The 72089-nt window shown below is 37.0% G+C and overlaps 3 protein-coding genes across 3 annotated transcripts; 1 reads left to right on the top strand and 2 right to left on the bottom strand.

Annotated features, from left to right (window-relative positions):
• Positions 1-11908: 11908 nt before the first annotated feature.
• Positions 11909-13426, bottom strand: LOC113351970 (uncharacterized protein K02A2.6-like). Its single transcript, XM_026595862.1, has one exon. The coding sequence runs from the start codon at positions 13424-13426 to the stop codon at positions 11909-11911; it is 1518 nt and encodes a 505-aa protein (XP_026451647.1).
• Positions 13427-19848: 6422 nt separating this feature from the next.
• LOC113353952 lies at positions 19849-22470 on the top strand. The gene is made up of 3 exons (XM_026597419.1): positions 19849-19951; positions 21469-22168; positions 22282-22470. The coding sequence occupies exons 2-3, from the start codon at positions 21583-21585 to the stop codon at positions 22314-22316; spliced, it is 621 nt and encodes a 206-aa protein (XP_026453204.1). The 5' UTR covers positions 19849-19951; positions 21469-21582; the 3' UTR covers positions 22317-22470.
• A 25225-nt stretch (positions 22471-47695) lies between these two features.
• On the bottom strand, positions 47696-54803 carry LOC113349146 (transcription factor ABORTED MICROSPORES-like). The gene is made up of 4 exons (XM_026593066.1): positions 53919-54803; positions 53576-53824; positions 52208-52381; positions 47696-48185 (listed from the first exon to the last, which is right to left on the bottom strand). Exons 1-4 carry the CDS (start codon positions 54711-54713, stop codon positions 48090-48092), a joined length of 1314 nt encoding a protein of 437 aa, XP_026448851.1. The 5' UTR covers positions 54714-54803; the 3' UTR covers positions 47696-48089.
• Between the last annotated feature and the right edge of the window lie 17286 nt (positions 54804-72089).

The raw sequence follows: 72089 nt of genomic DNA, 5'->3' as shown, positions 1-72089 counted from the left end.
GTGAAATCGGTCTCAAATACATTCTAGTCCGATGATAATAGGCTAGTGTATGTAGCGGTCTGATATAATGCGGTGTTCAAACTGGACTAGGTTCTGTTCTCCAGGGTGTTCTGCAATTGTGGTTTCCTTGTTATCGAAATTCTGGTGTCTTGTGTTATTTCCTTTACGCATTATATTGTTTACCTTTATAGTAAGAATATTACGAGTAATACGAAATAAACCTAGATAGTATCCGAGCCCTTATTGGTTTACATCTCACAAGACTTGTTTTTGTTGAATCCATATATTGAAATATATATTACAAGTCTTGTATTAGTTGGATTTTTGGATCTTGTGGAATTCGGATACATACTAGGTTGATATTGGATATTAATTTTTGAGATCATCTTAGAACTCTTATACACAATCAGGTACATGGACCTAGTATATGCATATAGATTGTGCAAGAGAAAGAGATAAATTCTATATATAATACTATACAACGGTCTTTACTATTGACATACTTGGTAATTGTATCAGGTTTTGTCCATACAGATTCCCAAACGAAAAAGTTGGTGGCGTACTTGGTACCTCTCCTTTTCAAATAGGCTAGGTTGAAAATAAAAGCTAGACAATTATGGTTCTTCTAACTTGCACAATAAGTGTTGAAATACTAGAATCGCCTATGTCTAACCGCAAGGAGATGATTATAATTTCGTGTTAAAAAAAATCCACAATCAGTTAAGTTTGATGTTAAACCTCCTGCTGTAATTTTGTGTAAAATTTGATTTTTAAAATGGCAAGGTGTTCCTTATTTGTCAATTTGCATCCAATAGTTAAAACTCTACCCATAATCGACCAGGTGTTTTTCAATCTTCTTTGTGTCAGCTTTACTACGCAGTTTTTTTTTTTTTTTTTTTTGTCTTTTCTGTTCCCATTGTGTTGGCATAATTTAAGGTGCTCAAACAGTTGGTGATCCTGCCGAGTTTCCCCGATTAATTTGAAATGGCAAAACATGAAATTGTTGTCCAGGAAAAGGAAGGCTGGTTGCACCAAAACATGAAATTGTTGTCCAGGAAAAGGAAGGCTGGTTGCACCAGACACACTGTTATTCAATCTTATAGCATCTCCAATGCTAGGGGTGAAGGTCTTAAAAAGACATGAAACTTAGGATTTAGCATTTTTCTAGCCAAAAATTTATCTCCAATGCCAAGGTCAAGGTAAATGCATGACATGGATGTAATCTCATAGGAAAGGGTAAAAGAGAAAGTCATATATCTTTACCTTCTCCATGACCCAAGGTCTTTTGATAAATCATCAATTATTTATTAAAAGATTAATTTTTCTCTAAGTTCTAGGGTAATAATACCTTGACATTGGAGATGAAATTTTAGGTAGAAAGTATAATTTTCATTTTTTTTAGCCACATAGTAATGACCCACAACAAAAAGGTATTAATAGGATCTCCACCTAGGATTACCTTCACCCCTAGCATTGGAGATGCTCTTATAGATTCAATCTTTGAGCGGAGATGAATCTATAAGATTCACCAGGTCTATGGAGCATTGATTTTTTTAATATTTTCTCATTCAAATATATAAGATTCACCGGGTCTATGGAGCATTAATTTTTTCAATCTTTTCTCATTGAATGACGTAACCAAATGACTACTTGTACGTGTCCTCTTGTGAAAAATTACTCCGACAAGTAAATTGATTCTCTAGTTTATAAGTTTATCTAATTTATAACTTTAAGTATTATATTCTAGTGATGAAATATATTGTTACCAAAAACTTATTCTTTAGCAGCTATGTAATCTTTTGTCACCATAAAGAATTCTTTGTGACAACATTTTAGTAATCACTGAAATCACAAACTGCGGTGAAGTTATAGTGTCACTGAAAATGACTAAAGCGAAAAAATCTAGTTCGTTGCAAATGTTCTTTCTTGTGATTTTAGAAATTGTTAAATATCTGCAACCAAACAAGCTGATAGTCACTAAAAATAAATATAGTGTCAAACATTTAGTATCGTCACCATAAACTTAGTTAGTGACGAATAAATGTGGTCAGTATAAAGTTTTCTTTTGTAACGAAATTTAGATATTATCACCAAAAAGATTTTATGTCAATTTTTTAGCGTCATCACAATAGACTTAAATGGTGACAAACACATATAATCACAGAAAACTTATTAGTGACTAGACATTATTTCGTCTCTAACTAAAGTCACTAAAAACTTATGAGTGACGAAACCCTAGTCCCGTCGCGGAAAACCTAACAACAGTGACAAAAATTATTTTGGCACAATGACTAAGCTTTAGCAATGAAATATTCTTCGCCGCAAAAATTATTGTCACCAAAGCCATGTTTTCTTGTAGTGTGGATAATCGGCTGGTAAATTTGCTCGACATACACAATTATTTTTATAAAATTTTTAATTTTGCTATATTTTTGCAATGTGAAACCAAGTTTAATTAGAACCCACAACTGACCTCCACAAATTGGGGGATACTAAAACAGAAAGAAAAACATTAAGAAGTCATTTGAATAACTCCTTATCCAATTAATTTTGGTAAGGCTAAACTACCCTTGAGTATCCCCGAAAAAATATATTTTGATTTTAATTTTAATTTTATTTTGAATAACAAACTATGCCGATAACTAAAAAATTTCAAGCAGAAAAATTTACCCTCTGTCGACATTGACATGAAAAAAAAAATTAATTCGGCATTGTCACCCAACAAATCAATACCTACTCAATTGTTTCCGTTGGACTCATCATGAGAGCAACGCCGACTGAGAATGCTAATCCATATATATTCAACACCTTAGTAGTCTTTTCCCAACTGGGATTGAATCTTCAATCTCCCTGGATTGTTATTTTTGATCATGATTGTTTTTCCTAATTGCGATGAACGTTTATCTGATGTTTGATGTTCATGGTATCAGTGCTTATAATTGACCCGTCATCTTTTCTCAGGCACCAGTTGCAGAGTTTGCAGGTCTATGCTTTTGGATACAAATTACTATCATATCTGTAAATTTCAAGTTATTCACTAAACTTCTAACTTTAAGATAAAATTATGATGGTCCAGAAACAAAAATTGATGTAATTTTGAAAAAATATTAAAACCTAGAATCAGAAATTAAGAGAATTACATTGAAAAGCGAAAACCCATATTAAAAAATACGAAGAAAAAAATTGACCAAATTGGTACGAGAAATGAATCCTTTAATAATAACTACCCACATGTGTTGAGATTTGAATGAATAGAGGTTGCAACGATAGAGTTCATTAGTTATGCGATAATCACCACACATACAACACTCATTTGCAGTTACAGTAGGTTCCGGTTCTTTTGCAGATGATGATGAATTTGATTATCCCGTAATTTGATTAAGGATAATATTGTTATTTCACATCTAAAAAAAAAACTTAGCTTAAATCCAACCCTATTTAACCTGGAATATTCCGAATTGTGGGTTCTTTAATCATACACATTCAACATATGCGTATTAATATTGATCACAACTTAGTGGTAACTGCGCCTTCTTGAGACCCTTCTTTGTATTTGTAACCACTGGAAATCCAGTAGTACACCCGAAAGGAAAGCCACCAAGATCTAGGACATGATAAATAAGTTAAACTAGAAAATATTTATTTATAAATTCTAAGGAAATAAGATACAAATTCTTGAACACAAGGAAATCCTAATCACTCTCACTATACTAAGCTCTTTTCTCTCTCCAAAATCCGATCCCCTTTTCCTTGACAAAGGATCTCTATTTATAGGACGATTAACTCTAATGGGGTACAACTCATTTTACTTCGCCAAGTCCTCTCGGGAGCACTTTATACTTCGCCCAGGCCATTTTCCATAAAGTTTTTCCCCTTCTTTCGCTATCTTCACATGGGTTTGTCGGGACACCTGTCTCTTTTCTTTTTCATCAATATATTTACTTCGCAGGTTATCTTTTTGGCCAAGTTAGCTTATTTCGCCGGTTCCTACTTCGTGGTTGATATCTTGTAGTGCACTCCATTGATTCTTCGTAGCTCATATTCTCCTATCGAATTACTTCATCGTGAGACTTTATTTCACATATGACTTTTCCTTTGTGTAGATGGGTAAAAACGATTTGCTGGTTTTTAAGGAATTGAGGAGACGACCGTACGGAGGAGACTCCTCGAACCGAGCACAATGTTAAACCTCACACAGATGCACCGCTGCAAAGGGGGTGCTTTAGATTCGAGAGATCAATCTGTAGTACTCCGGCCTAAATCAAGACAATGGCCGTTCCAGAGTAAATTCGGTCACAAGACATGATGGGTTGATCCGTAGGAGGGAAGATGGGAAATGTGTGGAATCAATGGTAATCAAATATTGTGGGTGTATGAATTCTGAATATGATAAGCTATGAATGATTGAAATTGCTCAATTGAGAGTAGTTGCTCAATTGATGAGTTGATGATCTCGTCTTGTCGATGAGACGTGAGATTGATGATACTGTTGATACTGATGATTCAATCATGATCCAGAGACTTATTTATATTGCTGGAATTTTAGACACCATGACCCCATGAAGTGTGACAGTTGATGGAATCAAGGAGTGGGGAAGTGGACGTCGTGTTTGAAACCAGTTGCTCAATGTGTGGAGACTTGGTCCATTTTCCACCCACTACCTCGTGAATTCCTTCAACTGATTGCACGACTTGCTCACATTCATCGTGTGTTTGAACACACGTGTCGTAGACCGGCAGACCAAAACCCTAAGTCATATCCCCCCAAAGTGACACGATTGACGTCTCGTGGTATGTTAGTCAATTGATGACTTCTTCGTTTGATGGGACGATGAGTCCATGTAGTTGCTGAGTTGAACATGATGTTCTGAAACTCATGAATTGAACATGTCATGAGACAGAGGTATAATTCTTACGATGAAGTGAGCAAGTATTGCTCATTCGATGGATCGTTGATTGTTGAACCAATATTCCTTGGTTTGAGCAAATATTTATCATCTGAGCAAGTGTTTCTCATGTGATGAATTGTTGAATATTTGATCGTCTGAGAATGTGTTGCTCATCTGATGGATTATTGGCAGCGTACCAAAAATATTAATTAGAATACTGGTCGTTGAACCGAGCATAATCAATAAAATTAATGACCATGAGGTCGTCTTAAATTAATTAAGGTTGGAATCTGGAATGATGATCCTTGGATTCAGAAACCCTAATTTGATCAATTGATGATCAATTCATGGTTCGTCAGAAGTTTAACCATGGGGCGAAGAAGGGAGCGACTACATGGGACCGTGGATCAACCATGTAGTGTCCATATGCTCACGTGAGCAAATACAAAGAACTCCTGAAGAGTTGACGATTTGTTGGTGAAAGAATGATTAAATACTGGTTTAATCATTTATTCGAAAATGCTCGTCTGAGCCTTAGGTGAGAAAACCTAATCAATTATGACGGGGTGAGGGACCGACCATGGGGTCATGAAACCAGCCCTGGGTAGTCACGTGACCGCCTGATGATCACTTCATGAAAATCCAAAGTGTTTGGAAGAGTCTTGGACCTAATACGTGGAATTGTGCAAATTAGGTCAAAACTGTGAAACTTGATGGGACCGGCTTATGTAAGCCAAAGAGCCAATCTTGGTCGGTCAAGATAGCGTGCTCATGTCCCCAAGGAGTCCGCGTCTCAGTTATGAGAATTTTGATATTTTCTGGCGTGCAATTGAGCATCCATTCGAGAAAATATGCCAAAATTAGGGTTTCGACGAAACTGAGGAAAACACCATGAGATGATGGAAATAATTATAAAATAAGGAATAAGGAGGCGTGGGACCGCCAAGGCCAAGGCATGGTCGGCCAATCATGGCCACGGTCCCGTGGTGCTTTTTTCTTAAATTTATAATATTTTGATGATTTTATGAAAAATTCATGAATTTTGAGAAATTTGATGAATTTAGGGAGTTTCCATGAATTGAAGGAGTTTTCATGAGTTCAGGGAAGCAAAAAATATTAAAATAATAAAAAACAAGGGCATGTTGGACCGTGGAGGCGCGGCCGACCGGCTAGGGCCCGGTTCCATGAGTTTTCATAATTTTTAATATTTTTTAAGTATTTTTCATGATTTGAGGGAATTTTTCCTAATTTGAGAGAAATACCATGAAATCAAGGAATTTGATGAATTAAAGGAAAAATAGAATAAAATAATAAAACAAGGGGCGTGTGGGACCGGCTAGGGCATGGCCGGCCGGCTAGTGGCCCGGTCCCACAAGTTTTCATAATTTTATTTATTATTTGATGATTTGTGCAAAATACCATGAAATCAAGGAGTTTTTTCATGAAATTAGAGAAATAATAATAATAATAATAATAAAATAATGAGGAACCGTGAGGTGTGGGGCCGGCTGGGAGAAAGGCATGGCTGGTTGGCCCATGGTCACCCCCCACATTCCTTTCCTTAAATTTATATTATTTTTTATGGATTTATGACAATACCATGAAACCGAGGAGTTTCCTCGAGACGAAGGAGATTTGATCAAATGAGATAATTTTCATCAAATCATGGAAAATAATGTATTAAAAATATAAAACTGGCGTAGGACTGACCACGACACGATCGGTTGGTCGTGTGTCTGTGTTCCCATCACCTTCATCAATATTTAATATTTTAATTATTTATTATTTTCTTCCCTATTTTGCATAGGTTCATCGTTTCGTTGTATTTTGAAATACTCGTTCGTGCGGTGACTTTTAGTGCATCGTCGTTGAACACACTTTCACCATTTGGATCGGGGCTTACTTAGAGGTAGCTCAGACGCCCGGTTGTTGATTATTTATTACTAATTGTGGAATTCAGTGGAGAATAATTTACAAAACTGAGTAATAAGATGTTTATTATTAATTCATAGGATCAGCTGAGGATTCGACTACGAATTCAGAATAATAAAGTGAGCATTACCATTCCATGGGATCGTAGATTCGATCATAGAATCGGAGTAATTAAGATCTATCTATTACCATTTATGAGACCAGTTGTGGATTCGATCATGAAATCGGAGTAATGAGATAATATAGTTATTGCTATTCTATGAGATCAAGCCGTGGATTTGATCATATAATCAGAAAAATTGTTTATTGCCATTCCATGGGACCAGTCGTGGATTCGACCATGGAATAGGAGCAATTGTTATTTCCATTCCATGGGACCAGTCGTGGATTCGACCATGGAATAAGAGCAATAATAGATTATTCTTGGAATTCAGTAGTGAATGTCACGGCAGAATTAATCTTAATTAGGAATAATTAACTTTGTGGCTCTATACTAGCAGAGCAAGCTGCCTATGAGCATTAATTATCCCGATATGAGCTTGTCGGTAAGTCATATCCTTTATATAGTCAGGGTAAACTCGTTGTTTGTTCCTGAAGACGTTATCGCTCTATACTAGCAGAGCAAGCTGTCTAGGAGCCGTCCATCTCGTGATACTATATAGAAATAATCACTGAAAGTGTTCAGTATTCACGAGATATATCGTTGTCCAGTCGTGAGACTACATATCTTCATGTATTCTGAGAGAAAGTACTCTCCGTTGAGAATTCGATGAGAGACCCGTGTCTCAATACTCACGTCTGATTGCTGGATCAGAGCTTCGTATAATTATGAGTTTACGATTTTAGCCCTTGTCGAAAATCCACCATCTACACTTTGCCGATTAGTCAACGATGGTGATCCTGACTTGATTTGACAAGTCACTGACGAAGATTTTCGGGGCACGGTATAATATATTTTGGCCGGATTCTTGTGTCTTCCCTACGTCCACGTGGCGGTTCGTATTTTGGTATCCACATTTTGGCTTTTATTATTCTACTCGATCGTGGTGATAGGGGAATAAGAACCGTCTGGAGTTAAATAACCGCCACTCCTCCTCATCAATGCTCTCCACGTGGTCCCTTTTCTCGTGTAACCGCTGATCACCGGTTCATATTCTTCGATCGTGGATATCCTGGTTTGACCGGTCATCTCTATAAATTCCCCATCTTTCTGATTTTTACCTTTTTCTCTCCTTTTTTATTCCTGCTGCAAGTTCGGGTCTTGATCCATTCTTCTTTAATGGCTCCCAAGAAAGTCCCCAGTCCTACTACGTCTTCAACTTATGAAGATTTTAAAGCCGATTTTAAGAAGCTGGGCATACCTTATCTCCGGCGATCGATTCTACTGTTTCTCCCCCGATTACTGCAACCAAATCCATGGAACTAAACTACCGATGGATTCAAATGGGGACTTGGTCCTCCACAAAGATGTTGATCACCGTCGGTCAACTGAAAGCGAGCCTTTATTTTCCCCTGTATGACCCAAAGAACCCTCTTTTTTATGAAATCTTAGCCAAGCTTCAGCGAGGTGTTTATCAATTGTTTGGAAACACTATTCGTATTGCTAATGAGTTCGTCAGAAGGTCTAATAGTGGTGCAAGATTTTGTTCCCACATATTATAATACTGATTCTTTCTCCCGAATTACGTTGGCCAAGATATGACCACGAGAACTTATCAAGAATGGGGCGTCAAGCTTTCTCGCAAGTCTTTAGATGACCAGTTCAAGGCCCTTCTCTTGGATTTTGATCCTGTTGGTACGAAAAGGAACATGTATCTTCGCTTTTCTAATGATGAGGATTGGATGATGTTTCCTTTGGTAGCCGAAGGTCCTCTGGTGTGGGGTTTCGACGAGAATGGAACCGCTCGTACTGGTTCTCTCCCTGAGCATGCCCACCTCGCAACGTATGATCCGGATCGACTTCGCTGGAGTAAGATTCCCAACAAGGTTAATATAATTTTATTTTGGTTTCCGGGTCTTCTCCTTATATTGCTCCCTTACATCTTTGTAACTTTCTCAGTATCCGCTTCCCCCGCCTGGTATGTTGAAGAACCGCTCCAAGAAACCAGTACAAACACAGGTTCATATCTTGTAGCCCTTCTCCCGGTTATTATCCTTGTTAATCCCTAACTTTCCATTTTCAGGAGAGCGAGCTTCAAGCAACGGATGGTCCAGCCAAGAATTTGAGGAAACGTCATTGTTCCGAGGTCCATACTACCAATGCTCAGGTATTTCTTTCTTTCTTAACTTTGCATTCTTTTCCTCTCGTCGTCCCCTAATTTTGTGGAGTTCAGGACGATTCTACCACATCTCGTGCCCCACAGCGTCGTCGTGCCTCGGATGTAGGATTTACCCAAGTCCCTTCTCCCTCATCAGATCTACCTCAACCTGATCCTCCTCATCATCAGCAGTCTAGTGACTTAGTTACACCTTCGACTGTTCCCACTTCGTCTAGGGGCGGCCAGAAATCTAACGAGACAGAGGATCCCGAGTACCTTCCTGATATGGAATTCTTAAGAGAGATTTTTGTCACAACTCCTGGAAATCCTTCCCTAAGATCCGCGGCTACCGAGTCTTTGGTTTCTTTCAGTTTTGACGATTTCTTAGCTGAAGACCCATCTTTTATTCTGAATGCCTCTTTGAATCTCTCTCTGCGGCAGCATTCTGCCATAATGGGCTTGGTGAGCTTGACTTGAGTTTATCTTTTTCTCCCTTTGTAATACTTCGCGGAATTCTCAAGGGTGTCTTTCACTTTTAGGAACAAAATCGCAGCATGACACATCTCGTGGAGCTTCGGGAAACTCGGGAGCTGATGAAGAAATCAAGTGCTCGTATCCTTGATCTTGAGAAACAACTCGCGGAGCAGAAATATATTTCGTCTGAGCTTCGCCGTGAGTTTATTCTTCTTAATCATTTGGAGTGTCACCTTATTTTCTAAAGTAACTCATCCGTTCGATTTCTTTACTTCTTCAGGGTCTGAGCAAGGGCTTAAGGATCAAGTTTCTCTTCTATCCTACGAGAAAAACATTCTTTCTGAAAAGGTCTCCACTCTTCAAGAAGATGTTCGATGTTTGAATGAAGATATTGATAAAATGGTGAAATATGCAACCTTAATTGCGAAGAGACTTCGCAGAAATGCTCAGAACGAGAAGGTCAGACTCTTTAATGAGTTTTATGATTCTCAAGCCATTCCTCGTGTCTATCTGGATCTTGAAGTATTTTCTGCTGATGAGCCTGAACCCGCTGTCAAGGAGCCAGCCTATTTTGTTAACGAACTGATTTCTGCTGACGATGATACAAAAACCGACAAGGATCATGAAGACGATGGTTCCGCTATTAATGAGCCAATTCATACCGACGAAGATATTGAAACTGACGAAAATCATGAATGTGATGATGATTAAGGATGCATGACCCTCATTGATTTTATATTTTCTTTTTGGTCTTGTATTTTGCTGATGCTTGTAACTTTTTAACTTTCTCTTGACTGGGCGCTCCCAATCTTAGGAGCAGAATGTTTCGGATATGTATATCATCTTGTTTATGTGTAAATAATGTACTTGCCTCTATCTCGCGCCTTTGTGTTTGCCTCTACCTCGTTCCTTTGTACACTTTCCTCTATCTCGTGCCTTTGCTTTCACAATATTGACCTTTGTACCAAGTATATACTTTGGAGACACGCTGAATCTTGTGAGGATGATGCTAAATAAGAACATAAAATCTAAAAGTATATACTTGCCTCTTGTTCTTGTTGAGCATTAGCTGATCAAGACAGAGTCGAATTTCATTTTTACCTTGTGTTTTCCTCGTGGTTCTACGAGGTCTTACTGTGCCTCCTAATTAAGGTATTATTTTGCCTCATCCTTCTTTAAGGATTTTAGTTCGGCGAAGTCTCAGGCGCTTATTACTCTTGCGAATAATAATCCATCAACCTCGCCTTAACATTTATCTTTTCCCCATCTCACGACAATGCGATACGTCTAGCTATTCCCATGAATGTTAGCCCCATGACATTGCCGTCTTTTTTGGTCACACAACTCCATAATATGGAGGGTGTCATCCCTTTATATTCCCCCCGATTGCCCCTTCAAGGAGGTTAACCCTAACATGCATGTTGGTCTCCTCCCGTCCAGTTATTACGACATTCAGTTATTTTCGTGACTTTTTATCGCCTTTGCCGATACGGCTTGGGGTTACGAAGTCACACCGTAAGTGAGGTTGCTTTGGGATAGAATTCATCGTATCCAAGACTTGACATACGGACATGGACAGTAATGCTCCATACGTCCCAGGCACCCGCAGCTCAACCGAATACGTCGGCGCCTTGGTCATATTTCTGCACCCGTTACCGAAGGCCATCATAAAAGGTACCCTCGGCGGATAGGTCTTATCATTGCCCCTAACTTTCTCTTTGAAAGTTGTTCACGACATGCGTTAGGTCTTTCCTCTTGCACTTTCATGAGAACTAGGGTGCATGCCGTGGATTCTCATCCTTCCTAGGCGACGGTTTTAAGTTTCCCTAGAAACTGCTTATTTCGTGAGATTTATTTGCCTCCTAATGTGAGGTCTCATTCCTCTTTTGTTATCTCGTGGGTTTTATTCGCATATTTCAAAGGTCTTGCTCATATATAAGTTGATCATTGAAGATATATTTTATTAATAAACTCCATTCAACTACACATTTATTGTCTTTTCAACATCATAACTTACATTCATGGGTAATATTTCTTGATATACACGGGATTACAGGGATGATCTAATTTTCGGTCTTTCCTCTCGATCTCACCATATATTATCTTTCCCTCTTCGTTGGTATCCTTCCCTTCACAATCCGCCAATTCGTACGCCCCATTTCCAACCACTCTTTTTACGATATAAGGGCCTTCCCATGTTGGCTCTAGCTTTTCTCCTGATCCTCTTTGATATGGGGGTATTTATCGTAGCACGAGCTCTCCGGGTATGAAGCTTCGAGGTTTTACCCTTTTGTTATACTCCCTTGATGGCCTTTGATGGTAATTTGTCATATGTTGTAATACAATTTCTCTTTTCTACTCTAGGTCGTCTAACTTTGCTAAAATCAAATCCGAGTTTAGCCCTTTCTCCCATGCTTCTCTTCTCGTGGTTGGAAGGATGATTTCAGCAGACAACACTGCCTCATCTCCATATATTAAACAGAAGGGTGACATTCCCGTTGCATCTCGCCTAGTGGTTCTATATGACCATAACACGTTTGGGATTTGTTCACACCATCCCTTATGATGATCTTCCAGTTTTTTCTTCAATGTGGTTTCCATTGTCTTATTTGTAGCCTCCGCGTTCCCGTTGCTATGTGGGTATAACGGAGTCGACTTTCCGGATTGAATTTTAAAAGCGTTGAATAACATTCTCACATTCTCCCCTTTAAATGGCTTCCCATTGTCCGAAACGATCAATACTGGTATCCCAAATCTACAAATAATGTGCTCAAGAATGAAATCGTAAACGTCACCATCTCGTGTGTTCCGTAAGGCTTTGGATTCCACCCATTTTGTGAAATAATATGTTGCCACTATCATATACCTCCTTTGCTTTGTCCCGGTTACAAATGGTCCCACGATATCTATTCCGCACATGGCGAAAGGCCATACACTCAACACAGAGTTTAAGCTTTTGGATGGTGCATGTATTCTTTTCCCGAATCTCTGACATGCTTCACACCTCGTGGAGATATCTTTCGCGTCTTTGTGCATGTATGACCAAAAGTATCCTTGTGTCCTGGTTTTGAGAGCTAGTGACCTGGTTCCGCCATGGTTACCAGCATCCCCATAGTATATTGATTTCATGATTTCTATCCCCTCTTTCCTCGACAAGCATCTCATCATTGGACCCAAGTATGATCTCATGTATAGGATTCCTTCGCGCATATCGTAATTTGTGGACTTACTTTTAATTTTATTTGCCTCCTGCCTATCTCGTGGGAGGTCTCCTTTCATCAAATTGTTATAGATGGGGACTCTCCAGTCATCATTATCTATTTTCATATCCCCTTCTTCTATGATCATCACATTGGGCTCCCTTTCCTCTCTGCTTACTGAGGGTTGCAGTAACCGCTCAATCATGATATGACCGATTTTTGGATCCTCGATCATTGAAGTTATAAAAGAAAGGGCGTCCGCATGTATGTTACTGTCTCGGCCTATTTTTCTCCAAATAATGTTTCGTATCTTTGTTGAATATTCCTTCACGAGTTGTTGATACCTTTGCATCACTGGAGCAACTGCATTATATCTTCCTTCGATTTGACGAACCACTAGCTGCGAATCACTGGTAATTCGTACTTCATCTAACCCCACTTCTATCGCAATCCTTAGAGCTTGTATCACTGCTTCGTACTCAATTTCGTTATTTGTTGCTTTGTACTCCATCCGAAAGCAGAACATTATCCTGATTCCTGCGGGCGAAGTGAATATTATCCCTACTCCTCCTCCACAACTGTTTGAGGCTCCATCGATGAATATTTCCCACCTCCTGGGATGACTCTCCTGTAGTAAATCCTTAGGGTCTGGCTGACTTTCGTCTACATCCATCATTTCCTCTATGCTCTCGTCTTCTTCCTAAGGAAATTCAACGATTATATGTGACTTCGTAGAAGTCTGTACTTCATACCTTAACCAAAATTGGTTGATCTGGGTATTCCATCTCTCTACTTTTCCAACTCTCTTCGAGTTTTTCAAGACAGACTCTATGGGAATTCTTGTTAGGAATTTGACTTTGTGGGTTTGGAAATAAGTCTGTAACTTTTGTGATGCGTAAAACAACGACAGTATTAGCTTTTTTATTTTGGGGTAATTCCTCTCTGCGAAGTTAAAAGTTTTGCTGACGTAAAATATTAGCTTTTCTACCCCTTCATCGTTCCGAAGTAGAACTACACTAAGAGCATTTGATGTTTCCACAAGACAAAGCAACAACTCTTCCCCAAGTTCTGGTTTCTACAAGATTGACAATTTAATAAGGTGCTCTTTTATGCCCTTTAATGCCTCTTCACACTCTTGAGTCCATGCAAACTTTGCTCCCTTCTTCAAAATGTCAAAGAAGTGTTTACATTTATCCGACGACCGCGAGATGAACCTTCCCAACGCCGCCAACTGTCCATTTAACTTCTGCACATCCTTGATGGCGGCGGGTGAGGGAATTTCTAATATGGCTTGGACCTTTGCTGGATCAACTTCTATGCCTTTTCGCGAAACTATGTGGCCCAAGAACTTCGCTGATTCAACTCCAAAGATGCATTTTATCGGATTCACCTTCATTTTGTATTTTCTCATATGTTCGAAGATTTCCTTAAAATCTTCCACATGATCCCCTGAATCCTTTGTTTTAACAAGCATGTCATCTACATAAACTTCAAACTTCGTGTGTACCTATTTTGAAAATATTTTCTCCACCATCCGTTGATAAGTCGCCCCTGCGTTTTTTAATCCAAATGGAATTCTTGTATAGCAATACAACCATTGGGGAGCGAAGAAAGTTGTGTGCTCCTGGTCTTCCTCAGCCAACGGTATTTGATTGTATCCATAGTATCCATCCATGGATGACAACCTTTTGTATCCAGATGCCGATTCCACCATCTGTGGGATGTTTGGCAAGGGAAAGCTATCTTTGGGGCATGCGGTGTTCAGGTCGCTGAAATCAATACATATTCTTATACCACCGTTCTTCTTGGGCACGACTACCATGTTTGCAATCCAATCTGGATACTTCGCTGTCCTGATGATTCCTGCATCCATCATCTTCTGGATCTCCTTATCAATTTTCTCATGATAAGTTGTTGCGATATTCCTCATTCGTTGTATTACCGGCTTGATTGTCGGGTCTAGTTCCAGTCTATGACACGCCACTCGTGGATCAATCCCCGTCATTTCCTCCATGCTCCACGCAAATATGTCACTATATTAATTTAGCAATCCAACTAATCTCGCTTCTTCTTCTTCCATTTTCGTCCCAATTTTTAGAATCTTGGGTTCATCGTCACTCCCTAAGTTTATATCCTTTGTTTGTTCCACCACGGCGAAGTTTAATACCGGTTCTCCTAATGGTGTTGGTTCCTTTACTGATTTCGCAGTCTTTCCCTCCTCTTTAGATATCTCGCTGGGTATTGCCCATCCCTCTTTAGCTCTCGCCATGTATACCCTTAACTCTTCCTCCTTTTTCGACTCAAGTATTTTTCTCTTTCGTTCCTTCTTCCTTTCCAATCTTCCTTCGTAATTCTCAATGTCCTTCTGGTTGCATTCCTTCACGCCCACGCTATTTCCACGTATTTCACCGATTCCACTAGGCATGGGAAACCGCAACAATTGATGGTAAGTTGACGCGACCCCTTTTATCCCATGGATCCATGGTCTTCCCATAAGGGCGTTATAGGGTGACTCCACATCCACCACGCAAACGGTAACTGTTGTCTCTAATTATCCCGCGAAGATCCTCACACGTATCTCGCCTTTCGGTTTCGTCGCCACCCCGTTGAATCCGTATAGTGTATATGTTGAAGGCTCCATGTCAGAATCCTCGTACCCTAAAGATTTGAACGTATGATAAAAAAGAACATCTACCGAACTTCCCATGTCTATCAAGATCTTGTCCACACCCCATGCTCTTCCTTTACTAAGTAGGATTTCTTCCCCTAACGAATGTTTACAAACAGTTAGGGTGATAAACAATGAGTTCATATGTTGAATTCCTCCTTCCGGTGCATCCTGTGCCGAAAATGATATGTCTCTCTTTTGCCATTCTTCTAACGGCTCTTTCTTTTCCGCCGGCAATATCTCGTTCCCTTCGTAATCCACCTTGTGTATCCTTGAGAGTATATTATCTTGGAAGTTGAGAAAATCTTCCTTCGAATGTATTACAAAATTACATCCAAACAGCTTCCCTCCCTGGTCTGCTTTGATTTGATGTCGTTCTATCAGGTCCCCATAATGTCGTGGCAGTGGTAGTAATTCCCGGTCCTCTATGTAGTGTACGAGTTTTCCTTGTCCTATGAGGTGAAGTAAGATCTTCTTGACGCTCCTGCAATCGTTTGTATGATGTCCGTGAAATCTATGATATATGCAGAACTCGTGACTCTTAATCCCAAGAGCTGGTTCTTTTCCCAAATTTGGTGGCATTGGGATTTCCTCAGTCAGTATTACTTCCTCCCATATCCTTTCCACAGTCGTTTTGAGCTTTGGGAGTTCTAACTCTGTCCATGCGTTTACTCCTTGCTTCATTGGCTTTGAGTTCTCCTGCTGGTGTCCTCCGGCTTCATCACTTCGTGGCTTTCGACCCTTTTGTAATGCCTTTTCCTTCTTTCGATCAACCCGCTTCAACTCTCCTCCGGGCTTTGTTTGCATCCCCGCACGTAACATAGCGGTCAACATTACCTTCTCCTCCATCTATTGCGACCTATCTTGCCTTTGCGAATTCCCCATCTGAGTTCTCAATCTTCGTAGCTCATGCAAGATCTCGTGGTCCATGATCCCTCTTGCTGCTTCGTCAATATCTCTTTCTCGCCCCTTGCGTTTATTTTCATCCTCACATCTCTTTTCTTTTTCGTATCTTAGCTTATGATTTTCATATCTCGCCTCCACTAGCATCCTCCTTAGATCTCTTTCCCGGTTGTATCCTTCTAGCAGCCTTCTTTTCTGCAGTCATCGTTCGTCTTCTTCCTCGTAATCCTCATAAGGATTTTCCCCCCTATATAAAGTCCTTTTCCGAGACGAAGCTGTTATCATTTCTGAATTATCGTTTTCTTCTTGTGAGATTCCGACCTCCATTTTGTTGCTACGTTCGTATTCCTCTTGTTTCGCTTGACCGCCTCGTTATGTCATTCCTACTTGTCTCTTCTCTCGACGGAGTGTCGCACTTGGTTCTTTCGATATCATGTTCTTATCACCACCGTTCTCCTCCACCTCTTCTCGGCTCGTTTCTTATCCCGTAATATCCCCGAGTTTCACGATTCAGATAGATCCCATCACGAATTCTTCTTCTACGCTCGGCTCGCCTTTTCGTCGCCTTATGACTCCTCGTCTTTCATCTGCTACGGATGCCTCTCCTTTCTATCCTCCCTTCCGAGCCTCCAACCGCTTGCTCCTTCTCACCACCGATAGGGGTTTCGCTTGCGTTGCTTTTCCTGCCATCGTTCGATCCTTGTTGAATCTGGTTTTTCGTCTGTCACCTCACCAACTTTCTCTTCCGGATCTTAGATTTTAGACATGAGTAAGCTACTAAATCTACGGAACTTTTCTACACAAAACAACTCGTCTGGATCTCAAGCTATTACAATCTCTAGATGGTTTTCTTTCTCTCAAACTCTTTGATGAGGATGAATCCCAGATTCAATCTCTGTTTCTAGCACCAAAATGTAACTACTGGAAATCCAGTAGTACACCCGAAAGGAAAGTCACCAAGATCTAGGACATGATAAATAAGTTAAACTAGAACATCTTTATTGATAAATTCTAAGGAAATAAGATACAAATTCTTGAACACAAAGAAACCTTAATCACTCTCACTATATTAAGCTCTTTTCTCTCTCCCAAATCCGATCCCCTTTTCCTTTCCCAAGGATCTCTATTTATAGGCCGATTAACCCTAATGGGTACAACTCATTTTACTTCGCCAAGTCCTCTCGGGAGCACTTTATACTTCGCCCAGGCCATTTTCCATAAAGTTTTTCCCCTTCTTTCGCTATCTTCACATGGGTTTGTCGGGACACCTGTCTCTTTTCTTGTTCCTCAATATATTTACTTCGCAGTTTATCTTTTTGGCCAAATTAGCTTATTTCGCCGGTTCCTACATCGTGGTTGGTATCTTGTAGTGCACTCCATTGATTCTTCGTAGCTCATATTCTCCTATCGGATTACTTCATCGTGAGACTTTATCTCGCATATGACTTTTGCTTCGCCGATTAGTCAACGATGGTGATCCTGACTTGATTTGACAAGTCACTGACTAAGATTTTCGAGGCACGATATAAGATCTTTTGGAAGGATTCTCGTGTCTTCCCTACGTCCACGTGGCGGTTCGTATTTTGGTATCCACAGTATTGGCAAACAAAATGCGAAAAATAAACAAATTATTATTCATTTTGAAGTAAATTAGGTATTGAATTATGCAAAAATAAGATAATTAGAAAAAGAAAACGATAACTTAGTCTTTTGACAACTACTAGGACACCCTTTTTTCCACTGTCCTAGATGGTATAACTTGACGAGTCCCTGAAAATAACAAGCAATCCCTAAAACAACTTACCAACTTTTGCTCCAAAACCAAACAACAAAGGTATTAGAATTGGGTACTAGAATAAGTACAAATCTTATGAATTTTAAAGGCCCTGTAATAAGTCACCATTGGTACATGGGCTGGGCCTCAGACTATTTTCCAAGTTATAATTTAACACCAATATTAACCAGTGAGAACTACTGTCGCATCCATTTCTCAATTTTTTCCACCCTCAAATCCACGGGCGGAAAAACACATGCATGCACCCATTTTTTCTGAAGAAATTTCTTAGACACCCATATATTCTAAAATTCTGTTTTCTTTTCGTAAGATAAGGAGAAACTGAGAGGAGATTTTATTCTTAGATCAGAACCGGCTGATGTAAGATCTGTTTTTTTTTTTGTTGATTTTCGTAGGGTTTCTGAATGATACTTATAGGGGACGGAGCTATTCGAGATGAGTTTTTGGATTCGTTTTTTTATTTTTTTTGTTCCACCTGGTTCGATTTGATTTTTCATTAGATCTGTTCATTGTTGGCATATTGTGTTCTTCGTCTTCTTCATAGCACTTTCAGGTAAATTTCATTTTTTAATGAAAAATTAAATTATAATAGATTCCTTGAAACTCAGCACCACCATTAGAATAATTTCATGGTTCAGTTTCTTGCTTGGTTAATCGTATGCTTTTTAGTGGGTTCATCTTCTTAATACTTTCACCTTACCATCAGAAAGCTTTGTGATTGAAATGTTACATTTTTATTTTTCTAATCCTGGATTAGTAATCCATACTTAGAAATTGAATGACTAGTTTTATGTTGCTGGTTTTGAGTGATGAAAAAACCATGTACAATGATATAATGAAGTTGAGAAGGAATGGGGGAAGTGGGTCACGAGTTTGCACAACATTGGAAAGAGTTTTGAAGCAACAAAATAAGGATTTGATGTGCTGACGTTGATTGTTTGATGACCAGTGACATATTTTGTATAGTTTAGTGCTTGAATGGGATTTGAATTTTTGGGTTCTTATCCGTATTGCAGCTTGAAAAGAGCTATAAAATAAAAAATACAAGTTGCTGAAAGAAGAACATCCATACCCACTCACTACTACTTACAGTTCCAACAGAGAGGAGCTCTCCAAAACCAGCAGCTCCTTCTTCTCTTTCCCTCTCCAGTTCGCATCCATCACCCTATATTTCACTTGCAATTCTAGGTACGGAGTTCATGGGTTGTTACCTACTCTATCTTTTTAATACTTAACTCCTGGCACATGATACTAATTGCGGTTCGGCTAGTGGTTCTATGTTTCTTCTTGACATGGCGTGTTCAACATCCAAATGAGGATGCAGTGCGGCTTTGGTTAATGTCGACTTGTGTGAGATATGACTCGCATTTTCATGGATCCTAGACCAAATCCCAAAGATATGACTCGCTATAAAATATTTTTGAGAATGTCTTTTGCTGGTCTCAGAGCCGGCCAAATGGAACCTTTTTCTTTCATGGAACTATGTGTAAGAATATTTCTATGCATATAAAATATCATGTGGACCCATGTATTATCTTTTGGTTAATTGAGAATATTGTTAAGTATATTGGTTACCATTTCTTGGGCTTATTTCCTATATCTCTTCCTTGATGGACGGTCGAGATTGAATGCTAACTCTAACCCTAGGAACCTTGGTCCTCCTTCTACCTATAAAAGGAACTCTATAGCCATCAGTATAGGGTTCGAGAATTTTATTATTCATTACACAAAAGGGTCAAGAAGGAGAAACCAAGATATTCCATTATATTCTGTTCTACGGGTGTGCTTGCAGCTTTGGAGGATTTCTTGGATTCAATCGATGGCTTCATCAGGTATTCTATTTTAACACAACTCTGCGTATTGTGATTATCATGTTGTTCGAAGATCCGACCATTATATATATAAAATAAAACTTATATTTGGCATCGAACCTGGTTTAGAACTCCATGATTGTCCTTGATGATTGTATGCAGTTGTTGTGTTTATATCAATCCATAGTATGTATGTTTGATTACTAATATTCATGTTTATGTACTATTTATATTTATAAATATGAATATTTTGTCTTACTTAATTGATATTCAATTTTGATTGATTGAGCAAATAAATCACGCGGCTATATATATATATTTTAGATCCTGTTAATTATATAATATGGGCTCACCTATAATAACTTGATATGTTTCCATGATTATTGGATTTATAACATATAAAGAAGATTTGATGTGATGTCTGATATATATGGAAAACAACATGATTTTGTGTTTGATCCGTTAAAGAGCATGTATGTTGCTTGATCATTTTTTTTTTGTGATAAGTTCATGATTAACATAGCTTGTTTTGTTTGGTTTATGCATAACGTAATCTAAATGTTTGTATAATGTTCGTAACGTATGCGGCTAGGTTAAACAGTATGTGCGTCAAATTGATTTCTTTTTCTTTTGGTTCTGAAACTGTATATGGGCTCACATGATGTTTTTATTAGATTTTTTGGGCTTGTCCCAATATGTCATGTGTATTTGTTTTCAAAGGTCGGACATAAGCTGTACGTTTGACATATAGAGAAAACTTTAAGTGTCCCTTTGACTTCTGCTTTGACTCTGACTGTTTGACCCTTGACTGTTGACTGGCCGTTTGACTTCCGCATAACTGACTTTGACTGTATGTTTGACTTCACATGTTGACTTTGACTTGACTTTTTGACCATGGACTTTGACTTACTGTTGACTTTCACATGATGATTTTGACTGTTTTGACTGTATGATTTTCGGTTCAAATGTAGCCTAACTTGAATATGTATAGGTTATTAAAAAAAAACGTTTGAATTGTATGCTCTTTAGCTATCACCACAGTGATACTAAAGTATTATGTTATATTAACATGTCATTGTAAGTCTACATCGTTTTGTGCAATCACATAAGAATAACTATCACCCACAGGAGATGTTTGTTCAAGTGTTTGTATATAAACATAAAGAAATTAACTATTTAGTCATACATATTAGAATGAAAAGCTACCCACAGGTAACTCTAATTCACATGTTTGAATAAATATTATGTTTATGTATGTAACCATGAAAGGCATAATGTCCACAGATGTTTGTCTTTGCTTGCTTATATATGTGTGAATGTTTTTTATGACTTTATGACATGATTGTTGTCTTATTAAGATTCTACCCACATGAGTTTCTTAATTTGTATGTGTGTGAGTTTGACTTTGTGTATCTTTGTCATGTTTTACAACTTCTAGTTCTAAGTCTTTGTATTCGTATACTTCTTCTATCCCATTCTTCAATGGCACCAACTTCTCAGAATGGAAAGAGAATGTTGAGTTCACTTTGGGTGTGCAGGATATTGACCTTGCTCTCCAAATTGAAAAGCCAATTATAGATGATAAGAGTTCCACTGAAGATAAGGATCTCTTGAAAAAGTGGGAGAGAAGTGATAGGCTGAGCATACAGTTGATGCGAATGCACATTGATGCAAACATTAAAGAATCGCTTCCCAAACCTAAAAATGCTAAGGACTTTATGGAAATCGTAAAGGAACGCTTTAAGACAGCGGATAAGTCTCTAGCTGGGAAGCTGATGACAGATTATACCACCATGAAGTATACCGGTGTAAGGTCAATGCACCAGCACGTGATAGAAATGCGTATCATTGCTGCTAAGCTCACTGAGATGAAATTAATTGTGGATGAGAACTTTCTTGTCCAATTCATTCTCAATTCGCTTCCGCCTCAATATGCCCCTTTTCAAGTGCATTACAACACTATTAAGGAAAAGTGGACTGCAAATGAACTGGGAAACATGTTGGTTCAAGAGGAAGCTAGGATAAACCAGCAAGGGCTTAATCAAGCACATTTCGTCAATCGAGGAGTGAATAATAAGCTCAAGCCTGCAAAGGGCAATAAGGGAGCACCACAGAATAATTCTGGTCAACCCGAAAAGAAGAAGGAAAAGCAATATGACAATAAGTGTCGTTTCTGTAAGAAACCTGGTCATTTTCAGAAAGATTGCAGTAAGAGTCAAAAATGGTTCGAAAAGAAAGGTAATCCTTTGGGATTCGTAAGCTATTTTGAAACAAATTTGACTGTTAAAGAATCTTCTTTATCATGGTGGTTTGATTCTAGTGCTAATGTTCATGTTTCTAATTCGATGCAGGGATACCTTTCAAGCCAACACACAAACCAGAATGAAAACTTCCTTTTTATGGGCAATGGCAATAAAACCCCAGTTAATGCTGTAGGCACCTATCATGGATACTTTCTTGATTTAGAAAACACTCTTTATGTTCCAACTATTTCCCGCAATTTAATTTCAGTTTCTCAACTAGATAGACAAGGTTTTCAATTTCAAATTGCCAATGGATGTTTTAGTTTGTTTAAAGATTATAAATTTATTGGTTCTGGTTATCTTTCTGATGGTCTTTACAAGTTACATTTATCATCATCAATACATGGAACCTATTTGACCATGCATCATAATGATAGAACTGAACATGTTGAGGGTAATTCCTCAATCTTGTGGCATAAGAAGCTTGGACACATATCTCGTGAAAAGCTTCAAAGATTGGTAAAAGATGGGATTCTACAGAACCTTGATTTTACTGATTATAAGAGTTGTGTGGATTGTATTAAAGGCAAGATGACAAAACACACAAAGAAAGGTGCCACAAGAAGTTCTGAACTCCTTGAAATAATACATACAGATATTTGTGGACCCTTCGACGTTCCAACTTTTGGAGGAGAAAAATATTTTATCACCTTTATTGATGATTTTTCACGTTATTGTTATCTTTACTTATTGCATGATAAATCTCAAGCTGTGAATGCTTTGGAGCAATTCATTACTGAAGTTGAGAGGCAATTAAGAAGGGGAAAATCATTAGGTCTGATAGGGGTGGAGAGTATTATGGAAGGTATGACGAAACATGACAACATCCTGGACCTTTCACTTTACTTCTCCAAAAGCTTGGAATTGTTGCTCAATACACAACGCCAGGTTCACCTTGGCAGAATGGTGTAGCAGAAAGGCGAAGTCGTACTATAATGGAAATGGTTAGAAGCATGATTAGTCATGCGAGTTTACCCTTAAGTTTGTGGATGTATGCTCTTCGTTATGCTGTGTACATTTTAAATAGAGTTCCAAGCAAATCAGTTCCAAAGACTCCTTTTGAACTGTGGAAGGGTTGGAAACCTAATTTAAAACACCTGGAAGTTTGGGGTTGTTCAGCAGAAGCGAAAGCTTATAATCCCAAAGAAAAGAAATTGGATATGAAAACTATTAGCGGTTACTTTATTGGTTTTCCTGAAAAATACAAGGGGTATATTATTTATTGTCCTAACCATAGTATGAAAATTGTTGAAACTGGAAATACAAAATTCATTAAGGATGGCGAAGTTAGTGTGAGTACACCAGTGCAAGAAAAATCTGTTCAAGAAATCAGAGTAATAATCCCTTTACCTCATATTTCTACAGATATTGTGACTCCTTCAGTTGTAGAACTGATTGATGATGAAATAACACAAATAAAGGCACCGGAGCTTCATGATGAGACTATTGCCACTGAAGAAATTGTAGAACAACCACAAGAAGTAGCCTGAAGAAGATCTACTAGAGAACGGAAAAGGGCTATTTCTGATGATTATGTGGTTTATCTACAAGAATCGGATTTTGATTTAGGGATTATGAAAGATCTAGTTTCTTATTCACAAGCTATCAAGTGTAGTACTTATGATAAATGGATTAATGCTACGAAAGTAGAGAAAAAATTTATAGATGATAATAGAGTCTGGGAATACGTTGAATTGCCTGAAGGACACAAATCAATCGGGTGTAAATGGGTCTTTAAGACCAAACGCGATGCTAATGGCAATATTCAATGTTATAAAGCTAGACTTGTAGCCAAAGGTTTCACTCAGAAAGATGGCATTGATTACAAAGAGACTTTTTCTCCCGTGTCAAAGAAAGACTCTCTCAGAATTATTCTGGCATTAGTAGCTCAATATGACCTTGAGTTACATCAAATGGATGTGAAAACATGTTTTCTTAATGGTGAGCTTGAGGAAGATATTTACATGTGTCAACCTGAAGGTTTTGTCTTAGAAGGACAAGAACACATGGTCTGCAAACTTAAGAAATCAATTTATGGACTTAAGCAAGCCTCCAGGCAGTGGTATCTAAAATTCAACGAAACCATTCAAAAATTTGGTTTTGAAGAAAATGCTGTAGATCCATGCATATATCTCAAGATCAGTGAGAGGAAGTTCATATTTTTGGTATTGTGTGTAGATGACATACTACTTGCGAGTAGTGATCTTGGTCTTATGCATGAAACTAAGGAATATCTCTCGAAGAATTTTGAAATGAAAGATATGGGTGAGGCTTCTTATGTGACTGGGATAGAAATATCCCATGATATATCACTTGGAACATTATCAATCTCACAGAAAGCATATATCGAAAGAATTCTAGAGAGGTTTGAGATGAATGCATGTAAGCCAAGTATAGTTCCGGTTTCTAAAGGAGACAAGTTTGGACTCAATCTTTGTCCTAAGAATGAACTGGAACGTAAGAAAATGGATAAAATCTCTTATGCTTATGTGGTGGGAAGTTTAATGTATGTTCAAGTTTCCACACGACCAGATATCAGCTATATAGTTGGTATGCTGGGAAGATACCTTGTGAATCCTAGAATGGAACACTGGAAAGCTGTAAAGAAAGTTTTAAGGTACCTGCAAGGAACGAAGGATCATCGTCTCACATTTACGAAGTCAGATCAATTTGAGTTGGTTGGCTATTCAGATTTTGATTTCATGGGATGTAATGATACTCGAAAGAGCACTTTTGGATATCTTTTTCTATTAGCTGGAGGAGCAATATCATGGAAAAGTGCAAAAGAGTCTATTCTCACTGGCTCAACAATGGAAGCTGAATTTGTAGCATGTTATGAGGCTAAAAATCACTGTTCATGGCTGCGGAATTTCATCTCAATGTTTGGAGACCTAAATTTTTCCTCCGCACCTGTGAAACTTTACTGTGATAATGCCGCAGCAGTATTCTTTTCAAAACACGCTAGATATACTAAGGGTTCAAGACACATGGATCTAAAGTACCTATGCGTGAAGCAAGCTGTTCAGATGAAAAAGTTGTCCATTGAACACATAGGCACAAAACTTATGATTGCAGATGCATTTACGAAGGCGTTACCTCCTAAGACCTTTCTGGAACATGTTGGAAACATGGGTCTTAAGGGAGTAAAAAACAATTAGTTTCACTTAGACTTTTGCTTATGTTTGAACACTCATTGAGATCTTATTATTGTTATTGTTCTGAACTTATTTTTGTATCCACTTTAGTATACTTTTATGTTATTGGATGAATGTTAACAGAAATTGTTTTCTTTTGAAGACATTACTGGACCATTATGATATCCCTATTTAAGGCCTGATTAAGTAAGTTGCTTGTGTTGTGGTACATGGAAGGGAACATGTTGATAACAGGACAATGTGCCACCGCCATGACTCGCATAAGTAATTTGCTTGGTTAAGGTATTACGTTTAACCATTAAATATGTCTAGCAATTATGCGCGCTTACGTTTTTTTCTATAATTAACCATTAAATAAATTATTACATGGACCAGTGGGAGAATGTAAGAATATTTCTATGCATATAAAATATCCTGTGGGCCCATGTATTATCTTTTGGTTAATTGAGAATATTGCTAAGTATATTGGTTACCATTTCTTGGGCTTATTTCCTATATCTCTTCCTTGATGGACGGTCGAGATTGAATGCTAACTCTAACCCTAGGAACCTTGGTCCTCCTTCTACCTATAAAAGGAACTCTATAGCCATCAGTATAGGGTTCGAGAATTTTATTATTCATTACACAAAAGGGTCAATAAGGAGAAACCAAGATATTCCATTATATTATGTTCTACGGGTGTGCTTGCAGCTTTGGAGGATTTTTTGGATTCAATCGATGGCTTCATCATGTATTATATTTTAACACAACTATGCGTATTGTGATTGTCATGTTGTTCGAAGATCCGACCATTATATATATAAAATAAAACTTATACTATGATAATAAGCTGGAGAAAGCTTTTTATTTGCAACACTAGGCATGGTATGTTTCTATGGATCAGTGAAGTGAGGTAGGAATGGTGGTGTTGATGTTGGTTTCAATGGGTTATGCATTTCAAAGAAAATGGAGCTAAAAGGATGCTGCAGTGGCAAGGAAAAGGAGATGGAAGTGCAAATGGGCTTGGTGTGTGTGTGACATACATTTAAAATAAAATGGAGGTGTGAATAGTGATGCATAACTCGTTATGCATCTACAAAATTTGTTGCATAACTTGTTATGCATTCTCAAAATTGGTTGCATAACACCTTCTGCAGCTTTTTTTTTTGCATAACTTGTTATGCAGTTCAGAAAACGGTTGCATAACACGTTATGCAGCTACTTTTTTCTTAGTATCGAAACCAACAAAAAAATAAGGCTGCATAACTTGTCATGGACCTACAATAATATCTACATATCATGTTATGCAGTCGTGAAAATGGATGCATAACCTGTTATGCATCCGAAAATATGACTGCATAATGCATTCTGCATCGAGAAATTGTTGCACAATCTTTTATGCATCGATAAAATAGATGCATAACCTGATATGTATCCGTAAATATGAATGTATACTGCATTATGCATCAATTTTTTTATATACGCACTAAAATCAACCAAAACAATGGTTACATAACTTGTTATAGATGCATAACCAAATGCATAATTTGTTATGCAATGGAGAAAATGGTTGCATAATTCGTTATGCGTCTGCAGAATGTGTTATGCATCTTTTTTGGTGGCTGCATAATGGTTATGTATCAAGTTTTCGAAAATTTTGCCTAAAATGATGATCACCTCCGATTTTTTCCGTGAAAAACAAAAATTTGATATTCTTGTTTGTACTCGTTGCGTAGCTCTCTTAAAAAGATTTCCAACGATATAAAATTTGTAAAATTTTAAGGCGCAGATTTTTAGATATGTTATATCCAAGTTGCGTTGCCAATTATATCCCTGATGCATAACCCGTCATGCGGATGCATAATCCTTTATGCAGACATTTTTAATAATTCCATACAATTATGGGTGTCACTGAAATAATTATGGATGTCACGGTACCTAAAATTAATTATGGGCCTGACAATAAAAAATATTATTTTTTTTGGGCCTGCGCCTAATTTGCCCTATTAACCATGATGTATCGTATCGTCTTTCCCGCTCCACTTCCTTTAACTGGGACTTGACTGCATATCTTTGTACATTTCATTAGTGAGGTTTTGCTATATATCTTTCAAGTGCACGTCACACTTGCTAAGATCACTTTCCAGGCAGTCGTTCAATATTTTACACGGCTTCTCATTCCATTGTTATTCCACTACTTGCTACAAGTTTCCAATGCATACTTGGCGATGCATACTCTGCTTGAGAAACTCGGAAGCCGGCTCCCTCCTGTAGTGGGCTTAGAGAGAAAAAACACATGTTACCTGTTCAAATTCACATTGAAATTCACATTAACATTCACACGATCAAAAACTACTACCACGAGCAAAAACTACTAATATAAAGGAGAATCGGAGTACAACAGTTATGTGCATGGCAATATATTTTGGCGAGCTCCGGTAGACTATACTAGCTACCACCTACCTTTATTGAATGTCACCTACGGGGTATATATGCCACTCAGGGATTACACCCAGTCGCTAACAGAAAAAGATCGAGCTATATTAGGTCAATATACAGTACAAGCCCAACCAGAAGCTAGTAGATCCCAGGTTAAGAATCTCCCTTTTTAAAGCTTGTTTCACCTTAAAGAATCAAAGATGATCTCGTAGGATGGGTCATGGAGAAGATAATTTATCGAACGTGCTACGTACCCCCACTCATCACACCCCCATGATATGGCATTTTCTCATTGGTTCCGGAGTAAATAGGAGGTCCATTAGTATTGGAGTCGGCCACTAGTATGGTGACATGTCACGAGGCAAACACTTGGCGGTATAACGCATTTTCGGATAATTTATCGCAAAATGGATCATTTGCCCAAAAAAATTTAAAACATGGTTCAAATGGACGAGTAAAAGCTAGAATTGGTGAAATGGATATAAAAAAAAAAGTAAGGATGAAACTGGATTCATCGCGGCTTAAACTTAAAAAATAGCAAGGATGAAACTGGATGCATCCTGATATAAATTAAAAATAAGAATAAATATTTGAAAATGGGTAGGATGAACTGGTTACATCCTGACTATTTTTATATTTTTGTCCATTTGAACAATATCTTTTTAATTTTTGTCCATTTAAACAGTATCAAAATGTACAAATCTTTTTCACCCAGAAATTGTTGATTTTGATCTTTTTAACCAATTTTGTGATAATTTATCCAACAAAGGATGGGCGAACCTTTGGTTTTGCGGACTCTGCCTAGTTGATCAAGAAAGTGTACCACTTACACCCATTTCTAAGCTGTTTAGTGGGACGTGCAAAATTATTTATAGGATTGGAGACTGGTATTATTATAGCACGAGATGCCGTACGATATGATACTATTTTCGTTTCTGGAAAAATATTATTTTTACTTTTTCAATTTGGCCCATTTTAGATTAAAATGAAAAAATAAAAATACTTCTTTTCCAAAAACGGAGGTAGTATTATGTTATCAAGTGTGGTTAAAATTGCTGCCTATTTGAAGAGGAGCCGGGAAAAAGAAACTATACCCGACGAGGTGAAGAGGTTGTTGTTCCAGTGGGGTTCTCTTCATGAGTGGTTTCGTTTTTCAGTTTGAAGGACTAGTAACTGGGAATTTGGGAAGTGGGCTTAGTTAATTGGGCCTGGAGTTCTGGACCTGTTTTTAGAAAATATAACAATCCTCTTTCTCTCGAAAATGAGAAAACAATAAAACAAATTCTTCCCCATTGTATATATAATTTGAGGACGAAATAGTGGATCCAGATTGAAAGTTAGGCCAAAAGCTTGAATTCTAGAGCTCCTGGTCCCGGGCCAATAAGAATCAAGAATTTTGCAATTTATTCGGAAATTTTTTCATGCGCAACAAACACAAAATTCTGAAGGCTTTAACTATCCGATCTTTTCCCGTTCCACAAACATAAAAGCTAACTCGAAGCCCTAATTCTCTTCGGTTCACTCCAATCTGTGGGGAATCCTGGCCCCGGGCCAATAAGAATCAAGAATTTTGCAATTTATTCGGAAATTTTTTCATGCGCAACAAACACAAAATTCTGAAGGCTTTAACTATCCGATCTTTTCCCGTTCCACAAACATAAAAGCTAACTCGAAGCCCTAATTCTCTTCGGTTCACTCCGATCTGTGGGGGAAAAAATGGTGAAAAAGCTTTGAATCCATCAAGTGTATTTTGTTCTAATTTTTGATTTTTTTTTTCCAATTTTGCAGCAACGATTTTTTTAGTTGATCGAAAAGAAAAAAACAATAAAATCCTTACAGAAAGGTAATCACCCGTTTTATTTCTTTTCGCCTTTCTCTTCTGCCTCTCTTCGTGATTCATTCACTGCTCGATATTAAAAGTTGTTCATGTTATGCTTAATTAGGTTAACAAGTCAAAAAGATTATTGGTCTCTAATAATCTGGCAGCTTTCAAAACTAATTATATGGAGCATCCGTTAAATGCATAGTAGCTGAGCATTTATGAACAATGGTGGAAATTCACAGCAATGACAATTTTAATAGGCACGAGGTATTCTTATTTTTTGTATTAAATGTATATCATGATGTTATCAGCTTCTTTAGCAACTAAATAAGGTGTGAATATGGAATTTTTTTAGCATCTAATTAAGGTGAACATGAAGGATTATTTATGCATTGCAAATGAATTGTATGCGTTGCTTCACTACCTTTTGAGACCTCCATTATAGGGATTTGGGAGTAAGGGAGTGAGTAATCCAGTTCCATGATTAATTGTCAGATTGCATTTTGGAAATACTGTGTTTATAGGGTGTTAGATCGATTTTGATGGCACAAACAAATTCACATTTTTCAGTTTGTTCTCTTACGCATTCAGGCATAAACAACCTAAGATACAACATGAAGGTAAGCTGTTTATTTGTTATCTCAATCTGTTTTTATAATTTTTCTTGATCATCAGTTCTATATATGCAAAGCATATTCTTAATTCTCATACTAAATAAATTATTTTTATACATGTGATGATTTTGCAGCAAAAGATTGTCATCGAGGTACAGATGCACTGCTCCAAGTGCAGATCCAAAGCTCTTAAACTCGCCACAGCGGAAAACGGTATGTACACCATTCATATACCACGCATATAGAGTACTAGCGGCTATTCCAGCATGATATATGAAATTGGCCTCACAATATAAGTAATGCTCATTGGAAGAATTGTCGTCCTATGTACAAGAGAGAAAATAATCGAGGTGATCAATGACGGATCCGGATACTATATTTATATCAATACTATTCACGACGATTAATTCACTAAGAAAAATTAATGATTGCGCCAGTAGGAGGTTATACTTTATTATATTCAATTGGAGTTTTGATGCTTCATTTACCGTTCTTCATTTTCATTTTCACACAATTTGCAGATCCAATGAGCAATTAAATAGTTTTTTCGAACGAAGTCGAGAATCAAGTAAACTCTTGGCAAGTACTTCATTCATACTGTGTCTACCTATATGATTTTTATATTGGTTGTTTAAATCTAACTAACTGAGATATTTTACGTATACCACCATTGTGACATGTCCTTTAAGATATATCGGCACAATGAAGGAATGGTCGGAGTCCTTAATCATGACTTTTAACGAAAGTGCTCTGAACTCATTTCTTATCTCATCTTTGTTTTCCGTTAAATGTGTATAATATGTTATATCGACACAAGGTTGAGCATAGATATTTAGGTAGCTCACTGATTGAATTAGGCATGGGATCTGACTAACTTTTAAAAATGTTGGTGATTTTCGTTTGATCTATGTTAATGTCATTACAGTGTTATCGTTGTACGTAATTCTTTTGCTTAATCAACTGCAGTCTATGCAAATGAATCCAATGCCATATCCATTTCCTAGGGCCTCCTTGGGGACTCATATCTAACAATGTCTTGCCAGTACGTTTTCCAGCTGCAGACTCAAAAAATACTAACTCATTATAAAAAACTGTAAGCGTTGACAAATAACGTGTGGACTGCTGAAAATTCCAAGGATCTGCAACTAATGTATGATTCATAGCATCAGTTATGGCAGAAGAAGCCGCCGCAACGGGTATTACTATACGCGGCACTGATGCCTCTTCAGCTATGGAATCAACAACTCTATAAAATGGTGATGCGAATCCACAAGATATATTAGTTAGGTAAAACTGGTACTGAGGATCGCACGTGCTCTACATTTGCACATTGATAACGAAGATATTAGGTATTGTTTTTTCGAAAAGGAAGGTGCACTTGAAACTCTCAACTCGCATTCCATTGTTTTTCATTTCATATATAAAGAACGAATATATAGTTTCTCCATCTAAAGATTTCTTCCTTAATACATGCTTCCTTTTTGTTTACTTCCTTTACAAGTACTCATGGTCGCATCATACTGGACTATTGATTCAATTCTGCTTTATAAGGTAAAAATGATTATCATGATACATGCTGATGGAATTATCTGGTAAATATCTGGTAAGGTACACTATGTACACTATAGACTCGGGATTATACTGTTGGGTTGATATGTGTGCCTGAAGCCGAGAATCAGGTAAAATCTTTTCTTGCTATGCTTATGACTTTCTCATGTGCTTAATTATCATTATATCAAATCCAATTACATTAAGAAATGCTTCAAGATGTCTTAGCTAAAATTGAAGAGCACATGGTTCTCGACCATGCAATTGCTGATTAGCCGTGCATTACATAGATTTCTAAGTGACATGATTTGTGGCTCCAATTAACTGTAGAGCATATCTTTTATCCAGATTCAGAGTACCAAGGGGTTAGAAGGAAGTCAACTGAAAGGAAAGTGGGAAGAAGTCTTAGAATCTTTCGAGATCATTGAGAATTTCGTGGTGTCCTCTTGGGTGACTCATCTAGGCCACTCTTCTCTGTTGGTTCTAGCACATGGTACACATAAATAAAATACATTTTTTCTACATAATTATGTTGGTTTCTTATATTTATAGTTTGATTAGTTTGTTCTTCATGATTGGGTAGATTTTCATAAAACTTCCTTAACCTTAAGCCTTAACTATGAAGGTGTTGATGGTTTAGGTACTAATAGTGGCAAACGATTCGTTCATGACTTCTGCCAGCATTTCCTTGACATAGTCGGTGGGAAAATTGAGATTCCTGATAAAACTAATATATTTAGCTTACTGATTTTTGGTTTGCATACTCATTTTACCCATTTCTTATGTTTTGAGGGTATTAACCGACAAGTATGTTGCTCGCTTCACCAAACATACAACCTTCAATCCTACTTTAGTTTGCGATATCTACTGTGTGATACTGTAATTTCTAAACTCTCTTATAATATTATTTAAATTTAATGCTATTTAAATATTTTGGCTTACGTATGCTGCAACTTTTCTTTTTCTTAAAACGAATCATACTACATCCAAAGTAAAAGAACACGTAAACCAACAGATAGCCCAGATTTCACAGGTAAAAAGACGGGTCGGGTGATCAAGCTGGAAACAATCAATGAACAATTGAGAAAAGAAGAGAAGACTTGAACATGACCTGAACATGTGTCTACTATTAAGTTGTTTATTATCTTTCACCAAGGGTTGTATTTTCTTTTATTTACGATTATCCAACTCAAGAAATCAATCTGCATGAATATATGTAGGTCAAGCAATTTGATCCCATGCAACGCGCGGGAAAGACACTAGTATATATTGAAAACGCGAGGGTACCAAAATACACCACCACTTTTTCTTAGACAATTTGTATGAACAAACTTAATATAACTTCGAGAATTAGACTCAATCAAGGAATAAAATTTAGTGTTATATCTCTATCTCTTTCGATTAGAACGTTTACAGGAACAAGTCTGTGAACCTAATCACAAAGAGATAACTTGGACGACACCAAAGACCAATTTCCAAGAATCAATTAAGTCATATCCAACAAACTAGGTCGTATTTATCTACTATGATTGATCAACGCACAACCTGTGATATTTCAATTATAAAGATAAACAATATAATATGGAAAAATAAATAACACAGACACCAAAAGTTTTGTTAACGAGGAAACCACAAATGCAGAAAAACCCCGGGACCTAGTCCAGATTGAAAACCAAACTATATTAAGCCTCTACATACACTAGCCTACCACCAATTAACTTCGGACCGGAATGTAGTTGAGACCTAAAAGGTATCCCATCAATTGAGGTATAGTCGCGCTCCTTACGCCTCTTGAATCCCAGCAGGACTCCGCGCGATTGATTCCCTTAGATGACGTCACACCAACTAAGAGTTGCTTCAACTCAATTGAAGATTTTGAATTAATCTGCCTCCCACAGATTAATCATATATATGATTTTCTTTTACAATCAAATAGTTTTATCAAAGGTGATGGAAATAGACAAAGTCTAGCTAACCTCCAAATCCGGACTTATGCAACCCGAAGTGCATCCTAGATTATTATTCAACAAAGTTTGAGACGAAGAGAACTTTGATGATATCTATTTATCTTGATCGAGTGTGCAGCTCAACGAGCGATCAGGATATACGAGTTATCAAGGAAAGATAATTAGACCTGGATTCATGAATTCCTATTAAGACTTCGTAGTCTCCAAACCTTAAAAGGGTTAGGAATATGACGACTCTAGATACAACTAGGACACGCCAAAAAGTAGTATCAGAATTAAAAGATCCCAGTTGCTTGAAGTTCCCATTTTATAGACATTCAAAGCATAGGTTGCTTTAGGTTTAAGCTAAGATAGCTTTGGAACCAAGCAAACAATATCAACAGTTAGATGAATCTTTGAATCTGATTTACATAAGCAAGATATACACTCTGGTTAGGTAAAACTGTATCCTAACCGTGTACAAAGACTATGTTTAACGTGGTTAGCCGAAACTAGCCCATTTTAACTTAAAAGCTTAATAATTTTGAAGAACACTTAAGACATTAACCTTGAGTCACAATCATGTGATCAAATAAGTCTAGTGTTTTTAGAAAATTAATCAAATGCTAATTATCTCGTAGAAAATAATTTAATTGCATCTGAAGATAATCGACATGGTGAGTGAATGCACAAAGTACAAATACATAGCCATTCGTAACTTAGGTCAATCAAAGTGCGTCTACCGGTTTGTAAACTTTTAGTCAAACCAAGTTCCGGAGTTATAAGAACTATTTAGGTATGGGTACCGGTTTTGAAAACTTAAGACTACCACCGGTTCCGCAGTCCACATAACTATATTGGTTTGCGTACCGGTTTGGGTATTAAACCGAGTTCAGGAACACAAAACTATTTTGGTTTGTGTATCGGTTTTTAAACTAACTCGGTTCCGTAACCACAATTTCTAAATGGTTTGCATATGAGTATGCATACTGATCTGGTTTACGAGTTGAACAAATTTTCCCATGATATACATAAGAATATGCATACCACAAATCTGTTGTCGATTTACAGCTACTTCGCTATGTGTATTAATACATGTAATACGGGTTCAGACTTACAATAGTTTTCCCAGTTTGTAAGACTGATAACACTGTCTTGTATCTGAATCTATAGTAGCTCTATATTTCTCTATAAAATCGATTCAAAACATTCCTGAATAATATCAATGACACATATCATTGTTCCAGGCTATTTTCGAACGATAAAACTTGAGTCATGATTTTGATTCTGAATAGTAAATTGTCCTTAAGCGAAGTTCATCAAGTATGAACAAATGTTCATTAAGCTTAGTCATTATATTTCGGGAATTAATTATCAAGATAAACTTGAATCGAAAATCTTGGCTATGGATAATAGTCTACTTATCTATGCGACATCATCTCAAAGATAGAAAGACGAATATAACTTGAGATATAGGTGGTTCAGTCTTAACTTACCTTTTGTTTAATGAAGTTCTCCAAAAGCTTCGGTTGATCTTCGCCTTCAAACGGTAGAATGCAATGATGACTGTCGTGATCCATTGTTTCTCAACTACATTTTTATCCTAGCCCGAGACTTAACTAATTGTAGACTAGAAATCAAGATATAGTTTTGACAACAAAATTTAACAACAAGCTTGAGATAGCAACACTTGTCAGTTTGACCGTGCAATGCTCAAACATATATAAATATATGTTCGAAATAGGCTATTGTGTTATTCTTTTCTTTCGCGTTATTCTCAAATAAGTATTAATCTCCTAGACGGATTGCCCACTAATATTAAGTGACTTGAATCAATCCTGAGTTCAATATCTCTGCAGATGAAGTCTTTAGCATACGATACCAATATCCATGGCTTGAAATAGATACAAATCGCGCATTGTATATGTACATGTACTACCAAGTATTAGCTGTGGTGCAAGGAACGTGTTCGATACCGCTTACATGCTCGACAACATGGCATCATTACCGCTGATAATGTTTTCGCTAGTGCATAGTGCACCATGTCACGCCAGCGCTGAAAATATTATCGATATTGCAACTTTTACCAGCATTTCCGCCCCTCTCCAGCGCTGGGACCATCCTTGCTGACGCATATTGGGAAAACGTTACTATCGCTTACATGTTGACCCACCTCGAAACTGGTGCATATTGCACCGACATTTCTAAAAATGTAGTGGTTGGACCTTCAACACTAATCCGTTCCAACCCATCGATGGCATGTGATAGTATTTTTGAATGATGTTGTAGTAATGAGGTTCAAACTCTCAGACTTGTGAAGATTAAATTTAAAGATTTAATAAAATTATATACAAAAATATTAACAAAGTGGGCGAGAGGTAACCAAGACACTAGATTCCACTATGACGCAAAATTGAATGATACATATTTCAAAACTCTAATTATCTTTTAAGACTCTTATTTCTTAATTCACAAATAATCTGGAAAATTCTCAAAAATTAATTATATCCCCTAAGCATAGATTATCTAAACAAAGCATAACCTATCTAATTGAATCACAACTAATGAAGAAATTTTTTGCAAACAATTAAAAACTCTGCAAAAGCAGTGATTGAGTGAATTATAAATTATAAATTAGAGAGAATAAATAATTACCAATTATTCATACGTAAATAGCTTCCTCATGGCCTTGGTTGTGAGAGAATTAGCCGCTCATCATGTTGGAAAAACTCTTAAAGAATTTCATTGATGCTCAAAAATGGTTTACAAATGATGAGAATATGAGAAATACAATAAAACAGGGTTTGTAACAGTTATAAGTGTTACAAACCAGCTGTTACAGAAAACGACAGACAGAAAGTGCTGTAAACACTGTGCTGCAACCCTCGCCTCTGTGTCGCTGACACTGTTGAAAAACGACTGTCACTGGGAGTCTGTTCTTCGTCTTCTTCAGCACCAGCATCAGCAGAAAACAGCAGCAGGAAGCTTGTTGTTCGTCTTGATTTCTCACTCCTCAGCCCTTCTAAAGCCCCCCCAAAATCTCGACCCCCTCTCTAGGACTCCCATGGAATCTATTTAAAGAAAAAACACGCGTTGAATCTCCTTCATTAATCCCAAATAATCTTCTTTTACTCGGGATATTTTATTTCTTTTTTTATCAATGATTTTGATTTTTACGCATCTGCAGCTGGATTAAATTCCTTATAAATCTTTTTCACGTTCCAAAGTATTGATTAAGGCTTCAAAACACGTGCAGTACACGTTTAGATTCACCACAACTCGTGTAAGTTCATGTTTTTCCTCCAACTCCTTGTTTGGATTAAACCAAGTTATCCAGACAAATTTGATCGAAACAAACACCCATACTAGCTTTGTTAGGACATATCACAACCACCCATAAAGTTTCAGCGATTGAATCACACAAAAACTCCTCCAAAATCCGATCGAAAACTCTGCCATTGTTGCTGCCATTTTTCCCGCCTTTTTTCATTTTTGAATTTTGGGAAGAAGATTTCCTCCCCTTAATCCTGTATGGGTTCCCTTTAGCACTTTCCCTGGGGTGCAAATAGTATTTTTGGGCATAAATAATAATTTTTCTGGGATTCCTTCAGCGCATTTCTGGGGTGCCTTTAACGCATTTCGGGGGTGTAAAACACCACTTTTCGAGCCAATTTCGCCGCAAGAGCTTATTTTTTCCAAAAAATCTACAAAAACATAAAACACCATAATAAGTACGAAATTGAGTACTAACAATACAGAACATTGAGGACAAATTAGACACAAAAATTTGTCTATCAAATACCCCCAAACTTATTATTTGCTAGTCCTCGAGCAAAACTAATAAAAAATAAAACCGAGTTAATCTCGGGAGGGTTTACCAGAGGTGTACCCACAAAACCATTACTTCTAATTGGTCACAAGTATCCAAAGAGCTATGAGGACATACATATTCTCAACCTATCTCCAAGTAACTAGAATGCCAGAGAAATTAAAGGTGTCATCTCTAAAGCTGACTGAAGAAAAGGGGAGACACATCCGAAACACTGCTAGATAAAGAGATATCCGCTACACAGCTGGATAAACATTGTAAGATGCGTCCGCTGCTTTACAGCTGGATAAGATTAGGAGAGAGATAAAGATGAGAGGGACATCTGCTACACAGCTGGACTAATTACGTGTGATGAGTTAAACCAAATGTGCCAGATTGAAAGCGGACTAACAAAGCAACCAAATGTATCTTTCTTCGACTCTCTCATAGTGCTCAGTAGAAACAACGTCTTCTTCGGTCTTCAACTGTTGATGATAAACTATCGAACCTCATAGAACCTTGACAATTAACTCTTCTCTTTGATTTCTTCCTTGACTTATAAATTTCTACTTCCCTTTGGCCTTATTGAACAAAATGTAACGATGATTTTTTTCATTTGTTTTTATTTTTTTCATTTTTTTTTCATTTTTTTTTTTGGAAACAAAAATGACAAGACAACAATTTACATGACCATGAGAGAAGGACTTTCAAAACTTGGATCTTCGCAAATTGTGATGTCTTGGTATCATGGATTCTAACAACTTATATCATTTGCTCTTATAACTTCAAATTTGATTTTTGAATTATTCCTTTCTATTGTTGCTTCTAAACCTAAAACGTCTTCAACTTTCTTCATAGATTTTGATGTCGCTCCGCTTGTTGACGATGATAAGTTTCTACTGAGAGAGAGTCGCAATCCAGTAACTAATACTACATTGTGAGGTTGCTTTGTCTTTCTGGCATTTCCTGACCTACTTGCCTTTCCATCATGTATGGTTAGGTCCATCACGGTTACCCTCTAAAAGGAACAAGTTCTCTCCTGAATTTCAAGGATCTCAATGTCTTTTTCTCTAATGTCTCAAAAGGTTGTTATCCCTAGCATTCCAATTTCTATATTTTCGGTGAGAAACAGTATGTAAACTTAGCTAACCGGATACCATGTGACGCTAGAAGTTTCAAAAGTGAAACTAAAAAGTTCTTCCCCACCCCCAAACTTAAATCTAACATTGTCCTAGATGTTCTAAAGATAAAATTAAAAGCATGAACAAGGAGAAACTGTTACCACTTGAAGAAAAAGAGATTAGGAAAGATATTACCATATTGCATGAGCATGGGTTACCTCCCAATAAGTGCTAAGTTTAAAGTCTTCAGACTTAGGAAAGGATTAGTCAACTTGAACCGTATAACAGTAGCCGGAATAACTGTGGGTCTTCAAAACCAAATAGAGCTGACCAAAGGAAACTGCAGTAAACCAAGAAAATGAACAAGGATAGCATGCCCTTACCTAGTTTCCTGATTAAGACAACTACATCTAATTGTGGTTCAGGTTCAGGTTCTATAAAAGGGTCTAAATATATTTCTTTAGGCTCCAGCTCCTCAAAAGTGAGATCCGAATTATTAGGTCCTAGAGTCTGTAAAAACTCAAATAAAAATTTAGAAGCACATAATAATAACCTAAATAATTGAGGATCCTCTAAGTCAATCAGGTTTGACTTACAAAATTGACCACAGTGAGGGTAGTAGTCATTCTTAAGAAAATGTGTTGATTCCAATTTCCTAAAGCATTTAGGTTTAGTCTCACAACTAAATATTCGACACATATTTAAATATAAACGTTCCCACATTTGGAAGAAAACTATTTGGTGGGAAAACAAAGTCAATAAGGGTATCATAGCCTGGGCAAACCACATCAACCAGAGGATGGGTTTCTAATGACTGAACTTCTTCCTGGACATTATTTGGTTCGGGAAAACGAGTATGAATGTAATCTTGTAAAATGGTCGAGGAACAAATATCAAGTCCTAAGTGAAGGAACTTTCTGAGAGTTAAAGGTAAGGCACTAGGAAAGTGATAATCACCCCCAAACTTAGAGTTTTCAGTGTATCTAGCTAGACTAGTCACAATCTCCTTAATATCTAGACCATCATATTCTTGGAAATGGTCAATTGATTCTTCTAAGTTATTATAAGGTAGTGCACATTTACTCATCTTTATGGGTCTATCTTTTTCGTCTACGACTATTTTTTCTAAGTCACTAGACTCTAAGACAACATTTTCAGAATAAACCCGTTCCTCAAAACCACTATCGGCTTCGTAATCAAAAGGAAAAACTACATCGTCTAAAACGGTGGTATCCCTAATCAAATCCTCATCCTTTTGAATAAGTGAATAATCATAAAAGTTATTTGTATTTGAGCTAGAAATAATATAATCATTATAAATCTCAATTGGATTAATAGATTCCTGATCACTATGCCTACAAATTTCAGATTCTTCATTACTACTATCCTCATCATCATAGTAGTACGAAGATGATTGAACCTTATCTAAAAAAGTAGTTTATTTTATTCTAACCTCTTCATCTTGATAAAAATTATCCTTATTTTCACGGATGATATAGGAAAGAATGTATTGGAAATCAAGAGTAATCCGAGCAGTTCTTTCTTCCGTCTCTAATTTAAGCCTACGTGTTGACTCAGCAAACTCACGTGTTGACTCAGTTAACTTACGCGTTGACTCAAGTATCTTACGTGCTTCATCGAGAGGAGAGGAATTATAAGAATCTTGCTCGTATGACCGGTGGGCATGTGGATAGTAATTGGGATCACCATGGTATGACCCATATCCTTCAAAAGGATGGCGTTCCCAACCACTATTCCCAACATGGTCATAAAAAGGATGATGTCCATATTCAAATTCAGGTCGATAATCATTGTATTGGCTTATATCATACCAGTTCGACATTCTTAATTGCAAGGGAATTCTACACAATCACAAACAAGGCTGACTCGACCAAATCAAACCTATAAAATCTAGCAAACAACAAGCATGATGGCTCCACTTAGATTGTTTCTAGACCAGCTTCTAATCTTTCGAAAAGGAATTCGTTACAATATGAGCAAACCTCTCTAGAATCAATCCGAGATTAAGTAAGTTGAATTGAGACGAGGGAAGCTGCGAGGAGCTTTGATACCCAAGGTCTCACCGGTATTATAAGGTGGCGCAGTCACGCATTCAACTCACAGAAACCATCATGAACTTCAAAGTATGCTCAAAAGAGTAACCAATATTTTTCGAACAACTTTCCTATTAAGCTTGTTACCCTATAGGTCTCGTTCTAGTCAAAATTTTAAGCTTAGGTTCGTGTTTGGTTTCGTTTTCCTAAGGCGGGCAAGAAGGAAACAATGATGAAATCCGAGTCCTTATCTTAATTTGGCCAGGCCTTGCCCTTTACTAGGAAATTAAAACAACCGTATTCAAATCCTCAGCATATATTCACCTTAAGGCATACAATAAACCCGTTGATAGGGGATTCGCGGGTGTTTCGAAAGCTTACCTCCGGTACCAGACGGGCGCAGAACCGCTGAAGTCGACTCGGGCCACGACTCCTATGTCATGTGCGAACCCGAGGGGTCGAGACGATATTGTAGTCGTCGTCCTTCCCTGCAAACAGTTTTATATTTAATGTACCCTTCCTTTGGGTTTAAAAAATAATAATTGTCCAAGTCCAAAGTCCAAATAAAGTGCAAAAGAAAAGAAATAAAAAAAAATAATAATTACAAAAAATGGAAGGTCTCAAAAAAAAAAAATTCTCTCTTTTTTTTAAATTTTTTTTCTTTCGCTTTTTTTTTTTTGCTTTGTATTTTTCCTTCTCTTTTGGATTTAAGCTTTGATTCCAAGTCTCTAGTATCCAACTTCAAACCTCTAATACAAAGACACCCAAAGAAACGTAAAAAGAACAAACGAAATAAAAAAAAAAAAACTAAAATTCCTACCTAAGCGCAAATCCGCGTCGGCGACGCCAAAATGATAGTATTTTTGAATGATGTTGTAGTAATGAGGTTCAAACTCTTGCACTTGTGAAGATTAAATTTAAAGATTTAATAAAATTATATACAAAAATATTAACAAAGTGGGCGAGAGGTAACCAAGACACTAGATTCCACTATGACGCAAAATTGAATGATACATATTTCAAAACTCTAATTATCTTTTAAGACTCTTATTTCTATTCACAAATAATCTGGAAAATTCTCAAAAATTAATTGTATCCCCTAAGCATAGATTATCTAAACAAAGCATAACCTATCTAATTGAATCACAATTAATGAAGAAAAATTTTGCAAACAATTAAAAACTCTGCAAAAGCAGTGATTGAGTGAATTATAAATTATAAATTAGAGAGAATAAATAATTACCAATTATTCATGCGTAAAGTGTTACAAAACAGGGTTTGTAACAGTTATAAGTGTTACAAACCAGCTGTTACAGAAAACGACAGACAGAAAGTGCTGTAAACACTGTGCTGCAACCCTCGCCTCTGTGTCGCTGACACTGTTGAAAAACGACTGTCACTGGGAGTCTGTTCTTCGTCTTCTTCAGCACCAGCATCAGCAGAAAACAACAGCAGGAAGCTTGTTGTTCGTCTTGATTTCTCACTCCTCAGCCCTTCTAAAGCCCCCCCAAAATCTCGACCCCCTCTCTAGGACTCCCATGGAATCTATTTAAAGAAAAAACACGCGTTGAATCTCCTCCATTAATCCCAAATAATCTTCTTTTACTCGGGATATTTTCTTTCTTTTTTTATCAATGAGTTTGATTTTTACGCATATGCAGCTGAATTAAATTCCTTATAAATCTTCTTCACGTTCCAAAGTGTTGATTAAGGCTTCCAAACACGAGCAGTACACGTTTAGATTCACCACAACTCGTGTAAGTTCATGTTTTTCCTCCAACTCCTTGTTTGGATTAAACCAAGTTATCCAGACAAATTTGATCGAAACAAACACCATACTAGCTTTGTTAGGACATATCACAACTACCCATGAAGTTTCAGCGATTGAATCACACAAAAACATCACAACTATTTGGGCGTAAATAGTAATTTTTCTGGGATTCCTTCAGCGCATTTCTGGGGTGCCTTTAACACTTTTCGAGCCAATTTCTCCGCAAGAGCTTATTTTTCCAATAACATCTACAAAAACATAAAACACCATAATAAGTACGAAATCGAGTACTAACAATACAGAACATTGAGGACAAATTAGACACAAAAATGTGTCTATCAGCATGCCAGCGCTGGGATTTCCACAAAGCTGGCATATTGCACCGTATTATTCTCTCTATTGTTGGATTGTAAGCGCTGCCTACTTTTTTGGCACTGGTGCATATTGAACCATCTTTGTCTTCCCAACGTTGGCACAAGAGTTTCATTTATCTCTTTGGCGCATCCATTGCACAATGCATTGTGAGCATCTTTAGGAGGTCGAACCATTTGTGATGGAGAGGAAAATCTCGCCTCCGGCGTTATGTACAGCAAGCCGGAACTCCCTGATGCATCTCCCATAATAGAGTGGCCAGGATGTAAAGATTCAAGGCTTACCGGGAAAGTGCATACCTAGCATGCTTAGCAACCGTGATGCTCGAAACGTAGTTTCCGTACGTAACTCCTCATCATTGAAACTTACCCATGTTTTTCTAAGGGTACGAGGCCATTTAGACTAATGGTGATGCATTTTGCATGCATCACAGGCTTGCGAGTACTATCGAAACATTGTCATGCCGTGGGCTAGAAAATAGGCCATTGCAAGCTTATTGTCACGTTCTTGCTTCTCTTCGGCAATGAGATGGATGCATGCACTTTTCTTGCGCGTGCCAAGGGTACATCATCCAAGCTCATGTTATTTGAAAATGAGAGGGTATTAAGTACACTACCATATTTTTGGTTCGGCAACCTGTATGGATAAAACCTAATAAAATTGCAAGTAGAACAACTTAATGATCTTTGAAAAAATATATATATATGTATATAGAGTTTATATCTCTATCTATTCTCAATCAGAAAGTTTAGACTCAAGAGTCCATGAACCTGATTTTTAAGAAGAGTACTTGGATGATCTCAAAAATTAATATCTAAAATCAATCTAGTCGTATACATATAATCAAATCGGAACTCTGCCAAGTATGAAACTTATTATCTGTATTTCATGATACAAATTCTATAAGAACTATCCTCGTAATCGATCATAATTAAATATATGTACTACTAGAATGAATACATACTACTTATGTTATTCATATTATAAAGATAAACAATGTAATGCAGAAAGGATAAATACAAGGCACGAGAAGTTTTGTCAATCCGGAAACCGCAACTGTAGAAAATTCCGGGGCCTCGTCCAGATTTGAACGACGAAATATATTAAGCCACTACAGACACTATCCTACTATCATACTTCGGATTGGAATGTAGTTGAGACCGAATTCACCCTCCAAGAAATTCAGCTGTAGTCGAGCTCCTTACATCCCTTAAACCTTGAATGCTTTATGCAATTGATTTCATTAGCTAACATCCTTAACAGCCTAAGAGTTTCCTCATCTTAAGTGAATACTTTTGATACCAATATGCCTCTAACAGATAGGACTATTTGATTTCCCTTTATATCAAATAGATCAAGACTTGTAAATCTCTTTGCAATAGACAAAGCTAGTAAACCCCATTAATTCGGAACACTAACACTCAGTTAGATGAGAACCCTATATTCTTAACCACCTCTCAAAAACAATCGTGAATAAATCAATTAAGAATAGTTTTCATATATCTATCTTGAGCAATCATAAAGTCTAAGATGAAAATAACTTTGTGATTTATATCTATCTCGGTCTTGAAAGAGATCATGAAGACCTCGATAACAAAAAAGTAAGATCATGATACACGAACTATCAAGGTAAAGATAGTCATACCTAGCTTCACGAATCCTCAAGTGAAGTGTTTAAGTCGTAGACCTAATTATTTTTCTCAGAGTAAACCTAGGTCAATAGAGGATGACTTTAGCAATCAACTAGGACACAAAGTGTCAGAGATGGAATTTCCCAGTTGAATGATAGTCTCTACAAATAGATGTTCAAGACTGAGGATTGGTTAGAATTCAAGCTAAGATAACTTGAGATTCAAGCAAACACTTTTTTCTGTTTAGATGAAAATCTAATTATGGTTTCAAGTAAGCATGTGAAAAGCTTGTCTTGAAATCATATAGAAGAATATACACAGTGGTCCGGGTATGTGAACCGTGTATAATGATAATTCTTGGAAAATATGCCTTTAAAACTAATAAGCAATATCATGTTCATTTAAACATTTAAGACTTCAATCAAGATGCACAAACAAAATGTGTTTTAGTGATTAATGATATCTTAGAGGTGTTTATGAGAATTATAGCAATGTTAAAAGAAGATAAGTCTTTGTGCATCTGCTAAATATTCACTGGGACGGTTGGTGAAATGATTCATGAACCGTTAGGCAGTTCATGAATTCTGGGCGCTATGGTTCATGGACAGTTCAACGACACATGAACTCAGATGTCAACTTTTATAGAAATGCTCGGTTGAACCCACAGTTTTGCTATATCAAGCTTATTATCAATGTTAGATACTCAAACTATTTCTTTATTTATAGTATACTAAGTCAAGTCTTGGACTAGGTTAAAATTTGGTAGTTTAATATCATACATCAGCTTTGAAGACTTGAAGATCGACGAAGACATTTGAAGAACTTCTGTATCAGCTATGTGAAGACTGAACCATTATATTTTACTCATTATCTTACCATTTTATCTATTGAGACTATGTCGTATGACTTTTAGTAGATTTAAAAAAAAAAAGAAATTTTGAGTCAAACTCGTCTTGTTAAAAATATCGAAATATGATTCTAGCATAGATGTTCAAAGGTCCTTAACAATATTAGTTCGAAACAATTTATATTTTGAAAATTGATTTGTGGATCAACTGAAAATAGCTCATACAATTGTTTTTATCATTTGGGAATGTTTGATACATCATAGATATCTGATTTCAGAAATACAGGAAAGTTGACGAACCTGTTCGCAAACGAAAGTTCAGTTGGGAATAGTTCACGAACCCAGTTGGAAAACCACGGTGAACTGATTTTTTAATGTTCGTATGAAAGGCTTACGGTTGGAGAACCCGGTGGGAAAACTGTGTCCATCTCAGTTCATAAGCCATGAACGGTTGGCGAACCCAGTTCGCAAACCGTGTCCATCTGAATTATCGATCCGAGTAAGGGATGTCGTACCCAGTGCATGATCCTTAGCTCCCTAAATCGTGAACTAGCCTTATAGTTCACGAACCGTCTCACCAACTGTCCCAGTAATTCTAGCAGTAGCAGATGCTTAAAGACTTATTTTTTAAATATGTTTAGCCTTGTTAGGACTCTCTTAAATACTTCTAAGACTTCATTGATCACTTAAATACTTATGTGTGTGCATTATGATTAAACTCTTAAGTGTTTTTATGGATATAATATTTCTTATTGTTCACATGGAATATTTGCCAAATCGAACAAGTCATTACACACGGTTCCATAACCGATCCACAGTGTATATTGTTCTATTGTATTTCCAAGACCTAAAGTGTTTGCTTGAGTCCTAAGTTATCTTAGCTTGAATTCTATGCAAGCTCAGTCATGAAAATCTATAAATAGAGATGCTCTTTCAACTGGGAAGTTCAAACCATGACACTTTATGTCCTAGTTGATATAGAGTCGTCCTCTATGAACCTAGGTTTATTCTGAGTAGCATAATTAGATTTACGAATAAAATACTTCACTTTGGGGATTCGTGAAACCAGGTCCGACTTTTTTTTTACTCTGATAGTTCGTGTATAAAACACCTTCAAAACCAATTTTGTATAAAACTTCATTTAAAAAGCTCCAATTTACACTATCTGAAGTTTTATCGAAATTTAGCTTACACATTAACCCCGGAGATTTTTGACGGAGTCTATAATTAACACATTCATTCGCTAGCTATCAATACTCCATCTAGAATTTGCATCCCCTTTATAATACTAGATTGTGATGGAAAAGTCAAAGTAGGAAGACATACCTTCAACCGCTCCGCTAGAACTTTACAAATAATCTTGTACATAATTCTACGAGGCAATAGGCTACTTTAATATGGGCGGATCCAATGTAGAGTAAGGTATGCACTTAATACCCTTGCAGCCCTGCCCATTAAGCTTCCAAGCCTAATTTTTCCTTCAAGCATAATATTGTTTTCCTGCTACCCCTAACAAAACTCCGCTTCCCCTTAATCTAGTTTCTGGCTCCGTTGCTGGACCAAACACCAACTTTTTTTATGAATGGGAGCAATAATATTGTTTTTTATAGAAATATCAAAAATATTATGATCATGAAATTCTTGGAACGCCTTCGTTAAGTCCCCTTTTATGAAATTACATCCAACAACATAATATTCTATAGGAAACTCATCCGGACTCGGAGCTCTATCCACACCCAAATCTTGAATTGTTTTCTTAACTTCTTCTTCACTAAATAGTCTCTCCAACTAATAACTGACGTACATTCTCATCAGTACAATTTAAGCACATATTCTTGATTCTCAATCTATGATTTAAAGTTTCTTTTTAACAATTTCAAATGATTTACAGTGCCCTCCTTAACCTCATCTTTATTCACGGTCCATCTACATTTGACTCTAATTATGGTTGTTGTTTATTGCTCTATGGCCCTTTATCACATGGTGAAATGCTTGGTATTTTGATCACCATCACGAATTGCTTTGACTCTTAGTTTTTGGTGTAGCAATATTTCTTTACCAATATTTCTTTATGTCTATGGGACTTTTCATACTCCATTTTAGTCGTCACAAGCAAATCCTCTTCAATGTCGATGAGACTCCTAATTTAATCATCATCAATATCTTCCAATTTTTTGACCTTCCAATTATTCCAATTCTATGCATCCGTTCTTGGAATTGGCCGGCTCAAAAATCGCCATTTTCCCTTTTATAAGACCATTATATATACATTTATACCCGATCTATATAAAATAGTCCTTGGATGTGTTCCTGAAACCCAAATTTCGTTAAGATCCTTGTGCCTAAAAAACTTTATAACTCCAAACAAACCAAACCGGATATTCACATACTAAGAGATGATAATAAAAGCTGTATTACAAGATTTAGAGATAAGTTCTACAAACAAACCAAAAAGTGCCAAAAACAAACAAACGAACATGCGATCTTCAGCATAATCAGCATTATTAGTAATTATTCTTTACTCTGACAACTCGATAACAAACAAGCAGCAGCTTCAAGATAACGAACAACGAGAAACCTAATCTCTCTTCATTCTGATGCATCATGACCAGGCCTCTTTTGTTTGATTCTCTGCATAATATACTCCCACGCACACATCTATACATAGTGGCATCATAATCATACAATGGACAAGACTGGCAACAAGATAACGTCTTTTTAGTACACCAGAAACTTTTCCCATTTTCCATTAACAAGCAGGTAGGACACTCAGTCCACATCTCAGGGCAGAGCTGATAATGCAATCTTTTAGCTTTTCTTCAGTCATCTTGTCCTGCTTTTTCACCTGCAAAACGTCCATCAAAAACGACGTCACTACTTATTCCTCGGATAAGAGAGTGATAATGCAGAACCACCATTTCAATGATACGGTCCATACCCTTCTGAAGAAAATAAACGTGCGGTTTTCTTTTGATCGTGCATTTTGTTTTGTGGAATACAGCTTCGTTCATTTCTAATGAGATTCTCTACCGACTATTGATCCACAACATTATTATTTCTATTTTTTCAAGCTGGTTCATATGTCTCCAGTCTTTGGCGTGTGCCTCAGACACCCCAGAGAATAAAATACCTACCCAAGATAGTGGTCGTGGGGGCTATAGTAGCTATCAGTAACTACCAGATGACAAATAAATTTCCTTTCCTATTAAATAACCAAAAAAGTAACTACCAAATGTTCAAGGTCATCATGCACCAATGGTTAGGTTCATGCTGTTAGCATGAACATTTAGGCTACAGCAAAGGTCAAAAATAGTATGCCCAACAATCGTTCCCAAGGCTAAGAGGAAGAAAAGGCTAACTAATGGCTATCACCCACCTCCCAAAGCAGGACAAAAGACCAAGTGGGCGAGAAGAAAATTCTTAGTGGAAAACATACGTTTGTTTTACTTGTTTTCTTTTCCTAAAAAATGGGTAGGAAACTTCCATTTCTCTTGTTAAATCAAAGACCATGAAAGCTAGTTTTGGAGAAGTTGAAACATCATCATCAAGATGATGTTTTATCTTAGAATCCCTAGCGGCTTAGCCAATAGAGTTTGGACATGTAATTTAAGCTTTCCTAGCCCAGTGCAAGCTTTCGAAAGTGATTGAAAGTGATGACCAAGCTTTCATAACTCGACTTCAAATTACTAAGTATTTTGTAGAAACCCGTCTCGTTGATGCCAGTTAGAAAAGACAAGCTGTAATCATGTGGGATATTGCGAGATTCGGAATTTGATTCTAGTAGTAGTGTGGAGAGTGCGAGGAAGGAGAGGTTGATGTATCATTTCCTTGGTTGGGCTTTAGACGTTTTAGTGTTTCAGGAATCTGAACTTTCTTTTTTGAATCGGGTAATTTTAGATGAGAGCCAGATGTACGAAAACAGAACATAGTGACGCATTTTCGAAAAATGATAACTGTGGTAGTGATTTATGTAATTTTTATTTTTTCTTTTACTGATGGGACATATATTATTTCTATTTATTAAAAGAATGTCACTTTTGGATCAAAACAAAAAATGAGAAAGGATATCCGAAAACAAAATACAGTGACGTGATTTGGAATATATTAATAGAGGATATATATGTGGAAGTACTTTTTAATTTTTAAAGCTTTTACGTATATGCATGAATAATTTCACCATGGCATATCCTTGTAGGTAGAGGTGTAAAACGTGCGGTCCGGCACAGTCCGGTACATGAAATCGCGTGTTTTACGTGCCATGTACCGTGCTGTGATGTGTTAACGATTTAAACATGTCGTGTTGTGCTTTACTAGTTAAAAGGTAGGTACAACACAGCCCACGGGCACAACACATGAATAAACGTGTCGTGATGTGCCGTGCTGGCACACGTGCTATAAACAATTTAAAATCACTTAATGTATACATTAAGTCAGATATTATCACAAGAATTTAATTAGACAACATTTCATTTGGAATTATCTCAAGTAAAATTAACAAGTTTATTCAATAAGAAAAAATAGCCCATCAAATATAAAATTGGATTATTGTCATGTAAACTAATGTTCTAGTTAAATATAGGACGACATTACAACAATGATATTGAAATATATTTTCCAAATATTAAGGTATTATATGTGTTGTTATAAATAAGCTAATATAAAATTTTAAAAACTAGCTAGAATAGTGACTCATTTGTGAAATATACAAAAAATGTGATGTGTTATGCCTTGTTATATGGTGTATTTGTACATGTTATGACGTGCTTTCTTAACGTGTTGGGCTGGGCCACGTGCTTATCCGTGTTGCGTGCTGTGCTGTGCTACTGTGCCAATTAGTCAAACCCAGCACGTCCCATTTAACTAACGTGTTGTGCCGTGCTGGGCTAAGTCACGTGCTGGGTTGGACTGAGCTCAAATTTTAGCGTGTTGTGCTGGGCTGTGCTCGTGCTGGCACAGCCAAATCTACACCTCTACTTGTAGGAGAAAAAAGAGAGAAATCTTCCCGCACTTCTTTTCCTTGGTGGGGAAAAAAAAAGAGAAATGATAAGCATGTTCGAACATTGCAAGTAATGAGCGAGTTTGATATAATCATGGAATGAGTTTATCCTTCATAACAAGTTTAACTAGGGCTGCACAACGGGTAGGATAGATAGGATATGGTCTATACCCGCCACCCTACCCGTTTACTGGCGGTTAAGAAAATCTTTACCCGCCACCCTACCCGCCAAATAATGAATAGGGTAGGATACGGTTAAAAAACTGGCGGGTAGGGTAGGTTTGGCGGGTATGAGTAGGGTATGTGCACCCCTAGGTAGGATGGGTAGAATATGGCCTATACCCGCCACCCTACCCGTTTACTGGCGGTTAAGAAAATTTTTACCCGCCACCCTACCCGCCAAATAGTGGATAGGATACGGTTAAAAAACTGGCGGGTAGGGTAGGGTTGGCGGGTATGGATAGGGTATGTGCACCCCTAAGTTTAACCCCTTCAAATTGGTCTTTTAATCTCATGTTTGCCGTTGATACTTTTGCCGCCAGTTACATAGACGTTGCCTGCGCCACCGCTGGAACAATTTTCATCGTGAAACACGTTTTGAATCATTGATTGATGGCAACACTAACGATGAACCTGTTACTTATTTTATGCTACTTAAAAGTTAAAAAGACATCTCACCGACCAAAGCACCACTTAATTTAGTTAGCTTTAATCTGTTTTTTCTAATGAACAGTTAGCTTTAGTTTAATTGATATGTGATTAAAGCACAAAAAACAACAGAAACCCATTCCTGCTAATTGATTTGGTGCTTCTTCTTTTTTACGTTCTCAATTATTAATCGATGATCAACTGCAAAGTGCAACTCATGTTAAGGGTTTAGTCTTTTTTTCTTTTATGGGTACCCTACTTTGATTGAGATGACATTATTAGCACTTCTGATATATTAACCTACTCTAATTTTTAAATCATTCAGGAGATTAAAAACTTTGAATATTGCTCAAAGATGATGAGCGGTTCATATTTGTCAGTATTAGTCAATAGTATCACATTACAAAACAGAAGAGAATGTTGAAATTTATCGGTCTCTAATTTTGACTGCGTGAATGGTTTTTTATCCTTACCTGGACGTATAATCTCTAAGTACTTAAAGAACTGAGCTCGGATTAAGAGTCATGCTATCAACTTACGTAATACATGTATCCTAACTTCTAACTCCTAGTGCGTGACTCTTACCACTCAAAATAATATCATATCATCATATATTTAAACGCATCATTTTCTTTGGCTTTTTTGTTCATTTTCCGCTAAAAATTCATAAAGCCAGTTACTCCCTCCGTTACTTTTTAATAGGCCAGTTTCTTTTTTTGAGAAAATTAAGGAAATTAAGAGAACTAATTATTGAAAGTGGTTCTCTACATACTTGTCAATAAAAGAAGTGAAGTGAAATGGTCCCCATGACACTTGTCAGCCAAAGAAATAAGTGAAATGGTCCACATAACACTTGTCATCAAAAGAAGTTAAAAGAAAAATGGTCCCAGAAAATTAAAGTAACATTTGACTTTCTCAATTAGGAAACTGGCCTATTTTTTTGAAATATTTATTTATAGAAACTGGCCTATTAAAAAGTAACGGAGGGAGTACTATACAGTGATCAGCATCACTACTATGTAGGGTCTTTAACCAACGTGCGATATGGGGTCAATAAACTCATACATCACCTTAGGCATAAAGACTGGAAATCTTGACTGTAGACTTCATGATGATAATTAAGCTTAAATTCCTTGTTTATGGTTGTTCTTTGTTCATTTTTCCAAAGGGTGAAAGTTAAACTTTTAGGAAAAAAATATACACAAAAGGTTGAAAGAACTTACCCTGATGAAGACCGTACTTAAGACATGTTGGGGTTTGATTTGGTCTACAGCAGCATAAGTAATCTCAAACCCTGTAGTTTCCATAACGCGGAAAGTGTCGCCTGCTATGCCATTCGCACCTTGACATGTTATCTTGACTATGAACCTTTTCTCTTCCATTTTCTCTATGTCGATCTGCATGGTTCAAATAGAGATAATTAATTCAAAAGCAAGAAGAAAAAAAGCTAGGAGTACTTGTTCATCGAGCTAGACGAAGAATGAAACCTAGAACCTAGGACTCTAGATGAACCCCCTATGCCTAAATAAAGCGGATGGTTGGTTATGTCTGAGATTTTCCAAAATCCTATAGAAAATGCTAGAGAAAAAGGCATATGTTAATTTCAAAGGAAAAATGTCAAGATGAAAACTTAAAATATACGTAAAATCCAAATTGTTTTTACTATTCAACCAGCGTTAAAGTAAGTAAATGCCGGGGGTCTGAGGTTTGTGGTGATATTCAAAGAATCAAATAATTTGCTTGAGACAAAAGTAGCTTGCCTTTGACAAATGACTTTCATCTATATTTTGAATAGGCCGCCGAGATACAGTCCACAACCTCGATATTTTTTATTTATTTTCATTTGTTCACATGTAAGGTCACTATATATAATTAACTCTCTGATGGCTTTACAACTCTCTGATATGCAATCAGAGATCTGACCGTTTTATTTTCCAAGTGCAAATTCCACCACGAGCCATTCAAAATCCAGATGTACGTTCCCTCCCTACACCAGAAAATTTTATCTCGAAAGGACGTAGAATTTTTCATTTCAAAGTGGGTTTGATCGTGTACTGAACTGAATGATAGTACTTTGAAAAGCTCATGGTAAGAGATATGAGTGAATAAGGCAGACATGGTACTGTCAATAGAAGTTGGGACTTGGGAGTTCGAAAGATTTTTACCCAACTTCGGAAGGAAGAGTAATTATTCTTCTCTCATGTAACAACTTTTCTTCCTACGTCAATATTTTCATTGATGACTGCGAATCAGTCATATATGCTAAGCAAGACTTGACGACTAGCTACATACTGGATAAACTTTCAAAATTTTGCCCAACGTACGTAAGAGATCCCTTCCTACGGATCTCATCTGTCATACTGTTCGTCTTATCTTATGGCCTTAAATGATTCCGTTCGGACGATGATGACATAAAAGATTACTATGCAAAATAACTGACACCAAATGCTAAAAAAAGAAGCAGGAAAGCAAGAGAACAAGGGAAAGGTATTGCAAACGTTAAACGCATCAAATATAGAAATCTTATGAATCAAATGACAGTAGCCGAAAAGGTATATGAGTTTCCATGCATGAATAAATAAAATATGTACCTCGATTATCTGCGGTTTGGTTTTAGACGCAGAGCCGGCATGAGTTTTAATTCTTGGACGAATATCATCATCAAGATCATCCTCATCCTCTTCCTCTTCCTCTTCCATTATAATGTCATTGTTCATTAATCTAGGTTGACGTTGTTGGAGTAATTGTTGTTCTTTAAGCTCCTTTTGTAGCTTTGCTGTTTCTTCTTGCATATTCCTTAAATAAGATAGTGCATCCACTAATACCGATCGTTTATCCATCTGTAAGACAATCACAAATGGAATTTTTAGTCTCCAAAATCATATAATTGATTAGATTTATTAATTTGAAAAAAATATTATGAGTTCTTTTTACCTTTGTGATATTTGGAACAAGGGCACGTAAAGCAAGCAATTGTTGACTAAGCCTTTTCCTTCTATTCCTTTCTGAAACTAAATTTTTACAATTTAGTGTTCCTTTTTTGGGTTCATCATCAATTTCTTCTTCTTCCTCGTCGTCGTCATCTGCTACAGTAGCAGCAGTAACGGTAGTGGTACTTTGATGTCGCTTAGTTGATACTTTAGGTGGCTTTTCGATATTCTGGGTCTTTTGCATCTTCAGCCGCGGTTGTTGGGGAACATCAGAAACTGAGGACGATGGCGAAATTGACGCCATGGTGATCACATTATCGTTCTCAGTTTGGAAATATTGATCAACTCCAATACTGTCAGGACTGCTCTCAGTCATTACATTAAGATATTGCTCACATTCTGCTTCGTTATTAACTGGTTGATCAAGAATAACTTCCTCGTGACCGGGAAGAACAGGGTGATAATAGTGATCTTCAGGTTGAGAAATAATGTTATTATCAAATTCATGAAGATCAAGTAAGAACGGTGAATCGGGTCTAGGTAAGGCAGGAAGAATATTACATTCTGGATATGGATGCTCATATTCCATGTTTGTACCAGTGGTGGTGGTATTTGCAAACTCGAAAAAGTTTTCATCAAGCATTTGAAGATCTTGAAGTTGTTGAAGCTCTTGAGGAATAATGCTGGGATCATCTAGATCCAACCATAAAGAAATGGTATCAAGGATTTTGGATTTTGAGTTATTCATGGATTCTTGATTCAATTCTTCATGAAAACTATAAGCATCTACTCCCTCCATAATTTTTTTTTTCTCACTGTTTTTCTTGATGGGGTGGGCTGCTCACTCTGTCTCCACGTTGAGAGTACAAAGAAAGTTTGTTTGTTTTTTAATCTTGAATTTGTATACGAAGGTAAGGAGGAATATATATAGAGAAATAATGAGGAAAACTCCAAAATAGTGGGTGGGGTGACACTTGAATTCATTCCATAAAAATTAGACTGAGAGTGAGTGCGTGAGTGAGTTTGTTGCTGGACAGAATAATTTGGCAAATACAGAACAATTAAGTTGGTCTGGCGCTTACTCATTGTACCAAAAAAGAAAATGAAAGTAGTTTGGAGCCTTTGGACCCATATTGTAATGGGGTTGGGAGTTGGGAGGGATATTAACCGTATTACATATAGTATAAAATTTGAAAATATACATGAGAGTGAGTGCAGTTACTGAATGGATAAATTTGGCAATGAAAAACGCTTTATAAACGGAGAGTTTTTGGACATTGTCAGTACCGATAAATACATTGAGTTCTTGCTAGCCTTGAGGGATAGGGCAAGACCTGTTGAAAAAAAAATGGGTTTCACAAAGGATGAATGACACAGAGAAGAAATTGTTGCACTCCAAAACTTTCAAGGCTTGTATAAATTTCTTTTAGACAAATATTTCTACCCTCCCAATAACAATTGGCGATTACAACAGGTATGCGAAATATTGCCTTCAGGATACAATGAAAGCCCTGCAACGAAAACTGAATTCAAGGTTTGTACCCCTTGATTCAATCAAGAACACACAAAGAGATTTCTGATTTCTGATGATGCTTTTTGAAATAGAGAAAACAGATTGATTTTTCTTATATGTTAAACGAAACTGGGAGAAGCTATTTATAAAGGGTTTTGCACCTGTTGGGAATAGTTTTTTTTTTTTATTCTCCAACAGGTTTCTATTCACGAAACGTCAGGTTCCTTCATCAACAGACATCAATGGTGTCTTTTGGATTCGAAATTTTCGAACAGGCTTTTATCGGCCAAATAAAACCTTCAGTTCAAAAAACCATAAAACAAAGTTAAAACTTTTAAATCAGAGTGACTGCATCACCGAAGTGACTGCCTACGTACCCGAGTGGGATCAAGCCAACGTAGTTCAAGCACAATTGAGACTAAGCATCATCGTTGAAATCAACACATAAATGATAGGTATTTTTTGGATTTGAACCTTCACTTAGTGTAAGAAACTCAAAGCCTTATCGAGGTTCTATGGTGAAACCAGTCTTGAACCAAGTACCCCTTATGATAAAACCGGAGTCTCCACACATATTGATTTCATAAAATCATGTGTTCTGTAGCCAAGCACGTTAATGGCCATGTGCTTATATCCTTGTTCATGAGTCTTCTTTGGTTCATAAAACAAGACCCACCAATCAATTTTGGGAAATTTGGTCTTCGAAATGTCAAAATCTATCGGTTCATAAAACATTTTTGTATAGTTGCATAGAAATGAGTGTGAATTGTGAGCAAGAAATTATTATTTTTGTATAGTTGTATAGCATTTTCATGAGCAATGAATTATATTTCTTGTTAAATTAATTAAGTGTTATAGTTGTATAGTCTCAATTCTCATGCAAATAGAGTATTATTGTTTACATGTATGAACCTCGTTTTTAGTCAATCATAACGCCTGAATTATTTTTTCTAAGAAAATTTAGGCAAAGCCTAAGGAAGTTGATATATAGTAGTGCTAGTGGTGTCATTACTTAGACAAACATCTGACCCACTGCTAAGATTCTTACAGACAATAGCCATGTTTAAGGCTTGTAAATTTTGGATTCTATGAAGAAGTTTAAGACCTGTTAAAACAAAAGTTACATGTTTAATGTTTAATGTGATTTCTTCATTCAAATGCTGCTTTTACCTGTGATAGTTCCTGCTGAATCTTCCTTTGATGGCTTTAATGTAAAGAGCATTGAAATGTTCCAGAATTTCATTGGTTTCAGCATGTATCTCGATATTCATGTGCTGCTTTTCCTCAGCCCATCCAAAAGCTAAGTCTGCTCCTCCTGTAGCTCCTCCTGCTCCTCAATGGCCTGTGTGTCATCTGCTATCAACATAGTTGCCTGCAAAATCAGTAATAGTTAGGGCAGAGAAAAACTGATAACTGTTAGGATCCTGTATAGTGAAGATTTTGATTATGTAACCATAATTCTGCTTTTGCTGAGGGATCCCAACATGGATTCCAGTTTCTGCTCTTTGGGGACCAGTATCAGAGATATTCCCCTGAGAATTCAGGGCATGGTGAGGCAAATTGTGGATTCTGTTATAGTCACAGAAGTGTTGTTGAATGCTAAGAGAGGTTTTATTAGAATTGGGTGTGATGTTTTGGAAAACTAGATCACATCTAGCCTTCCATATAAACCAGCATGTAGTAGCATAGATACTGATATTTTCATTGTTGCTTGTATGTTGAAACCAAGCATTGAACCAATCCATGAAAGGTGATTGATGGTCAAACAAACCATGACTTTCACCAAACATATGCTGCCAAACATCAGTAGCAGCTGGGCAATTGAGGAACATATGTGTCATTGTCTCCTCCCCACTTTTGCATATTTTGCATATGGGATCAATATAATGAAGAATGCTTGCAGTTTTAGCATTAGTTGGGAGGATTTCATGAGCGCATTTCCAGAGAAAGATTTTGATGGCAGGTGCAACTTCCAAATTCCATATACCTCCCCAGTATCTTGTTGCCTGGTCATTTCTGTAAAGATTCTCTATTTTGGCTTTGTACAAAGCTTTAACAGAGAATTTGCCTGTGTTGTTGAGGTTCCATTGCATGTTGTCCTCTTCCCTGGAGTGGATAACAAGATCAGTGATTTCTTGGGCAATATCATGACTAAATATTTGTTGAATAAGCTGAATGTTCCATTCCCTTTGATCTGTCATTAAGTGAGCTAGAAGTTGAATGTCATTGGAGAAGTTTGCAGGTTTTGTGAGCTTGTCAGTTGAATTAGGTATCCATATATCCTCCCGGACTCTTATTTTGTTACCATTGCCTATTCTCCAGGTGCAATGTTGCTGAATGTTCTGAATACCTTCAAGAACCCCTTTCCATATCCAAGAATCTCCATCTTTAGCTTTGGTGTTCATATTTAGCACATTTCTCCCTATTAAGTATTTAGCATCCATCAATTGGAACCATAGAGAATCATTATCCTGTTCCAATCTCCACCTTATTTTTGTTATCATGGAGCTATTGAAAAGTTCCATATTCATGAATCCTAATCCACCAAGATCCTTAGGTTTGCATATAGCTGTCCAAGCTTTAGGGTAGTAACCAGTGGAGTTTTCCAAGTTCTTCCCCCAGAAGAAGTCCCTTTGTAACTTGTTCATATCTTGACAAGTTTGCTTTGGTATTCTGAAACAGTTCATTTGATAAATACTGGCCGTTGAAGTGACAGATTTTATTAAAACTTCTCTTCCAGCTGGGTTTAAAGGAGAATTCTTCCAACTTGAGAGCCTCGTCATCATCTTGTCCACTCCTGGTCTGAAAGATTGAATCTTGCTTCTATGAGTAAATAGAGGAGAGCCTAAGTACTTGTCATTTAAAGGTAGAACTTGAACTCCTAGCAGGTTGCAGATTGTATGCATTAGGGCTGGATCAGTGTCCTTGCTGAAGAAAGCACCAGATTTATTGAAGTTGATGAGTGACCAGAAGTATCCCCAAAAATATTGAGGAAGTCCTTGAGGTTTTGGGCTTCAGTTGTATTAGCTTTGCAGAAGACCATACAATCATCAGCAAAAAGAAGGTGGTTTATTGATGGAGCATTCTTGCAGATTTTTACTCCAGAAATAATGCCCAAGTCTTCAGCATGAGATAAAGTTCTAGAAATGGCTTCCATGCAGAAGAGGAATATATATGGGGATAGTGGGTCCCCTTGTCTGAGCCCTCTTGAGGGGTTGAAGAAGATATCTGGAGAACCATTTATTAGAACTGCTGCAGATGTGGTGGAGATACATTGCATAATCTTGTTGCACCAATCAGAGTTGAAACCAATTTTTATCATAATGGTATGAAGAAATTTCCAGTCAACTCAATTATCTATGCACTTTTAAGGGAATTGTGTGTGATTTCAAGATTGGTATTATTTGTACAATTTGATTTAGTACTCAAGGAAATGTTAGTGTTCCAATGAGGATTGTAAAAATTGAAAAACTTGGTAACTACCACAAAAACCCATTACATGAATTAATACGGTCAATTCAAAATCTTAACACCTAAGGCTGAGGAAAAAATCAAAAAAACTCTTTCTTTGTTTTCTTTTTTTACGTTAAGAATTGTGCAAATCTTAAGAGACCATACAAACCACAACCGTATCAATACCAAAGGTATAACTATGGATATTGTCACATTATGATAGCAAAAATCTGCTATCATACGATAAAATCTGCTCCTTTTTTTTTTGATCGGTCAAGAGAAAATTCATTGATAAGAGAGGTACTTAAAAGGGGTACCTCAACCCAAAGAATACAAGAGGGAACAAAAAACACAAAATTGGTCAATTAACCCAATAACGATAATTCCTGGGTGAAAAAGACATTTAAAATTTGATACTGTTTAAATGGACAAAAATGTAAAAATAGTCAGGATGTAAACAGTTGCATCCTACCCATTTTCAAATACTTTTTCTTATTTTTAATTTACATCAGGATGCATCCAGTTTCATCCTCGTTATTTTTTAAGTTTAAGCCAGGATGAATCCAGTTTCATCTTTGCTATTTTTTTGGTATCCATTTCACCCATACTAATTTTTACTCGTTCATTAGAACCATGTTTTAAAAATATTTGGACAAATGACCCATTTTCCGAAAACACAAAAGCGAAGTGCAATTCGCCAAATCCAAAACAACAAAGATCAAGTTCATAAAGGCCGAAATAAAGAGTCCCATAAAACAATCACCATATTCGCCGTTAGACCCAGCATCCTTGAATTTTCTCCCCTCCTATAAGAAAAGACCTAGCATCCCATAAAATCTGCTCCTATTGAACGTTTACAATAGTCAAAAATCTCCTCCTATAAGAAAAGAAAAAAGACACTACCATCTACGTTAAATTGTAATGTAATCGGGTTTAGGAAACGAAAAAAAAGGTTAAATTTGAGACTACTTCATTGAATAACGAATGTCATATGCAAATCAGAAGATTGGGCTAATAAATTGTTGAAAACTGTACAAAGTTCGGGGTCTTTCTTGGTTGGCCGCTGCTTTCTTGTTGCGTAATTTGACTGTGAAACACTAGAGTGGCGCAAGTACAACTTCCCATACTGATGAATCGACATAGGTATATCAGTATATGCCGCTTAAGTCTTCACTCTTGACTTGACTAGCATTGACATTTTTAATGATAAATAGACTTATCAGTTGCTAAAAGACAAATAAATGAATTCTCTAGGGTCTAGTTGGCCTAGCAGTCATGCTACTTAAAAGATATGTTTGGTACCCTCGTGGCCTCATATCATTTTTCGACGCAGCATTGACTGTTATTTTGTTGAAAAAACTCACTTAGCAGTTGTTTATCAAGGAATAATTAATTTTTTTTATCTACACCTACGGATATTTCAGTCATGAGATCAGATACATCATTGAAAACAGATTGGGAAGACCATACACCAAACTTGACTACTAACACGGACTTTAGCAGGCTTAGCAGGTTTGCTGGCTGCACCAGTGTACCATCTTCCTTACTGGTTAACTTTGTAACCTGAATGACCGACACACCGAGGCTGCGCTTGCCAAATTGCCATGAATGACAGATATCTTCTAAATTATTCCTAGGAATGCACATATCCACCTTTATCCTCATAGCCGTGTGATCCACTGTTTTTGACCAGGCTGTCTCATATGGTGGCGAGTGAAATTCACCAGCCTAAATATATATACTGATTTTTATCCCGTTTGATTGGGGTATACCCAAATTAACACAAAGCCCCTTACCACATATTTACAAAAATGGCTAATCTATCCTTGATTAATTAACACTAATAAATATGATTAGGGTAATTAATTTATAGTGAGTTTGGATGTAGAATTTTAATGATGAGATTTATGGGTCCAGGGGATTTGGTGGAATTATGTTTCCCTCGGTACGTCTGGTTGCCCAAATCCCTGGAATCACGTTTCCCATGGGAATTACTTTTCCAACAAATCCTCCATATGGAGTCCGACCCCTCCCCCTAAGATTTGCTGGGAAACTTCTCAAGGGATTTATGGACCCACTTTTTTTAACTTTAAATGTCATATATTTACAATTTTAAAATTCTAAAATAATGCTAAACAATATATGGACTTTAAAACACAAGATAATTTTATGAATCCTGAAATTTTAACTAAGTTACCAAACACACGAAGGATTCACTTGAATCCCAGAATTTGTAATCCCATGGGATTATAAATCCTGGAAATCATGAATTCTGCAAACAAACCCACCATTAGTTAGTTAATTAGTTGATTGAAATTTTAGAATTAGGTTTTATTGTAGATTGAACTCATGGATATGGGTAGATTTTTGAGATTTTTTTTTTTTTGCGAATTCTACTTGTAACGGAAATGAAATCGTACTACCCAAACACTTATAAATATGGGATTGTAGAGCTACTGGGTGATTTTATACTCAAAATTATAGAAGGAATCAACATTTTCAGTTCTGAAAATATGAAAAGTCGGCAAGGTCGACAAAAAATACCCTGCCGACTATAAGATTTTTGACATACAGAGAAAGGTATTACAAATGCATAATTAGTCGGCAGGGTTTTAATTTCACAACTTTGCCGGCTAAACTATAGTCGGCAAGGTATAAGGATGAATATCGTGCCGACTAAAAATATAGTCGGCAGGGTATAAGGTTGAATATCGTGCCGACCCTGTAACTGCTAATTTCAGAGATGAAAAGTCGGCACGGTATTCAACCTTATACCCTGCCGACTATATTTTAGTCGGCACGATATTCATCCTTATACCTTGCCGACTATAGTTTAGTCGGCAAAGTTGTGAAATTAAAACCCTGTCGACTAATTATGCATTTGTAATACCTTTCTTTGTATGTCAAAAATCTTATAATCGGGTATACTCCAATTAATCTGGGTATACCCCAATCTCGCCAGGATTTTTATAGCGGTGGATTTCATCCCCACAAATCATTCAAATCGGTGGATCATTTTTAAATAAGTTTCCCTTAATAATTTCACCCTTTTTCCCCTTAATAATTTATGTAAGGGAAGATCACAAAATTGGATTTTTTTTCTAAATTAGCAAGATTTTTAAATCGTGACTCGACTTTTATACTTAAGAACCAAATCGTACATTGAATCGTGAATCGAAGATTTATGATTGATTACTGAATCACCATATTTTAATATGTACGCTTATAAATATCATTGAGAAAAATAAAACACTTAATAAAACTAAAACACGTTCAACATAATCACCAATAGTCAACATGGTTCAGTAGTAATGTTACGCCTGAGTGCATGTTCGATTCTCTGCACACCTATAGTTAGTGGAGTTTCGATTCAAAGACGCGATTCGGCTCGAATTGGATTTAAATGACACGAATCGTACGAGTCACGAGAACCCATGTAAATTAGGGTACGGTTCCAGTTTGTCAATCGTCATTGAGTCATCAGTATTTTGTCATTACTATAGATTCTTATCTATTTTCCAGTTCAAGGCTGCTTTAATTTGCTAGAGACTTTTTGAGAAATCGTAGGTTTGAGACTTTTTTCTTTGATTCGTCAGTTATTTACTATTACCCGCTGTAGAGGTGGATAGGATGGTGGGTGACTCTTCTATTACCCGTCATTTGCGAGTAGGATGGTGTGTAAGTTAAGAGAAGAGAACGAGATCCATGGGATAAAGGCGAAAGATATCAAAGCTGAGGCAACGAAACGTCAGGCGAATTAAAAGACGAAAGCACCAAATCAACTTCAGAACTACACAAAAGAATAGAGGCAAGTATATACTTTAAATTTTGTATTCTTTTGTGCATTTCCTTCGTATAATTTGCCGTTACTCAAAAATAAAAACAAAGGCAAGTATATACTAGAATTAGATTTAATCTAACAAGCTAAAGTATATTTTATGCTCTTGGATTTTCTGACACATAAAGTTGATATTTAAACTTAATGGCTCTCAAATGAGATTTACTCCTCTCGACGGATAAACATCTAACAATTAGTATAACTTGATAATCGTAACAGCGTGTCAAAAGTTTGTATTTAAGATGTGTTTAAAAGGTTCACGAACGGACTGGCTCACACCTAACCTTGTCATACTGATTCACGAACTTCTATATGGAATGTTCAAAAATAACAGTTTTTTATTTTCATGGAATTATTTCCTTGATTAATCTCCTCTCTATATATGTGTTCTAACTCCTTGGAAAAGAGGTATAAAGTTATGGCTCCAATAACTAGAGGTATCACAAAGAGAGATGATGTGGAAGCTGTCAATATTTTTCTTCGTGAAGGAATCAAGTCATCAAGAACCAAAAAGGAAACCATCAAGAGATTTAGAAGGATCATTCTCTTCATGTATTTTGTCAACTTGTCGCAACGACAATAAATTTAGTTTTACTGCGGAACACTTCCGGTCGACGACACTCTGAAGAAGGTAACTTACTACGAACAAATGTATAACCAATGGAAGAATGTGTTGTGTGATCTTAAAGCATAGCTTAGTGAGTTAATTGAAATCTCAGAAGAATTGAATGATCCCATCATCAATGAATATGTGTTCTATGTTATCTACTTCAGATATTATCATCTTTCAATTATTAAAGTTTATTTAGTTAAATTTTACTTTGAATATATGATTGTAATACTTAATCATTATGGATTATTATGTGGATTACTTATTTTAGTTGGAAACAATTTATTTGTTAAAACTAAATAATAAGTTAAAAGATGATCATGTGCAAATTGCCTTGAAACATAGTACATGATTTGTGTGAGACAATCATTTGATGTCGACTTGGGAAGTTTCGTATTGATCATTCAAACACTTAAAAATTACTTGGAGCTAATAATTTGTGTGAGAAAGCTATTGTCGTCTTCTAAGGATGTTTTAATAATTGAAATGGGAGTTTAGAACAATTAATCATGTTTGTATACAACACGATATGCATACCTAGTATGCGAACTGTATTGTATGATTCAGGTCCGGGAACCGTGTTTGTGTACCTAGTATGTGAACGTTTCTAACTGAGTTGGGTGCGTGACTGCTGTTCGCGTACCTGGTTTGCGAACGGATGGACATGCCAAGATCCGGAGCTTCTGTTCGCGTATCTGGTTTGTGAACACAGTGGTTTAAGTTCTAAAATAGGTTAAGTATGATGCTCATACTCATGAACTAAACATTTATGAATTAAGGAATGTAATCTTTGCAAATTGTAGCTTAATGTTCATGAATTGATTCTTGTATAAGTATTTTGTACAATTACGAATCAATTCGATTTTGTTTCAATTTGTTCATATATATTTTTATGAGATAGTGAACAATTGAACAACTCTATTTGAAACATAAGTAGATTCATTTGATTATCTTTCATGATTGATTGATCATCATATTTTATCTAGAAGTATTATATGAATGTGGTTAAGACAAAATTGTTCATATGGCTAACTTCGGTTAGCTGTTATTGAGCCAAGTCAATATACACGTTTAGATACGGTTACCCATATCTAAATGAAAGTATATTTCATTTGTGTGTAACAAGCTAAGACCATCTAATGGTGGAGATTGATTGCTTTATTTTAAGAAGACTTAGCTTAAATCTTAAATCAGGAGTTCATCTAATGGTGAATATTGAATGCTTTGTTACTAAGCTATCTTAGCTTTGACTATAAGCAAACCCTGATTTGAAAGACTATATAAGGGAGAACTCTATCAACTGGAAAACCTAACCCCGATACTTTCCTGTGACCTAGTTGAAAACTAGATTCGATTCTCCTTTAACCTAGGTTTTTCCAAAACCCTATTAGGTTAACGACTTAAAGACTTCATTTGGGATTCTGAAGCCAGACCCAACTATTCTCTCTGTAGTTACGTATTTGTTCTTACTTATTTTATCGTGTGGAGTACTATCTTCTCTAAGATTTGCTTGAGATTTATCTTCGATAGATAAGATATAAAAAGTAGTCACAAAGTTCTTCGTCTCAGACTTTGTGATTCCGCAGTAACTTCTTCCACCACCATATAGTAAAGTTATTGTGAGGTGATTGATATTTCTAGGCTTCTCTTCGGGAGTATAAGACCGGATTATTAATTGGTTCCTGCTCACCTTGATTTATCATAAGACGGAACAAAACTTCATAGATTTATATATCAGAATAAACATATCTGTGTGAGATAGGTTTGTTTATAAGTATTCGACTTTGGTCGTAGCAACTCATAGTTGTGGGTGAGATCATCTAAAGGAATCAAGTGCGCAGAATCCGACGTGGTTCTAGAGGCGTAAGGAGTGTGACTGTACCTTAATCGGTGTGAGACTTGGTTAGGGATCAACTACATTCCAGTCCGAAATTAACTTGTAGTAGGCTAGTGTCTGTAGTGGCTTAATACAGTGTACTTAACCATTAATAAGTAAATAAATACATTGATCAACCAATTCAACACAATCCAAATGAAAACCTCGTTCTCGAATAATTGTCAACAGAAAAGACCATTCCAATCTATTAAATATCTTTGACAAAATAGACAAGATTGTCTGAAAAGGTGAAAAAATAGTTGGGATCTACCGGTTTACCAACGGCTAGGATCACCTTAGAAAAGTTTAATCTGACCTTATTACTGGTTTTCTCATCTAAATATTTCAAAATTTGATAATCACTTTGGAACTCTCAAATAGTAATACGTACTAGATTTACCGTCCAGCCTACCCTAAAAATTAGCTATCCACAAAAAAGTTGACCCCCGGCCTCCTAGTAAGGTTTTAAAGAACAATTAATTGGGGGATAAAAAAGGAATTGGGGGATATTGATTACTTCCCCCAACCCATGGTCTGTGCTAAGGGGTGATTTTTGGGTATGAAAATACTAAAATACATTTTGATTAATTAAAAAACATTATGAAAAGACCATTATACCCTTTCTACTAAAACTTAAAATCAAAAACCAAATCAAATATCCCCCATTTCACATCAGTTCCGACACTGACCTAGGGTTAGGTTTTGAAAAAAAAATTCTTCGTTCTTCATCGTTCTTCATCTGTTCTTCGTCGATTCAAAAATTTCTTCGTCGATTAACCTACCCGAATCATAGACAATGCCTCCACGAAAGAAAACGAATGCCCAATCGAACTCAAAATCGATTGCTCAACAAAAACAGGAACAAATAATTTCTAAGATTGCTCAAGAAGAAGAAGAAGAAGAAGCGGATTCGGACAATCAACCTCTCGCAACCATCGCTTCTGTGAGAAGGTAAGTGATTTTAAACTACTTTATGAGTGTTTTAATCGATTTATAGCAATGGGTTTAGGTTAGAATCGCAAATCCTAACTAAAACAGTTGAGTTTCAGTGATTACCGGCACTGAAATATGTATGAATACGGTGCCGGTTTTACCTTTTGGCATTCAATCTAGGATGAATGCAATGCCGGTTTCACTCCGCAGATTCACCAGGAAGCATATAACTATTCATGTATGCCGGTAGTGGTATAAAAACATACAGGAGAGTTTATGAATTTGTCACCAGTACCGGCATAGAAATTTGGTTCCATTGTATGCCGGTTTATAGTACCGGCATTTTTTTGTGAAAATTCGAGCATGCCGGTAGTGGACTTAAACCATACAGGAGAGTTTATGAATTTATCACCAGTATTGGCATACATTTTTAGGTTGATTTGAATGTCGGCACCAGGTTACGACATGGAATTGATTTATTTCTATAATGCCGGTAGTGGACTAAAAACATACAGGAGAATTATATATGATTACCGGCATTGTCGACAATCATTGTCGACAGTCATTGTTTAATGCCGGAACAGACAACCGGCGTGCTTTGTTTCAGTAAGTCAATACCGGTGGAAAAACTGAAAGTGAGTTGTCTCACATTCATTTCGTGTGATTTTATGATATAGGTCAAAAGCCAAGGAGGCTAACAAAAGAAAAACTAAAGATGTTGTCACTAAGAGAAGAAGGAAGGACGGTCTTGATACTCCTCAATCTCTCCCTCCTCGAGGGAAAGATGAAGGTCGTAAAAAGCGTTTGGGGGCTGAGACAAAAGGGATAATTTGGGAGAGTGGTGGTTACCGTAATCGAGCTGTAATCCGTGACCATGATGATCAAGAAGAACAAGATGAAGAGGAAAGTGAGGATGAAGATAATGTGGTTCCTCCAAGTCAATTAGCAAGCCAAAGCGAAGTTGGTGGTCCAAGTCAACAACCAACACAAGGCAATGGCAAGAAGAGCAATGGCAAAGTGAAAGTTAAAGGTTCCCAACTTCCTCATATTAATGACATGATACCTGACCTTGAATGTGGTAGAATTTGGGGTGAAGCTCCAAAACCGAAAACACTATTTGGATACAAGCACTCGTGGGATCATACTATCTATCAAACCTATGTAAGTATTTTTTATTTTGTGCATATGTATTGTTGTGTATTTATGTAAAATATCTTAATTGTATTGTCTCCTAATTGTAGGATCATACGAAGGCTGTGCGTGTTTGCCGAAACCAAGCCGCGGATTGTTGGAAATTGTCCGATGAATGTGAAGAGGTCCAACAAATAGTAATGGAATATGGTCTATATACTTTGGTTGAAAATTATGTGAAGCCTGATTCCGTGACTGTCAATTGCTTCGTCGAAAGGTATCATGGTGAAACCGATACCATGCACTTCCCTTTTGGGGAGATGACCTTCATCCCTAATGATGCTCAAAACATTCTAGGCTTGAATGTTACCGGAAAATAAATTGCAGAAGGAGTTGAGTCTTTGGACCTAGAATGGTCGAAGTTGCACGCTCTGACTAAGAAGTTGCACGCTCTGACTAAAGGAATGGATACACTTATTGCCGTTGATACCTCAAAAAAAAAAATAGGTGACCTCCACCACATCTCTCTCATGGCAAAGAAATCACGAACTACCGATTTCACAGATTTTTATATGAAAAAAAAATCCACTCCGATAGGGAATCAATCATCATCCACCACCAACTCAATTCCCATGATACTAGAAAAACTTAAAAGGAAGGAGCCAACCACCAAGTCACTTGCTGCAATGGAAGAAGAGATACTTAGAAGGAAAAGAGTAGAAGAAGAGGAAGCAATACAATAAAAATATCGCAAAGAAACTAAAGAGATAATCGAACGTGTAAAACAAGCGAACATAGAAGCGGATGTTGAGGAAGAAACCGAATGGATTAAAAATTACTTCATAGTTTCGAATTTGCCGGAAGACCACCGCTCATCAAACCTTTTTTGGGGTCTTGTTGCGTATGGTCCTTATATGTCGAGGTTATATGACGGTAAGTGCAAGAAACGCAAAATGGATTACAGGGATGAGTTTGTTGCGAATCGGACAATTGCCCTCATAAAATTGTGTCGCAAATACAATGAGTTTCTCGCAAGATACTGAGATAATAGGTATCAAGCTCAGGAAGCATATACCAAGTGGAGAAAAGAGCCTTTTAGGCATTTCGAAGCTGCGTTGTTTGTTGAATCTCGTACCAAGAAATGATGTTAGTTGCAATTAGCTTGAAATATTTCATTTAATGTGTTTAATATTTATGTGTAACGTTGTGTTTATGTGTTTAATGTTTTTTATTTTATTTCCTTAGTATTATGAAGCCCAATTTGGGTCAGTTTGCTTGCTTAAACCTTTTGGAGACGCGTTAATAATGAATCAAGAATCACTACCGGCGTTGAAATGTGATCAGCATACTGTGTCGGTTTTATGGTTACAATTGAAACTTATTGTCACCAGTACCGGCACTGAATTTTGCCATCTTGTTGTTCTTTGTCACTTGATGTTGATACCTTTGGTGGCCTACCCCTTTTCCTTGGAACCTCCGCTAGATCGACTATGGGTATGGCTTCGGAATGCTCACCTTGTTGTTCTTTGTAACCTGATGTTGATACCTTTGGCGGCCTACCCATCTTCAGTGGAACCTCCGATGAGTTGGCTTTTGGTGTAGATACGGAATCCTTCGTTTGTTGTTGACTTGATAGCGGTTCCTTCCTCGGCCTACCTCTCTTGTTTGGAACCTGCGCTTCCACGAACCTTTGTTCCGAAATCTCACTTGCGGTTAGATCTCGTTTCTTACTTTCTGCTCGTTCTTCTTCATGTTGAGTCATTCTTTTCAATTCTACCCTTTGTTTTCTCCTTGACGTTTTAGTTTGGGGTCTACCTATTGGATCTCCCTTTCCTGGATCTTCGCTTTGTGTGATCCATGGACGAGTAATTAGCCTTAGTTGGCTCAATAATACTTGCCGGCTTACCGAGGTGCCACGTGTGTAAGCTTCGTAGAATTCCTTTGCTTCGTTCGTATCCCATGGAGATTTCCCGGGATCTCCCGAAGGGGGAGGGTCGAAAGATAGTTTCTTCCAAAACGGATCAATAACCTCAATAGGTATCACTTCTTCATACTTCACAAGCATATGACGATACGGAAGCCCCAATGAGGACATGTCGGGACAAATATACACATCACCCGATTTTCCGTAATTTTTCTCATATTTCATTTGTCTCATCATATGTTTTATTGCCCAATGAGAGGCGTTGAATTCTATTCCTTGGAGAAACTTACGATAATGAAGAAATTGAGTCATCCTTTCCATTGAGCTTTTCTCAAAAGCCACCTTGATCCTATTGATATCAGCCTTAAAGTATTTCTCCATTGCCTCGGTGACCGTAACCACATTGCCTTGACCGGACTGGATGAGATCTTTAAATCTCCCATGAGCGGACTCCGCTGCACTAGTTGCTTCAGTCTTGAAGTGTCTATTCCGGTTTGTCCATGCACGCACAAATTTTTCCTTGAACTTATCCAACCATTGAGTCCGACAATACCAGACGGCAGTCGGATAAACTTCGTTTCAATCGGCAATAAACTTCTCCAATCTCTTTTCGTACATAACCTAGGTAAGAGACCAATAAACTTTCTCCCAATCTCTTAGAATTCCAACCACTTTTTATGATTTTCCGCATGTTCTTTGTCAACTCGCTCCTTTATCTTGCCTCTCTCATCTTCTTCTTCTTCGGGGGATAGTTTGTTCTTTCGAACATCTTCCTCTAGGTGAACAATCATTCTCTTCTTAATATCCGCCTTAATGGTTTCAAACAAGGCATGACAAGTTTTTATGATATTTTGACGTATATGATATGTACATAGGAAATTTTGTGCGTCCGGGAAGACGTCGGATATTGCTTTCATTAGTGCATCATCTTGATCGGTTACGATCACCCTCGGAAGTTGATTTTCCCGAAAGAATAATTTCAATTGTCGTAATGCCCAATGATAATTATAGTCCCTCTCGTTTTGCATTAAACACCAAGCCAATGTGAATGTTACCTTATCCGAGGTTTTCCCCACGATGTTGAACAACGACATATTGTATTTGTTTGTCTTGTAGGTACAATCCATCATAAGAACACCACAACATGTATTTGTCAATTGTGAAAGCAAAGGATGCGAAATGAATATTTTAAGGGGCTTCTCGTCCGGCCCTCTTTTAATGATATGCGTGTAGTTGTAATCCCAAGCCATCTTCTCAAATTCTTGCATAACGGACCTCCCTTCCCATTCCACCCTTCTAATAGTTGCTTGTGCGTCATAAATTGTACGTAAAGAAGACACGTTGGACTCATCCTTTTCCTTGAATCCTATGAGAATTTGTCTCGGTTTGATAAGTGCTTTGGTCAATCTCTTTACATCCTCAAACTCATGAGGTTTCAGCTTCGCCACTAGGGAGTGACCAACAAAATCTTTCGGATCCCGATGGTTATGACAGCCACAAAAAACCTCACAATCCCAATTGTTCATGTCATTTAAACGGAAAACAAGCTTAAACGGGCAATCATTCTTCCTCGTACGAGTCTTGTATACCCTATTAGTTTTCTTTGGATATACATAATCCTTTCTCTTGTGACTATTCTTCTCCTTGTATTTCCCACTTCTCTCGCAAGCCATCTCAAAACGCCTCTTTGAACGTTCGGTATTCCTCACCAACACACACATGTTCTTAAGAGCCGTCTCTTTAGCCCAAGCGATTGCTTCATTTCGATATATTATTCCCTACATAAGATCAATTTCACATTCATTAGAAGGTTCATTACTAGCATTCCATTAGTAAAGTATTCTTTGGTCACATACCGGAGGTATTTTATAGTATTCCGACGTATCCCGATAAATCGGATTTGCATTTGTTGGATCAATATATGTCACCACCTAATGATCAAATGAAAATTAGTTCCAAACGAAATTAAAACACTATGCCGGAAACAAGTACCGGCATGCTCGACCAATGTTCCGGCATTGTCGAACTTAGCCAAAACTGAAGACCAAATTTGAAACATATTCCGGCATACATTATTCATTAGACAGCAACGCCGGAAAACAAGGTGTCGGCACTGTCGTAATTTATTGTCCCAAGCCAGTACACGCTACCGTCATTCCAATTAATTGATATGTAATGCCGGTATTTAGCTCTGGAAAACATTTATTCCTGTATGTTTTTTGTAGGTGCCGGCATTGTAAATTTGAAACTCAACAACGCCGGTTCCACTGTCGGCATTCTCGAAATTGATGGTACCACGCCGGTAAGTGGTTCCTGCGTTGATGGTTATTAATTTTCCATGCCGGTTTTTGGGTTTACATGGAAATGTTTCCTGTATGTTTTTCATGCAGTTCCGGCATGGTAACCTATCAATGAACCCATGCTGGTTTAATATTCCGTAGTATATTCCTTGGTAGGTAAAAAAGTTAACTGCGTACCGGCAAAGTTTTTTGGTAGAATACTATGCCGGATCAATATTCAAATTGGGGGATATCGCTTTACCGGCATGGTCATTGTATGAATACCATGCCGGTAACGCGTCTTCCGGCATGGTATTCATACTACAACCATGCTGGCACCGAAGTTTTACAGTTGAAAAAATGGCTGGTTTAAAGAAAAAAATCGATTTTCCAACCTCCTAGCAGCTTTACCTGTGCAAGTTTACTTTCTTGTGTAGCTTCTTCGAAAAACTCTCCATACTCGTCAAAATCATCATTCAAGGGTATTGGCTTAACAAAGAGTTGCAATTGAGAGTTGTTGTCGTTAGCTCCTTGTTGTAGTAGAGTTAAAGATTCAACAGCTGCAATTCTCTCCTCACAATCATCTTCCATTTTCACAAAAAAAATTCCACTCAAAAA

Source organism: Papaver somniferum, chromosome 2 (assembly GCF_003573695.1).
Source record: "Papaver somniferum cultivar HN1 chromosome 2, ASM357369v1, whole genome shotgun sequence".
NCBI classification, from domain to species: Eukaryota; Viridiplantae; Streptophyta; class Magnoliopsida; order Ranunculales; family Papaveraceae; genus Papaver; species Papaver somniferum.
The sequence above is the reverse complement of the archived record's forward strand: the minus strand, read 5'-3'. Positions and strand labels throughout refer to the sequence as shown.

Bases quoted from the DNA above. Each gene is read 5' to 3' on its own strand.
- LOC113353952 (XM_026597419.1), top strand. From the start codon at position 21,583: ATGCGAATGCACATTGATGCAAACATTAAAGAATCGCTTCCCAAACCT. The intron at 22,169-22,281 runs GTAATCCTTTGG...AATTCGATGCAG, and splicing joins AAAATGGTTCGAAAAGAAAG to GGATACCTTTCAAGCCAACA.
- LOC113351970 (XM_026595862.1), bottom strand. From the start codon at position 13,426: ATGGATGTAGACGAAAGTCAGCCAGACCCTAAGGATTTACTACAGGAG.
- LOC113349146 (XM_026593066.1), bottom strand. From the start codon at position 54,713: ATGGAGGGAGTAGATGCTTATAGTTTTCATGAAGAATTGAATCAAGAA. The intron at 53,825-53,918 runs GTAAAAAGAACT...ATTGTCTTACAG, and splicing joins TTGTTCCAAATATCACAAAG to ATGGATAAACGATCGGTATT. The intron at 52,382-53,575 runs GTACATATTTTA...TGAACCATGCAG, and splicing joins CCAAACCGCAGATAATCGAG to ATCGACATAGAGAAAATGGA.